Genomic DNA, 72,089 nt, shown 5'->3' with positions numbered 1-72,089 from the left:
ACAAGGACAACTTCTCAACATGGCAAGGGTTGATGAGACTTCATTTAGCTTCCATTGGAGATACAAAATTGAAGTACCTTGATGAAAAATATGCAGAACTTGTTGGTACATTATTGATCAATGATATTGTTGAACAGAAGACCCACAACAACATGATGATAGATATAGCATCTTCTTTGAGTTATGAAGAATTTGATGACATCAAAGATTGAAAAACTTCCTTTGAAATGTGGGAAAAGCTGAAAGAAATCTATGGAGGAGATGATAATGTAAGAAGAGCCAAAGAAGAAATTATGAGAGGAAATTTTGATCAAATGAGGATGAGAGAGGATGAAAACATTGCAAAATATGTTGAAAGAGTCAAAGCATGTGTTAGGGCAATCAAAGCATCCAGAGGAGATATCAAGGAGGATATAATTATAAGTAAAGTTCTTAGAACTCTACTTCCCATTTATGCAATCAGAGTCTCTACAATTCAAGAAAGAAGATGCGAAGCAAATCATAAGATAAATCTAGAAGCCATAGTTGGAAGATTGACTGCATTTGAGCTAGACAACTTTGACAATTATGTGCCAGCTACCAAAAATGTTGAATCAACATTTGAAGCCAAGCTTTCACTCAAAGAAAAAGGGAAAAAGTTGAAGGATCTATAATCAAATAGTGATCAAGAATCAGAACAGAGTTTAGATAGTGATCTTGAAGTGGTTGAAGCTCTGCTAGCAAGGAAATATTCTAGGGGCAAAGGAAAATACAAAGGTAAGGTTCCTCTGATCTATTTTTCTTGTGAAAAAATTGGACATATTGTTGCTAGATGCCCCAATAAGCAAAACAAGGATGAGAAGAAAGGTCACAAGTACAATGAAAAAAGAGACTTCAAATCATTCAAGGATAAGGTAAGAAAACATGTTTTATAGCTAAATATTTTAATGATTCTGATGATGAAGAAGAAGATGAAATTGTTTACATTGCTATGAAAGATGAGTTTGATAATGATGAGAAAATGACACTTATTTCTCAAATGAGCATAAATGATACATGGATAATAGATAGTGGTTGTTCTCATCACATGAATAGTGATAAAAATAAGTTTGAACACTTTGAAGACTATGATGGTGGCAGTGTAAGATTCGGTAACAATGAACCTTGTTGTATAAAAGGAAAAGGAAGAATCTCACTAACCAAGGAACTTGTATGTGATAATGCATACTAGGTAGAAGGACTAAAGCATAATTTTTTTAGTGTGGCACAACTACTCAATAATGGATTCAAAGTAGAATTTATGCATGGAAAAACAAGATTATTGGATGGCAAAGGAAAACTGATTGGATCAGGCACTCAAGCAAAAGGTAACTTATTTTATCTTGAACTTGGTGAATTTTCATGTTTTATTACTCAAATTGAAGAAAGTTGGTTATGGCATAGGAGGTTGTGTCATGTAAACTTTGAGAACTTAATAAAGATCAGTAAATTCAGAAAAGTAAGAGGTATTCCTGACATAAAGAAAGCTGAGGTTGGTCTATGCAAGAATTGTCAAATTGGTAAAATGGGAAAGGCTAGTTTTAAAAGAAAAAACTATCAAAGTGAAGAAGTTCTAAAAATTTTGCATACTGATTTATGTGGACCCATTGGCATTAAAAGTTATACTGGTGAAAAATTCTTGATTATATTTGTTGATGACTATTCAAGAATGATGACTGTCATGTACCTAAGAGAGAAATAAGAAGCATTTGAAAAGTTCAAATGGTATTTGGCCAAAGTAGAAAAGGAAATAGGCAAAAGACTAAAATGCTTCAGGTTTGATTGAGGTGGTGAATTCAACTCACATAAGTTCAATAACTTTTGCATTGAAAGGGGTATCAGAAGACAGGTTTCAACACTTTGAACTCCTAAACAAAATGGAATAGTAGAAAGAAGGAACAGATCTATCATGGATTTTACAAGAACCCTAATGATTGAGAAAGGCATTGCTATCAAATACTTGAAGGAAGCCATCAACATTGTAGTTCATACTTTGAATAGAGTACAACTGAAGAAGGACTCATTCAAAACTCCCTATGAGTTGTGATATGGCTACAAACTCAATGTAAGTTATCTAAAAGTATTTGGAAGTAAATGTTACATTTTGAAAGAATCTAGAAAAGGAAAATTTGATGTAAAAAGTGATGAAGGAATATTTTTGGGATGCTCTTGCAAAAGCAAAGCATATATATGTTTGAACTTATCTACTTACAAAGTCATAGAAAGTGCACATGTGAAAGTTGATGAGTTTGCTGAAAGAACATAAATAGAAAGAAAAAAGGAACCTGAAGACTATAGAAGAGTTTTTTACATTGAACTAGATACAATGCCAAGTATACCTATTAATCAAGAATCCTCAACTCTAGAGTCATCATTAAATGAGTCACAAGAAGTTCAAACTGAGTCAGCATCTACCGAGCTACAAGATATCGAGCTGAAAAAACCCAAGTTGCAAACTGAAGCTACCAAGTTAGCATCTATCGAGCACGAGTAACCAGGTCTAGGATAGGAAGTTGAGATGCAAAATGATAACTTAAAAGGCAAGGAGCCCGTGTTAGCCAAGTATGTCAGAAAACATCATGCACCAGATCAAATCATTGGAGATAAATAAGAAGGAACAATGACCAGAAGTAAGTTGAAAGGCACTTGTTTACTTCTTGATTTTGAACATATAAATATAAAAGATGCACTAGAAAATGAAAGTTGGATTGAAACTATGAATGAGGAGATAGAATAGATAGAGAAAAACAAAACATGGACTCTTGTACCTAGACCCAAAGACAAGAATGTGATTAGAACAAAGTGGGTATTCAGAAACAAACTAAATGAAGATGGTAAGGTATCAAGGAAAAAAGCTAGGCTAGTATGCAAAGGATACTCTCAAGAAGAAGTTGTAGACTATGGAGAAACTTTTGCTCCTATTGCAAGATTGGAAGGTGTCAGAACCTTACTTGCATATGCTGCATTCAAAGGATACACAGTCTATTAGATGGATATCAAGTCAGTATTTCTGAATGGCATATTGGATGAAGAAGTTTATATTGAGCAACTTGAAGGATTTATTGATCCAGACAAGAAAAATATGGTCTGCAAATTGCATAAAGCATTATATGGTTTGAAACAAGCCCCTAGAGCATGGTATGAAATATTGCATAACTATCTTATTCAGATTAGTTTTCAAAGGACTAATGATAATAGTAATTTGCACATAAAAGAAGGACCAGATAATAAGATTGTTTTGGTAGAAATATTTGTAGATGATACTTTGTTCATAGGAAATGATGATCTTTGCAAAGAATTTTTAGAACAAATGAACAAGGAATTTGAAATGTCAATGTTTGGTGAAATCAAATTCTTTGTTGGTCTTAAAATTCAACAAATTAGGAATGGAATCTACATCACTCAATCTAAATACATCAAGGATATACTAAAAAGTTTTGGTATGGAAGACTGCAAACCAGTTGGGACTCCCATGTGTACTAGATTAAAACTTACCAAGGATGATGAATCAGAGGAAGTAGATCAGACATTGTATAGATCTATGATAGGAAAGTTGCAATATGTAGTGTACACAAGACTAGACATTTCCCTTGTAGTAGGAATTGTAGCAAGAGTCTCAGCAAAACCAAAAGAAAATCACATGATGGCAATCAAAAGGATCATGAGATACTTAAAAGGAACTGAAGATTATGGATTATGGTATAAAATTGGAGGAAAACTATATTTAAAGGTGTTCACTAATGCAGATTGGGTAGGAAATATTGATGATAGAAAGAGCACAAGTGGAGGAGCTTTCTTTCTTGGAAAAGGTTAGTTTCTTGGACAAGTAAAAAGTAGAATTGTACGTCTTAATCCACAACAGAGGTTGAATATGTTGCAGCAGTAGTAAATTGCTCAAATATTGTATGGTTTAAACAATTATTGGAAGGTATGAAGCAAGAAATCAAAGAACCTATTGTTATGTTTTGTGATAACACAAGTGCAATTAACATCTCCAAGAATCCAATGATGCATTAAAAAACAAAGCATATTTCCATAAAGTATCACTTTGTTAGAGAATTGGTGCAAGAAAAGGAGATAAGATTGGAATATGTGCATACAAAAGAAAAAATTGTTGATATATTCACAAAATTTTTACCTAAGGATGCATTCTTGTATCTAAGAGGTAAGTTAGGGGTCATTCCACTATCAAAAGCTCACTAAAATACAGTTTTAGTGATGCATCAACAGGAACAGAATTAGAAATCTATCAGTTGATGTAGCAAATCAATGAAGACATTGCATATGAATCAGTACACCAGGTACAATACTATTTAGTTGTTTTGAGTTGTATTTGGCATGTGTTGTCAAAGAGGGAGAATATACTATCATATCTTGCTAAAATTTGCAAAAAGATTATTATGAAAGAGGGAGCTTTCTATTTTTTCATTAAAAAGACTTGTTTTCAAATTTCATCCTACTATGACATGTTGTGTTGCCATCAATGCCAAAGAGGGATATTGTTGGAATACAATTGTTCAATTGTGTGTTGTCTTTGATGTCACACAAATGTCATATCAGTTATCAGACAGTATCTACCTAGCTTAGAAGGTTAGCAAGGAAAAGGACAGTGTCTACCGAGCTCAAAAGGTTAGCCAAGCAAAGATATAGTTCTTATCGAGTTCACTCGATAATCAAAGGTAATATGGAAGAAGTAGTTCTTACCAAGTTCACTCCATCATCAAAAGAAAATTAGAAATTTAGTTCTTACTAAGATTTCAAGGTAATCAAAGAAATTTAGTTCTTGTTGAGCTTTCAAGGTAATCAAATAAATTTAGTTCTTATCGAGCTCACTTGTTCATCAAAGGGAATTTGGCAGAAGCAGTTCTTACTGAGTAAAACTCGACAGATAAAGGATTTTAAGGATATTGCAATGTTAACCGAGTCAAGATGGTTAACTCAAAAAATTCTTGAAAGCAATATTTACCGAGCAGAGTCAACCAGTAAAGTATTTCATTATTTTATGAAATAAAATTTAAGAGTAATATCTGTAGCCGACTGATGAATGGTTTGTTGGTAAATGTAACATGTAAATGAGCCAACTTAACCATTTGAATGGTATAAGTAAGAGGTCAAGTTGTGAATTCAACAATGTAGTATGTAGAGGTATGAAAAGTTAATGTGTTATGAAGACTGATTGTTGTGGAAGTGAATTTGAAGGATGATCAGAGATCATTAAGGAGAAGCAGAGCCATATTTGATCAAGGAGGATCTAATAATGTTGAACAGAGACTTGTATCCAGAAAATTTAGTTGCATCTTGTTTAGATCAATTCATTGTTGCTTTCTAACCATAGTAGCAGTGATTTCAAACCTCTTAACAGACTTGGTCTAACAGCCATTTTCTAAATCCTCCAACAAGGTGATAGTTTAGTTGAATTGTTCTAAAGACCTCTAACAAGGCCACTCCTAATAGGGTGATTAAATCCTCTAACAAGGTCACACCTAATAGTGTGTTTTGTAACCTTTAACAGGGTTGGCTCCTAATAGGGCTCACTTCAAAAGAGTGAAAAATTGGTGACTAGTTACTTGGTGGTTTTTACCATATTGGGTTTCTATGTTAAATCTAGTGTCTCTTGTGTTCATTTCTTTTAATGTTTGCATTCATATTAGTAACTTTGAATGCTAACTAGTTAATCTACTGAGTTATAGTATTCCTACATTGTTTATCGAGTTTCAGTAGTAAATAAGCATTATAGACATCTAAGGGATTTGTGAATTATTTTTGGGATAACTAATTCCACCCCCCCCCCCCCCGCCCCCAACCTCTCAGTTAGTCCATCTATATTTCCAAAAAGTGTGTTTTGTAACCTTTAATAGGGTTGGCTTGTAACAGGGCTCAATTTAGAAGAGTGAAAACAATAACTAATTGCAATTGGTGGTTTTTTCCAAATTAGGTTTCCACATTGAATCTTGGTGTCTACTATGTTCCATCTATTTTATTTTATGTGTTTACAAATAAGTTAAATTAGTAATCACATATAACATCTAAAGTTTATATGTTGAGCATTTACCGAGGTAATTCAGTCTTCAATTTGCATTTTATATTGACATCTAAGGAATTTGGGATTTATTTTAGTAGTAACTAATTCACCCCTCCCCTCTTAGTTACTTCTCTTATATTTTCAACAATTGGCATTAGAGCTTTTGGTGCTTGCAAAAAAGGTTTCAAGGACCTAAGATAAAGATTAGGATGTCTTACAGAAGAGAAATTACAAAGCTAAACAGAGACAATTTTGCAACATGGCAAGGACTTATGAGATTACACCTGGCTATTATCAGTGGTTTAGGTTGCAAATATCTTGATCCTAAATACAAAACTCCCACTAGAACATTATTAGTTGAAGATATTGCTAAAAAGAAGAATCATAATATCATGATGATTGATATTGCATCTACTCTCAGATATCCTAAATTTGATGAGGTAAAGGATTGCATAATTGCTCATGCAATGTGGACCAAACTAAAAGATATCTATGGAGGAGATGAAAATGTAAGAAGTGACAAAGAAGAAAGCCTCAGAGGACAATCTGACCAAATGAGAATGAGAGAAGATGAAAACATTGCAAAATATATGAAAAAGATCAAAGCATCTGGAGGAGACATTGAAGAGAAAATAGTTGTAAGCAAGGTACTTAGAACTCTTCTTCCTATTTATGTAATTAGAGTATCTAATATTCATGAAATGAGATGTGATCCAAATAATAAAATATCTTTGGATCATTTAGTTGGAAGATAGACAACTTTTGAGTTAGATAACTTTGATATATATGTTCATAGTTCAAATGTTATTGAATTTGCTTTTAAAGCTAAACTCTCTCTTAAAGAAAAGGGTAAGAAATCAAAATTTAGTCAATCAAGAAGTGAAGAAGAAGGAACATCAGAAGAATATTTAGATAGTGACCTCGAAGTTGTTGAAGCCCTACTTGCTAGAAAGTATTCCAAAGGCAGAGGAAAGTATAGAGGTAAACTTCCTTTGATCTTCTTTTCTTGTGAAGAAGTTGGTCACATTGCTACTAGGTGTCCAAATAAGGAAATCAAGGATGAAAAGAAAAGAAATAAGCACAAAGGCAAGAAGGATTCCAAAAGCTACAAAAACTACAAGGACAAAGGCAATAAATCTTGTTTTATAGCTAAAGATTTTGATAACAGTGAAGATGAAATGGTATATATTACTATGAAAGATGAATCTAATGATGGAGGAGATAATATGGCACTTACATCTCATGTTAGAAAAAGTGATATATGGATTATTGACAGTAGTTGTTCCCATCATATAACTAGAGACAAAACAAAATTTGATCACATGGAATATTATGATGGAGGTAGTGGGAGATTTGGAAACAATGAACCTTGTAACACAAAAGGAAAAGGATGTATTTCATTGGCTTAAGAACTTATATGTGACAATGCTTCTTGGGTTGAAGGACTAAAGCATAATCTACTGAGTGTGGCATAGTTGAATAACATTGGATTCAAGGTAGAATTCATAAATGGACATGTCAAACTACTAGATGGAAAATGAAATCTGGTTGGATCTGGCAGATAAACAAAAGGTAATCTATTTTATCTTGATCTTAGTGATTGTTCATGTTTTATTGCTCAAGTAGAGGAAAGCTAGTTATGGCACAAAAGGCTATGTCATGTAAACTTTGATAATCTATTTAAGATAAGAAAACATAAAATGGTAGGAGGTATTCCTAGTTTGAAGAAACCTAACATGGGTCTATGCAAGAATTTCCAAATTGCTAAGATGAGAAAGACTAATTTAAAAAGAAAAAAACTATCAGTTAGAAGAAGTTTTGGAAATTATTCATAAAGACTTATGTGGACCTATTGGAATAGAAAGCTATAGTGGAGAAAAGTTTTTCATTCTTTTTGTTGATGACTATTCTAGAATGATGATACTAATGTATATGAAAGAAAAATTAGAAGCATTTCAAAAATTCAGGTGGCATCTAGAAAGACTAGAAAAGGAAACTGGAAAGAGGTTGACATGCTTAAGATTAGACAGAGGTGGTGAATTCATCTCCAATGAATTTAATAATTTCTACATTGAAAGAGGAATCAAAAGACAAGTATCAACCCCTAGTACACCACAATAGAATGGTATAGCTAAAAGAAGAAACAAATCTATCATGGATTGCACAAGAATCCTAATGGTTGAAAATAAGGTTTCTCTCAAATAATAGAAGGAAGCTATTGGCACTATAGTTCATACCTTAAATAAAGTACAATTGAAGAAAGATTCAAAAAAAACTCCTTATCAGCTATGGTATGGCTACAAACCTAATGTAAGTTACTTGAAAGTATTTGGAAGAAAATGTTATATCTTAAAAGAATCTAGAAAAGGAAAATTTGATGTAAAAAGTGATGAAGGTATATTTCTAGGATATTCTTGTAGAAGTAAAGCATACAAATATTTGAATTTGGTAGATGTTAGAATTGATGAGTTTGTAGAAAAGAGTGAAGAAGAAAGCAACAAGGAGCCAGGAGATTATAGAAGATTTATTTAATATGAACCTAATAACCTACCAAATCTATCTAAAAGAAACAAAGCTTCATCTCTTGAGTCTCCAAAATCTCCAATAGTTACTGAGTTGCAGATAGTGCAACCTGAGCTATAAGTAGAAGGACTCAAATAACAATTAGAGACTACTGAACTATTTCAAATGAGCCTAATGGACCCAAATCATAAATAGAAGGACCCAAGATTGAAACTAAAATTCAAAATGAAGATGGTAGAACTCATTCAAGAACAAAGTACCTATGTTAGCAAGATATGCTAGAAGACATCATGCACCTGATTAGATCATTGGAGACAAATTAGATGGAACAATGACAAGAGGCAATTAAAAGCTTCATGTTTGCTTGCTAAATTTGAACCTAGAAGTGTTAAAGATGCTCTTGAAAATGAAAATTGGATTAAAGAAATGAATAAAGAGATAGAACAAAGCTTGGACTCTTGTTTCTAGACCCAAGGATAAAAATGTAATTGGTACAAAGTGGATATTTAGAAATAAGTTGAATGAAGATGGACAAGTTTCAAGAAACAAAGCAAGATTGGTGTGCAAAGGTTATTCTCAAGATAAAGGTATTGACTATGGTGAGACTTTTGCTACTATAGCAAGACTAGAAGATGTTAGAAATTTACTAGCATATGCAACACATAGAGGATTTAAAGTATATCAAATGGATGTCAAATCTACATTCTTGAATAGAATTCTTGATGAAGAAGTCTACATTGAACAATCAGAAGGTTTTGTAGATCCTAGCAAAATAGACATGGTTTGAAAGTTACACAAAGCATTATATGGTCTCAAGCAAGGTCCCAAAGCTTGGTATGAAAGACTTCATAATTACTTGGTATATATTGGCTTTCAAAGGAAAAATGATAAGAATAGTCTATATATCAAGGAAGGACTAGACAAGAAGATTGTGTTGGCAGAAATATTTGTTGATGATACTCTATTTATAGAAAATGATGACTTGTGCAAAGCATTTTTAGAAGAAATGAGTAAAGAATTTGAGATGTCCATGTTTGGTGAGATAAAATTCTTTGTTGGATTGTAGATATAGTAGAACAAAAATGGTATCTACATCATTCAATCTAAGTATATCAAGGAGATACTGAAGAAATTTGGAATGGAATATTCAATACCAGCTGAAACCCCTATGTCTACTAGACATAAACTCTCCAAAAATTATGATTCCAAAGAAGTAGATTAGACCACATATAGATCAATGATTGGAAAATTATAGTATGTAGTTGATGGGGACAATACCCAAGCACATAATGGACACAACAGGAAAAGGGAAATTGTATTAACTGTGAAAATAAGCTAGTACATTCAGTACAGAGAAAATAGACTTCATAACATGCCCTATGGGCTTACAATAACATAAATCTAGAGATAATTTCTCCTTTTTAACATGCCCTATGGGCTTACAATAACATAAATCTGGAGATAATTTCTCCTTTTAGTACCTCTTCTCAAACTCCACTCCGAACTGCCTTTTACAATGCTAGAAATGTCCTTAAATAGACCTCGAAGGGTTAAGGACTAGGAATACATTCTAGAAAGTGCTAGTAGGCATCCATCAACCAAGTAGAAGGCTCCAAAAGCCACATTAGAAGTTGGTGCAAATCTAGAAGAATCCAAAAATGGTAATCCAACTTTCGGGAGGCATAACTTTTGAATTGTAGCTCTGATTTACGAACCGTTTACATTTTTGAAAAGCTCTCGAAGCGCTCTATAGCCTTATGGAAAAGCTTTGCTCATACCCCATTTTTCAGCCCTTTTCAAGGTCATTTAATGCCCCTAAACTAACTTTGAAGCATTCTTAGGAGGTCTCCAAAACTCGAAAAACTGTGATAACTTTCAAACCGTGGGGCCTTTTGACCTAATTCTTTTTTTGGAATGCTCTAAATTACAATTACATTCATCTGGCCAATTTACACCTCCTAGTTCACCAAAATGATGGATCAATTACATACTCCTATTTTTTTGGCATTTACACATATCCCAAGGTGTTCAAATACTCTATCCTAGAACACTGATAGTGGAACTGTGAGAGTTGGAACCTTTATTTGACCCAAATGGGTATCCAAAAATAAAAACACATGAAACAGAAACTAAGTCTAAGTACATTTTTTTTTGGGTGACACAGGATTGCCCTTATACCTCTGGATGCTCCTACATCAGTAGTACACAAAAGGCCTGATATTACTCTAGCCATTGGAATAATGGCAAGATTCTCAACATATCCTAGGGAAAATCACATGATGGAAATCAAGAGAACCATGAGATATCTAAAATTTACTAAAGGCTATTGTTTATGGTGTAAACTTGGAGGAAATTTGGACTTGAAAGTATTTACTAATATTGATTGGGTAGCAAGTATTGATGATAGAAAAAAACACTAGTGGTGGAGTATTCTTTCTTGGTAAAAGACTAGTGTATTAGACAAGCAAGAAGCAAAATTGTACATCTCAATCCATAGTAGAGGTAGAATATGTAGCAGAAATAGTTAATTATTTTAATATTATTTGGTTCAAATGATTGTTGGAAGGAATGGAGATAGAGATCAAGGATCTAAGAGTCATATACTGTGATAACACCAATGCAATCAACAAATCAAAAAATCTAGTGATGCATACTAAAACAAAGCACATTGCAATAAAATATCACTTCTTAAGAGAATTGGTGTAAGAAAAAGAAGTAAGATTGGAATATGTTTATACAAAGGAATAGATTTCAAACATATTCACCAATCCATTAGCTAAGGATGCATTTCTATATCTAAGAGGTAAGCTAGGGGTCATTCCCTTATTTGAAATTCACTAAATAAAGTTTAGTGATGCATCAACCAAAACCTATTGAAGATCAATTAGTTGGTGCAAAATTAGCAAAGGCATATTGAAAATGAATCAGTACTTAAGGTACATGGGTATTTATAGAATTATTTTCTTTGGCATGTGTTGTCAAAGAGGGAGAAGTTTATTGTCATATCTCTAAAAATTTTTTGGAGCTAGAATAAAAGTAAGAAACCAAAGAGGGAGAAGTTTTCCAAAGAAGAAGTTTGTCATAAGAGGGAGACAGTTCTGAATGAACTTGGTAGTAGCTGCTGTAGATAGAATCTAGTGAAAGAAAGAGTTCATACTAATAGAGGGGGTTCTCAAGAACCAATCCAAAATTTCATTGTGCTATGACATGTTGTGTTGCCATCAATGTCAAAGAGGGAGATTGTTGGATATAATTGATTAATTGTGTTTTGTCTTTGATGTTGTAAAAATGTCATATCATTATTAGTTAGTATATGTCAAGCTCACTCAGGTAGTGAAGACAATTTTCTATGTCTACCAAGTATTCCTATGTTTTCCTAGTGTAGAAGGTAGTGTCTACAAAGTTCACTTGGGCGTCAAAGGAAAATATGTAGAAGATGAGTGTTAACTGAGCTCACTCGATTAATGAAGGAAAGTTGGAGGGAACTAGTGCTTATCGAGCTCACTTGATTGCTAAAGGATTTTCATGAAGTTTACAATGTTAACTAAGCTTTTGTTGGTTATCAAAGGAAATCATTTCTAGGTTAGTTTCTACCAAGTTGGGTTGGCTAATAAAGGATTTTCTTATTTTGGCATATTAAGCTTAATCAATTTATCTATTGACTCTAGGCAACTAAGGTGATGAATATTAATTATTCTAAGTTGTATTTGAGCTGACTTGACAAAGTGGAAGATATAAGTATAAGGTCAATTTTTAATTTCAAATTTTGTGTGTGAGAAAGTATGAAGATGTTATTGAAGATTCAATGATAAGAAGAGAAAGAAAATTTGAAGGATAAGCAAAATATCCTTATGGAACACCAAAGCTATATTCGATTAGGAAGGATCAAGTACAAGCTAGAACAAAGATCTATAATCAGAAATTTAGTTGCATTTAAATTAGGTCATCTCATTATTACTCTCTAACCATTGTAGCAGTGATCTAAATCTCTTAATAGAGTTGGCTTAACAACTATTTGCAAATCCTCCAACAAGGTGCTAGTTCTATTGAATTGTCTAAAGACCTCTAAAAAGGCCACTCCTAATAGGGTGATTAAATTTTTTAATAGGTTCACACCTAGTAGTGTGTTTTGTAACCTTTAACAAGGTTGTCTCCTAATAGGGCTCACTTTAGAAGAGTGAAAATAGTAACTAGTTGCAATTGGTGGTTTTTCCCAAATCGAGATTCCACATTAACTCTTGGTGTCTACTATGTTCAAGCTATTTTCTTTTATGTGTTTGAAACTAAGTTAAAGTAGTAGTAATCATAGATACCATCTAGAGTTTATATGTTAAGCATTTACCAAGCTAATTTAATTATTAATGAGTTATAACATTTTATGTGTGTTTACTGAGCTTCAGTATTATTTAGTCTTTAGTTTTCATTTTTTATTAACATCTAAGGGATCTAGGATTTATTTTAGTAGTAATTGATTCACCCCTCACCTCTTAATTACTCCTCTTATATTTCCAATGCTTATCTCCAAGGTGATAGGTATTCCCATTATGGAGAAGAAATTTTACAAGAAAATATTGGATGTTATCGTTGGAGATTTTCTGAAGGGTCCTAGAGAACAGGAAGCCCTATGGAAGAAGGTAAAATTTTCTAACATTTTAAGTCCATTAAATATATTTGGAGATATGTTCAATGTTTTATTGTGTATTATGTTACCATGGATAGTTAGTTCACTTAGGTTTTCTCTGACCAATTTGTTCTTCTTAACCACTTTAGACATGGTTTCAAACTTTCTATTCCTTTCTACTTGTATAATTCTTTGAAATCCTATATTAATGGAATTAGAAAAAGATTGGTTACTAATTCACCCTTGCATAATGGCCTCACATTACTAATTTATGCGTACATTAGGGTCCATTCTATTTGGAAATCCATTGAGGAAAAGGGTGTTTCAAAGGAAGAAGATGAGGAATCAGAGTTTATGGAGGATTACCTGGATACTAAAGATAATGAGTACATGGACTTAGAGGCTCGTGAGGCTACCAACACTAATAATTAGGGGAAGGGTCCTTCTTCTAAAGCCCGTATAATTTGTGGTATGAAAGAGACTATGTGTTCCTCAACTAAATGACATGCCAAAGTGGTTACATCGTTTGATGAAGAGTACAAAAAGGAGCTCGACGATAGAAATTAATAATAAGGAGGGAGTAAGAAGCAAGAAAAAGTGGGGTAAAATTATTCTAGGAAAATTAAGAATCAAAATTAAAGTAAGGATCAAGGTAGTGACAGGAAGAAAAGGGCCTCTAATTTTCCTTCAATGTTCAGCTAGGAGCATTAAGGGACAACCTCTCGAGTAGAGATGATAGTTTGACCTTCAAGGATTCTCCTTTGAAAGACCCCTTAAGATCCTTCTATGGATAACTATATTCACTCCCTTGTTAGAGGTATTCCTCCTAGGGTGAGACAGACTATTTGGAGAAACCTTGGAACATGAACACTATGTGGTTTGGTATTACTAGGGAAAAGATTGATTTGATGGTCGATAGTGAGGAGTATAGTGATATTGATATTAGGGATCTGATTTTATCCCTTTATGTTTATCCTTATTAAATCTAGTAAAGAGCCTAAGATGGATATTTTGGATAATTCTAGGAATAATCTCTTGGATAATTTTATACCCATAAAATGGATTTATCAAGAAAAATGACTTTAGTTACAGGATGGCAGCCTTTGAGGGAAAAATAAAAAATCATAAGAATATTAAGATTTTTGATAAGGAAGGTTTGAATATTTGATCCTTGAATGACATGACTTCCTTTCGTAGGACGGAGTCTAAAGTTCTGGAGTTGGATAATAAGGTTTCTAGTATTGAGAACACTTTGAAAAGTATTATTGGTTAGAGTTTTGATATCTTGAAAGAATCCAACAAAAATGTAAAAGACTCTCATTAGCAAGCAAGAGAGCTTGATGGGGGATAAGAAAATTTTCAAAGTCTTGGATGAGCAAGGGGGCCCCATGGATAGCTAGGATGGGGTAGGTAACAGAACAAGGACCAACACTAGAAAGATGGCCTCCCTTCTTCTATGTAGATCAAGCAAATCAAGAAGGTTTTTGAGAAGATGGACCAATATAGAGATATAGGTTGTGGAGATTCTCAACAACATGGGATAGTGGTCCTATTCAACCTAGTGTTGTTTTGTGTTGTTTCATGGTTTTAGGTCTTTTGGGTCTCTTTGTCTAGTTTTGTCCTTTTGTCATGTGGTTGGACCTATTCTTTTTTATTATGTTTTATATTATGGAATTTGAGGGAGTAAATTAGTAGCAATTTCGTATAGGGTTTTAGGGCCCCTTCAAAACCTATTTTACTTAATTAAAAACATGATTATTTCCACTTCATAGATTATCATTTTCTTTCTTTCCATAACATTTCCTTTTAATTCCATGTTTCTCATAGTAATCTTCAAAATAATTTGAAATGAACTCTCCTCCATGGTATAATATTAAATAATTCAACATGTATCCACTCTCTTTCTCAAAACATTTCCCTAAAAAAGTTAAATCTTTCAAACATTTGTGACTTGTCTTATAGGAAGTTTACCCATGTCATCTTGAAAAGTCAACAATCAACAACATGAAGCATTTTTCACCAGTCAAAACTCTTGTCCCAGGAGGATCACATAAATCTATGTGCACTAACTCCAAAGGTTTAACTCATGAGTACTCTTTTATCTTGAATCTAGCTATTATTTGTTTTCCTTTTCAACATTGTCCACAAATGGTGGTTTTTGTCATAGTTATATTTGGAATGTGTCTTACATATCCCTTGGTGCTAAATTTGGTAATATTTTCAAAGTTAGTGTGGCCTACACTTCTATGTTAAAACCAAATCTCATCTACCTATCCCATTATGCATTATGATTCAGAGCTATCTTTTAATTTATATGCATTGTACCATTTTCCCTTTTAATTTCTACAATTAGTCTTGTTGTGCTCTCTTTTCCTTTTTCACATCCTTTGGAGTCAAAAATGAATTCATAAATGTTGTCACACACTTGAATAATACTAAGTAATTTGTATTTTGTGATTTTTGAACATACTACATTTTATGTTATTCCAACTTTTGATCAATGCTTGATGTTTTCTTGCCTTTTATCTTTATGAAAGAGTTAGCACTAAATCTCACTAAGTCACAATACCAATCTTTGAGTTTGATGAATTTTTTTTGTCTCTATTCATATAATTGGAGTATCCATTAGCAACCATCCAAAAAAATTTCCTTTCATCATAATTTTTTTTGTAAAATCAAACTTGATTCAACTTTGTCATTTATGTTTTTCACCTGGATTTTCTTAGTTTCCTTATTTTTCTCTAGTGTAGCTTTTGTTTTAGACTAAATATTTTCCAAACCATATCAATTCTTGTCCTTTTTGTACCCATAGTTATGATAGTTATATACATTTACTCCCTCATTGAACTCAGGAATAAATAATTTTCTAGACGATTAATTTTTTTCTTTTTTTACAATCAACAATTTTATGTTAAATATCATTGCAATTGTAGAACCCAAAAATCTATGTTTCAAAGTACGAAAAACTAATTTTTTCTTGTAATATTTAGAATAGGTCTATGCATAATTCTAAAATCTATATTTTGTGTTCAATCTCATACCTAATGGTTGTGGGATCTTTTGGGTTATTTTTTTCTCTAACAAGTAACATGTCATCACATGCACTAGTGTTATCCTCATATTTTGGTCATCGCAAGGTCCTCGTCACATTTTACAACTTTATTTCTCAATATTACAACTTCTTGTTCTATTTCTTGACACCTCTTTTCACTTTCATCAAGATTTGATTTATAACTTAAATTATTCTTTTGGCTTCATATAATTATATTTTCAAATTCATTATGTTATGATTATAATTCAATTTTTTTTTTAACAATTCGTGTCCCTGAAAGAGTATCTTTTTATTTTATGTTTTCTCTAGTAAATCTTCTTATTTTATTAAGAGAATAGTATAGTTCTCTTTCTAATTAAACATTTTCATCAGTCTCATATTTTTTATTACTAAAAGAAAATAGATCTTTAGATTGAGTTTTTCATCCCCCTTTGATGCTTGTTTCTCATCTAATATTCTTAAGCCACAAATAGGTCAGATTCATGTTCTTAAATATATTCCTTCCCTCATTTGATTCATTTTCGTTATCTATTTCTTCACTACCAATGGTAAGAAGGTTCTTTATTTGTGGTGCAAGAGAACCTACTATAGAAAAATGACCCATGAAGACACCAAGGCATGTAGGATGTGGATAATGGCCTACAAGACCTAGTTGGACTATATTAAGGCCTATTATGGTATTTGGACATAATGACCCATGTAATTTAAATGTAAGTCCTTATGGTCCTAATAAGGACCATAGGATCAATATGTGTAATCAAAACATGAGTGTCGGACAAAGGGGTAAAATATATGTCTTTAATCATATGTAAAAATTGTAACAATAGAAAATGATAAAAAAATTCATTTGTTCAAAGGTCATAAGAGTCATTTTGTTGATTCTAGCAAGTTTAAATTCAATTTGTAATGGTGAGTTAGGAAGTTGATAGGTAAGAACAAACTTGCTTGTTTGGATCAATTTCTTTGGAGGGGAATTTTTTTTTATGAATTCCAAAATATATAGAATGAATGATAGATCCATGACCAAGATAGTGTGGAGAGAAATTGTGAAATTTTCAACATTGTAAATAAGAAAGAAATTTTTTTTGCAGCTTGTGCAAATTTTCATGATTGTTGGTTATAAGTCTATAATTTTGTAATAGATTTGATGGCTTGATACAATTGAAGAGGAGTTTGGTTGTTATCCTCATATGTTATAAACAATTTGAATGTTATTTATTCTATTCTAATATGCTTTCCCAAAAAAGATGTCACAATTGCTTGTTGTTGTAAAGGAATCTCTTCTACAAGGAAGTCATTTAACATTTTTTGATCTGAGACAGCATTGTGCACAAATTAGAAACTTGACAGTTTCATGGAATAAGGGATCCATTCAACTTTATTTGTCCACTATATCTTATTCAATGGATTAAAATAATTTTATATTGATGTTTACTAACCAAAATTAATTTAGGAGAATTAATTTGAAGGAAGTTGAAGACCCCACTGTAGAAGTTGCATAGACTAGCATAACGAAAGTGTATCCCTAGCATAGCTAAGATTTGGATCTCAAAAATTCCCTTAATAGGGGCATATTTCTATATTAGGAGTTATTACATGATAATTATTGTTGGTAATTTTAATTAGGAACTTTGATAGAGTATGTCATCAATGGGAACATATTTTTAAGGCAAGATTGATGAATGAGAAGATTATGTAAACATTTGATAACAATGAAAATTGTCTAAGTATTAAGCAACAAAGCAATGCACAGTTAGAATATTTATTTTGGAGAGATTCGTAGAGAGTAGTTATAATTATATAGGAGGGAAGAAAGATAATATGGACATCATAGAAGATTTTTCTAAGGCTGCTAAACATAATGGTATGATTTGCATATGTTGGGTAAGATTTTACAAGGACATGTTTCACATCGTAGAAACGAGATAGTTTGAAAAGTATTCGAAAGTGGGCAAAGGAATTGATTTGAATCATCAAATCAAGAACTTAAAAAGGTATGGGAAACATCATAGATATTAATCCTTGGATATAAGATTATAATTTTGAGTTTTGGTAATGTGTGTAGAACTCCAAGGATTAAGGTTTAAAGAATTCAGTATAAAGGGAGAAATGTTTGTTCAGAAAAGTTGTCAATTGTATTGTAGTGATATGATTTATATATGTACACTTTGTTGGTATTTTATAGATGCAAGTCTGATGATTATAGTAGGTCATCTAGTTGTATATATGATTTGATGCAAGAAACTAAAAGGGACTAATCAGTTATTGAATATATCAACATAGTCAAGGTTTTGGTATTATTTTATACTACTTATAAAGTTGTATATGTTTGTAAGAGTAGTGAGCTCACCTTCATCTAGTAATTATAACTCCTAATAGGGTTAAGGATTCTACCAAGGCTTATTCCTCTAACAAGAATAGGTACACTATATGTATGTAATATACTCCTAACAATGTTAACATCTTTCACAAAACACCTTTGACTAGTGGATCATTTTGTGGGTATCATCCCTACTAGGGTTTTCCCTTGGCCAGGGCTTGCCTAGTAAAAAAGAGTCAGTGTTATGAGTTTCTTTATGTTGTGCTGGTTGTTTATTTCTAGTGCAATAATTTATGCAAGTTTAAAGTTGGTAATTAATATCTATAGTTGGCCTATAAGTTATTTTGGAATATTGATTTGCCCCACCCCTGCTCACCTCTTAGTATTCCCTATTTCTAAAAATTGGTATCAAAGAACAATACTTAGAAGAAGTCTAACAAGTTGAGGGAGATCATTATGGATTTAGAGCACATGAAAGACAACCTTGAAGGATCTCTTGAGGAATTATATTAGGTTGATTATGAAAGGAATAAATTGAAGGTAGAGCTTCATAATGCACAAGCTTTCATTCAAAATTTAAAAGATTAGATTGAGCTTTCTAGATGAAAAAGAAAGGAATTACTTGACAAGATAAATAATTATGAGTTAGATACCAATATTAATAAGGATCATGAGAAGTGGATCATAAATATAAAATAGGAAGAAAGTTTGAACACTAGTAGAAGGTAAAATGTAGCCTATCCCTTGAGTACATTTTTCTATAGGCTTAACATTAGAATTAATAGGATAAGAAATGTTATGCAACAGGTTCATAAATTATCCATAATTTTGAATTAGTTTCCCTAATCCTTCTATAGAAGAATTTTTTTAGCGATTATGTGTTCTTAAGACAACCAAGTTTCAAACTTTTCAAAGTCCTGTGTAATATTTTGGAGTTGAGGAGAAAAGAACTCTTAATGCTCCAACTTCAGCATAGAAACAATGAGAAGATTTATAATCCATTCTATGATCAATATCATGAGGAATGATGTTGGTTTCAACAAGATCCATAGGAAATAAGGAGGGTTCAAGATCAAAAGAACCCAGGAGTCTGCAAATTCCTCTAACAAGAATACTATAGGTTGGATTTAAAGTAATAAAGATCATAAAATAATGAAGAAAAAGATTATAAAGTATGATAGGTGAATGGAAGGTATCTAAGTGAAAAAAATTCAGCCAAAAATAGGTGAGTATAATGTAGATCTAAATATGAACATGTGAATGCCAATGTACAAAAGGATCTATCTATGAAAGAAAGATCACATAAAAAAGATCTAACTAGATGCATACAATATAATATAGATACAATCAAGGAAGATATAACCAACCATCAAAAGGCAGAAAGCATCATTGTATTAGGCTCACCAAAAATGTATAGGTGAGCCCAAATACGTAATGATGTAAATGTAATGAAAGAAGTATCTAACTAGATACATACAATATAAAATAATAGATCTAGATATTAAATGAAATCTAACACCAAATTCAAAATGGGAATGCAAGATGTCAGGCTAACTAAAAATGTCTAGGTGAACCCACACACACAATTATGTAAATAAAATGAAAGAGGGATCTAAATAGATATGAACAATGTAATAGAGAAGATATAGATAGAAAAAAAAAACAAAAACAAAAAGAAATCAAAATGAAAATGTAAGATGTCAGGTTCACAAAAATTGTATAAGTGAAAATGGTAATAAATGGTAGAGCACAAGTCTCATGTTGTGAACTTGGGAAGAAAGAAAAATGGGGGTGCTAATATTTAAAACCCCTTTTAGATTAAAGTAATATTAGCACTACCCAAATAGGTGTAGGGATGATAATGCAATATTTACAGCTAAGAGGAGGTCTTAATTCCAAGATATGTTTGTCCTTTTATGGTGTTCTTTTATGTTTGATGTAGAGAAATGTGATATGCATGCAAGAAAATTAGAACAAACACTTATGTAATGATAAAAAGAGGCATATGATCTAGTGTACCAAAATAAGTGATACAAAGGAGAGAAAATGAAAAAGAACTCACCTTGAGGAATAGTAGAGGATGTATTTTTATAATTGAATTAAATTTTATCAATTTGTATTAGAAAAAAAACTAAGATCTAGAATCTTGAAAACTGTAATTCCCAACTATAAAAAATTAATAACACTAGGAAGAGGTCACTTTTGGGCCTATACCAAGTGTAGGTCAGTTTTGGGTTACCTGTACTTGAAGAGTTGAAAAAAAAGATATTGGATCTATGAAGAAAACTATATCTTCAGATGTTCTTTTTTAAATCTATAATTTTGTGGACCTAAACCTACTCACAAGAGAAAGGGGAAAGTTATTTGAGGAGAAGGTCTTTCCTTGGTTAAGTTCCTATTTAGGAATTAACCTTGAAATGAAGTCACTAAAGCACATAAACAAGATAATGTAAATATAACATTCTTTCCAAATCCTTGCGAATAAATACATATATGTTATATCCAAAAATATGTGCATTTTCTTGTATGTATGTTGAAAAATAGATGAAGTAGAATGTAATATGACTTAACTTGCACAGTAGATCAACTATCACTCGTGAATTGTGAATCATGAATATTGGATTATCTATATCTATGTAAGGAAATTCTTCAATGCTTGCTTTCTTGAACTCATTGGATGCACAATAGCTTACTTAATTGAAATAGTTGAAATATTTATTATGTGTGTATAGATATGGATGTAAAGAGACGAGGAGAAAAGTTCCTTTTAAAGTGGGTTGGGAACTTAAATTTTAGGAAGTTGATTCCACAAGGTGGGAAAGGTAAAATACCTTTCATTATTCATCTAAACCCTTTAAAATATGGGTGCACGAGTATACGTCAACCATCGAAAAACATCATAAAATCTAAGGTGACCAATGAGGAATTAGACTTACTAAAATAATATAGGTCTACTCATCTCTAAGTCCAAATATTTTGCACAAATCTACTTGCCTTATTATTTGGATATTCATTTGTTTCATTTTTTCATGATTTGTATGATTGTGCTATCATATTGGATATAACTTTGTTTGTTAATTCTTGATGCAGGAGCATCCTAGGTGTAAGAGAAATCTTGTATCACCTAATAATATTTTATTTTCAATCTTTTCTATTTCAAAAAGGACCAATAGACAGGGTGGTTACTATTTATGGAAACTTTTCTTTTTTAGTAAGTTTGTCATATGAGTTCAAAATGTTCTCATTTTCTATAGGAAGGTTCATTTTAGAGTTATAAGCCTACCATAAAAATTTCATTCCTCTATCTTAGGAATTAAAGAAGTTATTGTAGATTCTTAGTGGAAATATTTGTAGAAAACTATTTAGGCTCACTATTGGAGGCCATAGTGTGCTCGGATGAGATCCGAGAACTAAAATGCAAGGATGCTAACACAATTTTGAGCTTATAGATTAGGAGTTGGAATTTTTTAAAATTGGTTATAATAGCCAATCAAAGAAATGATGTGTAAGTTATGGCCTTTCAAAGTTGGGCTACCTAAAATATCTAAAATAATTGTCAAAGATGTGTTTAGTTGACTCTATATGTATTGTTTGGGTTTGTCGGCCCTAGGTATTAAGTTTCAATGTCTTGAACCTTCCCAAGTAGCATAAAATTTTCTATTTAAGAAAGACCCAAACATTGTCTAAAACAGCTCTAAGTGGTAGTTTGCAACATTGTCTTGTAGATTACTATAATGAAGGCACCCATATAGGTTAGCATATTGTACTTGTAAATTTTTTAATTCCACATTTGAAGTGCAAATAAAATGTCCATATTTTGTTCTCACAATTGTTTTTTTTTCTTTGTTTTTGTAATGATTTTTTGGTATTAAGGGGAGCCTCCTTCATCAAGTGGTATCAAAGCATACCTTCATCAAGTGGTATCAGAGTGTACCTTCATCAAGTGGGAATAGAGCTAGAGTTCTTGAGTGTGCAAATAGATCACTGATTGTGAGGCAATTTGCACTAGGACCATGGTTTGGGCTAAGTATGTAGACAAATTACTAATTGTGAGGTAGTTTACACTAGGGTTTTAGTGGAAGCACAAAAATGCCTCCATGAAGAGAACATGGTAGAAGAGCTATAGGTGTTAAAACTCAGAGTTTTCTAGCCCTCCAAAGATAAATGCAAGCATTGAAAGAATAAATGCACAAAGGAATAAATCTTCCTGTAAGAGATGAAAGTGAGGATGAGGATGAAGTAGAAGAAAATGTTGAAGTAGAGGCAATTCTAAACTTAGAGGAAGAGAGGGTACTCAGGGCCATCTCCAAGATTGGAAAAAGACCTAAGTTTGAAGTTCCCACTTTTTTGGGAAATCTTAATGTAAAGGAGCTAATCGATTGGGTCAATGAGAAAGAGGAGTACTTTGAGTATGAAGATATTCAGGATCGTGGTAGGGTTAAGTTTGCAAAGGTAAAACTAAAGGGACATGCAAAGATCTGGTGGCAAGAGGTTCGGTTGGAGTGAAATAGAAAGGGAAAGGACAAAATCACCAGATGGAAATGAATGGTAGCTAAACTAAAGTGACAATTCATTCTAGTGGATTATGAGCTTGATATGTTGAGGAAAATACAAGGGTTGAAGCAAGAAATAAAATTTGTTCAAGAGTATACTAAAGATTTCTATCAAGTTCTCATTAGAAAAAACCATGCAGAAGTTGATAAGGAGAAAGTGGCCCATTATCTTTATGGGTTAAGGCTAAGCATTCAGGATGAACTAAGTTTGGTTTGAATGAATAGTGTTGAGGAGGCATACTAGTTTCCCATAAGAGTTGAGGAGAAACTAAGCAAGAAGTTTAACAACAAGAATAACATAAAAGGTTACAGTAAAAGATCTAGTAGATGATCTTATGGAGGTCATAACGATGATTAGAAGAACAAAGATGACACTAGGAGTAGTAGTCACAACTAGAGGGGAAACAATTCCAATAATTTCCATGATAAGAACAATAGATATCAGAGAGAAAGAGGCAAATAAAAAGGATCTAGAAGAGGAGGCTTCCATGGGAAATGTTTTCACTATGGAGTTGAACAACATAGAGCATTTGAATGTACCTAGTGCTAAGGAAGGACAAATTGAAGAACTAAAGGCCAGGATAGAGTTGCACATGTTGATCAAGATGCTAGATTGTCACATTCTAAAGATCCTGAAAGAGGAGATGTCCTAGTTAATAGAAGAGTCTTACTAAGTGGTGAGAATGAACCTGATTAAAGAAGGAACTTGTTTTGCACAAGGTACAAATGTGAAGATAACTATGGTGATGTGATCATTAATGGTGGAAGTACTAACAATCTGGTGTTAGAAATGATGGTCACCAAGTTGAAGCTAAAGAGACAGAAACACTAATGTCCATACCATATTTCTTGGGTGCAAGATGACCTCAAGGTCATGGTCAATGATTAGTGCTCCTTAAAGTTTAAGATTGGAAGCTATGAGGATGAGGTACTATGTGATATCATACCTATGGAAATATGTCATATGTTGTTGGGTAGGCCATGGTAGTTTGAAAGGCATGTTGTACATGACGGGCAAGAAAATACCTACACTCTAACCAAGGATGGAGTGAAACATAATTTGAAGTTATTGAAGGAGAAAGAAGAAAAGGTATGTAGTGCTACCAAAATATGTTTTGTTGATGGAAAAGAGTTTCTTAAAGGTATGAAGTGTGAGCATGTGTGTTTTTCTATAATTCCAAAAGATAGTAAAGAAGAAGTAGAGGAGGTACCTACAAAAGGTGAAAATGTTGGGAGAGTTTTCTTATATTGTATCAGATAATGTACTTGGTGGATTTCCCCAATGAGGAAGATCAATCACTAGATGGATTTGGTTCCAAGAGCCAATTTGCCAAACAATGTAGCACACAGAATGACACCAACAAAAAGTGAAGAGTTAAACAAACAAGTTCATGAGTTGTTAAAGAAGGGGTTGATTTGAGAGAGTCTGAGTCCATGTATTGTACCAACAATACTAGCACCAAAGAAGAATGGAAAATGGAGGATGTGCATAGATTCTCACATGATCAACAAGATCAAAATCAAGTACAAATTTCCATTGCCAAGGATGGATGATCTTATGGACTGTTTGAGTGGAGATAAGTATTTCAAAAAGATAGGTATGAAGGGTGGGTACCCTTAAATTTATATCAAAGGAGGTGATGAGTGGAAGATTACTTTTCAAGACAAAAGAAGGATTGTATGAGTGGTTAGTCATGCCTTTTTGGCTAACTAATGCATCAAACACATTCATGCAGCTCATGAATGAGGTACCAAAGGAGTTTCTAGGTAAGTTTGTTATTGTTTACCTAGATGATATTTTGATATTTGGTAAGACATTAGAGGAGCATTTGATCCATATCTACAAGGTGTTTGATAAGTTGAGGGAAGAAAAGTTACCAATAAACCAGAAGAAGTGTAGTTTGTAAAGGAGTTGGTGTACCTATGATTTGTATTCTTAGCAAAAGGTCTAAAAATGGTCCCATAGAAAGTGAAGGCTATACTTAAATGACCTACTCCAAGGAGTGTGATAGAAGTAAGATCTTTTCATAAACTCGCAAATTTTTATAGAAATTTTGTGAGAGGTTTTAGCAATATTTGTGGACCCTTAACTGAAATAATAAGAGGGGATAGGAAAGAATTCAAATGGACTGTAAAAGTAGATAAGAGTTTTAATATGTTGAAATAGAAAGTTATTGAGAAACTTGTCTTAGCACTTATTGATTTTAACAAGTTATTTCAAGTAGACTATGATGTTTCAATCAAAGCTATTATGAGCCAAGAAGGTAGACCTATTGCTTACTTTAGTGAGAAATTGAATGATGCCAAAAGAAAATATTCTATTTATGATCAAGAATTTTATGATAGTTGAAGCATTGAAGAAGTAGAGATACTATCTTGTTCCTAAAGAGTTTTCTTTGTATACTGATCATCAAGATTTGCAATATTTGAATTCTCAAGGAAAATTGAACCAAAGGCATTTGAAGTGGCTTGAGTTTTTGTAGAGTTATACATTTGTTTTGAAACATAGGAGTGGAAAGTCTAACCAGGTTGCAGATGCTCTTAGTAGAGATAACTTTTGTTGACAGAAATGAAAATAGAGGCGGTTGAGTTCAAGGAACTCAATACTTTTTATCCGAATGATCCTAATTTTGGTGAAGCATAGAAGGCTTATACATAACCTATTACACTTGATAGGAAAAAGTAGTTGGATTTCATGATCTAGGATAGTATGTTGTTCAAGGGAAGCCAGTTGTGCATTCCTAGAAGTTTAATGAGAGAGAATCTCATGAAGAAGAAGCATAGTGGAGGATTGGCTAGAAATTTTGGCAAAGATAAAATCATAGCTTTGGTTGCTTAGAATTATTACTAGCCACAGTTGCAGAAATATGTGAAGAAGTTTGTACAAAGTTGAAGAGTATGTCAAATGGCAAAACAAGTGAAGCAAAATATAGAGTTGTACTAGCCATTACCTATACAAGAGAAGCCATGGGAGGATGTTAGCATGGATTTTTTCATTGGATTACCAAGGACATAACATGAGAATGATTCTATTTTTGTGGTGGTTGACAAGTTTTCAAAGATGCCACATTTTATCCCTTGCAAGAAGACTAGTGATGTTGTTCATGTAGCAGAATTATTTTTTAGAGAAGTGGTGAGACTATATGGTTTGCTAAAGAGTATAGTTTCATATCAAGATACCAAATTTTTCTGGGTATTTTTGGCATAAATTGTGGAAGAAGTTGAAGATAGATTTGAAGTTCGGTTCACTACATCACCCACAGACTAATGGACAAACAAAATTTCTAAATCATAGTTTGGAAAACTTGTTGAGATGTTTGGTTGGAGACAAGCCAAAAGGATGGGATATGATTTTACCATAGGTAGAATTTGCATATAATAATTCTATCAACAAGAATATTGGTAAATCACCATTCTAGATTGTATATGAGAGTAGTCCTAGAAATGCTTCTAAATTGAGGTAGTTGGATAAAGGACAGATAAGTATTGCTAAAGCTAAAGAATTTGTTGAACATTTGAAGAACATCCATGAGGAGGTAAGGAAGCACATTATAGAGGTGAATACATAGTACAAGGCTAAGGCAGATGTGAAAAGGAGGTATAAGGAATTTCAAATTGTAGATGAAGTCATAGTTCATTTGAGAAAGGAGCATTTTCTAGTGGGTACATATAATAAGTTGAAGATGAAGAAGTTTGGACTATGCAAGATAGTGAGAAGGTATGACTCTGGAAATGCTTATGAGGTGGAGTTTCTTGTTGAATTGAATATTTCACCAGTATTTAACATTTCATTTTTGATAGAGTATTTTGAAGGATGTGATGGAGATGAAGTTTCAGAAGTGCAATGGATTATTCTAGTAGCTAGTTTAGTTACAAAGGAAATTGAGGAGATACTAGACAGTCATGTTGGTAAAAGTACAAGGAACATAACTTATGAGGAATATCTAGTCAAATGGAAAAGGAGTCCAATAGAGGATTCATCATGGCTAGCAAGGGAGGAGGTTAACCATCTTGGTTTTCCTCTAAACACCTAAGATGTGATAGAGTTACTTCTAAAATTACCCCAGGTGTTTGATGTGGGAGCATCTTGGGTGTAAGAGCAATCATGCATCACCCAAAAGTATTTTATTTTCAATCTTTTCTATTTTAATAAGAACTAGTAGACATGGTGAATTCTATTTGTGGGAACTCGCTATTTTTAGTAAGTTTTTCATATGAGTTTGGAATGTTCTAATTTTCTATAGGAAGGTTCATTTTAGAGTTATAAGCTTACCATAAAATTCTCATTTCTCAAGCTTAAGTATTAGAGAAGTTATTGCAGATTTTTGGTGGAAATATTGGCAAAAAAATCATCAAGCTCACTGTTGGAGGCCTTAGAGTGCTTGGATGAGGTCAAAGAACTCAATGGAAGGGCATTCATGCAATTTCAAGCCTGTAGATTATGATTTGGTGTTTCCGAAAAGTGGTTATAATAGCCAATTGGAGCAATAGTTCATGAGTTATGGCCTTTCAAAGTTGGGCTACCCAAAAAATCTAAAATAATTGTCAAAGATGTGTTTGACCAACTCTATATGTATTGTTAGGGTTTTTTTGCCTTAGGTATTAAGTTTCAATGTTTGGAACCTTCTCAGGCGGCATAAACTTTCCTATTTAAGAAAGGCCCAAATTTTGTCTAGAACAGCACTGGGTGGTAGTTCGCAACATTGTCTTATAGATTACTATAATTAAGGTGCCCATGTGGGTTAGCATAGTGTACTAGTTAATTCTATAATTCCATATTTGTAGTGCAAATAAGAAGTCCATATTTTGTTCTGGCAATTGATGTTGTTTCTTTGTTTCTGTTATGGTTTATGGTATTAAGGGGAGCACCCTTATCAGAGTGTTCCTTCATGAATTTTTAGATTCCTTTGAGAGTTTTAGTAATCTCTAATTTTCATGTTATTATAGGAGCTAATAAACACATGGAATTATGCAATATTTTTAGTTTAATGGAGGTCTTGTGTAGACATAGGTAAAAGGAGACAAAAGTTTGAATGTAGAGTATCAAGCCCCTTGTACATTTTTGCATCCATTCTCCCCTTTTCTCTTCAATCTATTAGAAGAGGATATAAGTAGTTTCAAGTGTGGAATTTTTTCAGCATTACACTCATATAGGAAAGGAATTCAACCTTCTCTAGAGATTCAACCTTACATGCAAGTACCATACTTGGATGTTGTCTCAATGTTTCACAAGGTTGTTTGGGGTTGACATGTTCGGTAAGGGAAAAAAATTGTTACAATAGTAGTGTTAATTATTTTTGAATAGTTTTTGTCTATTTTAAGACTTAATAATGTTATAGATTTGCTAGGTTACATAGTCTTATGTTTGGAAATGTTATGATACTAGAATTTTATTCTCTTTTGGTTATAGTTGAGTTGTAGAGACAATTCTCTCTCTTTTTCTTAGCAGTTGATAAACCACCATTCTTTGATGTAATTTTGTTTGCTTGCATTGATTCAAAATAAATAAATTCAAGTAAATCAATAATGATAAGCTCTTAGTGTTATTTTATGAGTCCAAAAATTTCACTAATGAACTATTAGTCACATGACAAAGGAAAAATATGCAAATTATGTATTAATACATTCATGAAATTATAAAAGTAATTGTGAAATTAAAAATTATAATACCTAAAGCTTATTCCCCAAGATATTAATGATGAAATAATGATGAACGAATAAGTTGCAGAAAAAGAGTAACGTGTAATAAGTCTTATTGTACTCACTTGTGCACAAGATGTTATATAACCAACCAATACTAGCTTTAAAATCTACACTATTGTACAATGTAAGGTGGCACAATTAGGAGATTTCAAAAACCACAAGAAAATAAATTGTGATCAACTAAAGGTTCAAGATTTGGAAGAGATTTGAGCTCTAGACTCAAATTAAAAATCCTAATAACTTACCTCTTAATTCATTCGCTGAACATCTCTAAAGTACAATAAGTTTGGGTTGTAGAGCCTAATTAAAATGGCTTGAGCCTTAAGATTTAAGTATCATATTTTATTTTTTCAAACTATATACATTATATTCTATGTTTTGTAGTGGAACTATAGCCAAGCCTTGAAACATTGATGATTTGAACTTGATGCCCACAATAAGAAAAATTATAAGTACAAAAATGAAATCGAACTTTGAGCTTGTGGATAAATTTTTTTGGGCTTCAAGATCCAATAAAAAAATACATGGACTTCAAATTATAAATTATACTTCAAAATTACAATCAATATATTTCAAAATTTAGGGTTTAAGAAGCATTAGACACTATGTGGAAAGCCCAACTAGGGGAAAACTTCAACCATAAGAAATGCACACTTCATATTTGAGTTACATTCTACAATATGTGCAATTATTTTGACAACTCTAAACATTGAAAAATATGTAGTTCAAACTATGAACTAAAATTTGTGATTTTAAATTGTTGAAAACTTACAAGATCTATATTCATGATTAGTAGGGCTAAAAGTATTCAATTTTATATCAAGATGAAATGTCTTCAAAAACATGTTTGAGCACTTATGGGATCTATATTAGTTGAGTAAGAACTCCTAAAATAAGAACAATTCTATAGAAAATGGTGAATCATAACAAATGCATCTTATTAAAAAAAAAAATGCAGGTCAATGAGTTTGACTCAAAAAACTACACAATTGCATCCTGATAGAAATATCACATTTATAATAATAATGAGATTACAATACTAACATAATGGAGAAAGTTTTATATGTCTATATAATTATTAGCATGGATTTTAGAATCTTTGGAAGTGAATGTTACATTAAAAGACATCATGATATTGGAAAGTTTTATTCAAGAAGTGATGAAGGTATGTTCCTTGGATATTTGTTGAAAACCAAGGCATATAGATGTTTCAATTAGAGATCTAAGACTATTTTTGAGAGCACTAATATGAAAGTTGATGAAATATTTAGAATTCAGGAAAGGACACTTCATTTTAATTCTGATGAAGGGACTAATCCAAGAACTAACAAGGAGAATTTTGAGAAGGAATTATTTTATGAGTTTGGTACTAATTTGTAGACTAAAATTTAGAGAGAATAACTTAGATCTAAACCTAGACTAGAAATCAGAATTGAGACAATGACATCTAACATAAATTTGATAAAGAATCATCCCGCTAAATAGATCATTGGAAGTAGAGACAAAGGAGTGATAAAAAGAAACAAGGTACATGAATAAAATAAATAAATTTCTCAAGTTAAACCTAAGAATCTTGATGAAGCTTGTAAAGATGATTATTGGATAAATTTATGAAAGAAAAAATAGAGAAAATTGAAAAGGAAAAGACTTGGGAATTGATTCCTAGACCTAAAAATAAGAATGTTATTGGAACTAAATGTGTAATAAAAAAAAGATGAATGAAAAAGGTGAAGTTGTAAGAAAAAGAGCGAGATTGGTATGTAAAGGTTATTCAAAGAAAGAAGGTATTGATTTTGAAGAAACATCTTTTACCTTTTCCTAGATTAGAACAAGTAAGAATATTTTTGGCATATGCAACTAATAAGAACTTTAACATTTATCAAAAGGATGTCAAGCCATATTTTCTAAATGGGTATCTTGAATAAGAAGTATACATTGAGGAACTTGATGGTTTTTTCTTGACAGATGAAGATGATCTATGGTTTGAAAATTAAAGAAATCATTGCATGGAATGAAACAAGTACCTAGATCTAGGTATGCAAGATTGGATAAACACTTGACAAACTTGGGGTTTGTGAAAGGTAACATTGCTGATAGTAACTTGTATCTTAGAAAGAATGATAAAGGATTCCTAATTGTTTTAGTATTGGTGATGACATAATATTTGGAGGTAATGATGAAGAAAATAAGGCATTTTTAGAGGATATGAAGAAGGAATTTGAAAGGAGTGTAATTGGTTAGATGAAGTACTTCTTCAGATTGTAGATTGTACAAAAAAAATGGCATTTTCATAGAACAAGCAAAGTATCTTAAACATCTATTGGAAATATTTGGAATGGAAAGTGGTAATCCTATTGGAACACCTATGGTAGTTGGATGTAAATTGTCTAGCAAAGATGAATCCACTACTATTGAATAGAAAAAAGTATAGATTTATGATTGGTGGATTGTAGTATTTGTCTCACAATAAACCTAATATAGCTCATGCAGTTAGAATTATGACAAGATTTCAAGAAGGTCCTAAAGAGACATATTATCTAGAAGTAAAAATAACTTTTAGATATGTGAAGGGCACATCTAATTATGGATTATGGTATGATAGATCAAATTATTTCACTATATGTGCATACATTGATGTGGATTGAGCTTATGATAGGTCATACTTAGTGAATTGACATAATGATACCTTTTTCATTGATGTTAATGGGAGAGAGAATAACACATGAAAAAAATCCTATGGAATATTATCATTTGGGGAGAAATGAATCCATTCTATGGGGGAGATATATACTTAAGGTAGAGATTCATGTTAATTGATAAATAGGATTTGATTGAGGAAGAGGATTTGAAAATATGTTGATGTTTGGGAGATATTAACACCTTCCTTTTGCATATTTAGATTCATTAAAAACATGAATGAGAGAGAAATTGCAGTAGAGATGTATTTGGTATTCATTAAACTTAGATGTTTTTCATATATGTTGCCATGAATGCCAAAGGGGGAGATTTTTAGCATGAACATTGATGATATTCCTATGGAGGATTATCTTAGCAGTATTTGAGACATGGTTCAATGATTTTATGTTGCATTCATGACATAGTTTATCATTGATGTCAACAAATTGGTTAATTTGTGGAGACTAGAAGTACAATGAAACAAGTTTGATTTTACAAAAAAATTATGTTCAAGATCATCTTATGTGTACTTGAGATTATGTTCTATAACATGTCTAGATGCTATAGTTAAGAGAAGTTATGAAGAATTTGATAAAGGCAACTTTCAGACAACAATTTTGGAAAGCGGGTACTAATGTTTGGATTTTATTTCCTAATAGAGATGGAATCTAGTTGAGTGAGCTGAGAAAGAGGTTAAATATATGTTGAAGACAACTTGAATAATTATACATAATCATATGTTCATTTTATGAAAAATTATGAATACTATGAGCCAACAATTCACATGTAATTGTGAAAAGATGTAATATTGTAATGTAATGTGTAACATAATGTGTAATGTAACATCTTAAGTTGGTCCTTTATTATTATTGTAAATTTGGAAAGCCTCAAGTGTGAATCAATAATTTTATTTAGGACTCGATATAAAGGAAATATTATTTCCTTGATAGTAATTATTGGTTAGATCATTTTTATGATATATGAACTTATCAATGAGATATAGTGTGGATAATGTGAGTGTGACATACCATCATATCTATTTTATTTATCTGTGATCTTACATGTAAATATATTTTTTATTAGAGAAGAGATTGGTGCTTTTGAGGGATAGTGAGGTTAGAAGGAAATGTGTTTGGCAAGAAAAGTTATTGTTGGATGGTTATTCTTTTACACTTGTGATATTTAGTGAGCTAGTACTGAAGTTGTTTGGATAATGGATCCTTTTGTCTTCCTTTCAACTCCTAATAGGTTTGGAAAAACTCCTAATAGGGTTGGAATTTTCTAATAGGGATTCGAATTCTCCTAATAGGGACTCAAAAGTACTTGTTGTATTTCATTGAATTCTTATAGGGTCCATCCTTTCACAAGGAGATTTTATATTAGTATACTATTTTTTGGGTACCATCCCCACCAAGGTTTTACCTCTAATCAAGGGTTTCCCTAGTTGACATACATAGTGTTATTGTGTATGGTTATCTATCTATGATTGTTTCATCTATTTCTTTCATGATTCAAGATAAAAGAAGATATTGAGAGTTATTTTAATTTCATAACTTTTGCACCCCCCTATCTCAATTATCTTGGTGGAATTTACTTTCTAAAAATAACATATTAGCACTACTACGTTTGGACTCGAATTGTGATGGCTAACTATCTCCCAAGTGACCATACCAAGAATTTACTCCCATCGGATGGGCATCAAAATTTTGGCATCAGACATTGTGATGACAACCTCATCTGTCACAATTATGATGCCAAAATTTATCACAATTTGGAAGAAGGTAGAGGAAATAGGTCATTGTGACATTGTTGTAATTGTGATAGGATAGTGTCACAATTATGACATCAAATAGTTTCACTTTTCCATCCTAATAGCAATGATCACACTGGATGGATAAAACTCAAGCATTGGAATGGTTATCACAACCATTATGGTATGTGACAAAAGCACTATAGGTGTGAAATATCTCTTTCATCTTTGTCTTCACAAGTGTGACAGATATGCAATGATAGTGCTCTTGTTCCAATAGTGTCCTGTTGGACCTAACCTTCACAGTTGCAACAACTTATTAATTTATTTAAAAGAACATTTGTTCTTCTTTGTTATAAATACATTTTACTATGTTGATCACACGTGTACACTATTTAGTGTAGGTCATGCAATTTCCTCTTTAGCCCCTCTCATGGAGATTGTGTCTGAGATTCTTCTAAGTTGCCTGATTGATACTACTTATTCTCAAGCATTTTATAGATAGTGGTACATTTCCATTTCCTTTTTATATTACTATATATAAGAAGCCCAACATCATGACTATTTCTCCATGTAAGAAGTCATGGATTCAACATACATTTTGTTTGCAAAATTAGCTTATTGAGGACATCACATGAAAATAGGTGGACTACTGCCAAATATTTTCAAGTAGCCTTCTAGTGATGGTCTACCTATTTTCATGTCAAGTCCTCAATATACTAATGTTGCATATAAAATTTATGTTGAATCCATGGCTTCCTACATGATAAATAATCATGATGTTGGGCTTCTTATCTACAATAATATAAAAAGGAAATGGAAATGTAACGCTATCTGTGAAATGCTTGAGAAGAAGTAGTATCAATCAAATAACTTAGAAGAATGTCAAACACAACCTCCAAAGAGGAAATTGCATGACCTATGCTAAATAGTATATGTGTGTGATTGACATAGTAAAATGTATTTCTAACAAAGAAGAACAATTTTTTTTTAAACATGTTCTTTAAATGTTTTCCTTGTGGTATCATTCAATGTTATATCTCATGTCTTGGCACACGATAAGATATTGTGTTGTATACATGTATCTACACATCTCCCAAGGGATTTACCATGAATTTTTATTGCTTAACATTAATTTTATAAGGTCTTTTCAACATGGTGCAACTTCATTCATGTAGTACAAATTTCCTCCTTTTGAAGCACACTCCATTTTCTCTCCTATAGGTCTACCTAATACTATAAATGTTTTCAATTGCAAAGGGTCTACTTTAACTATTTTCTTATAAATCTATTTGTCTTATATTATCATTTTATAATATCTAATTTCAATGAAAAATATTTAATATATAACATTATATAAGTATCCCCTAAAATCAATGAGCAATGAGTGTGATTTTGTGGAGTGTTTGCCAAGAATCACTTGCTTCTAAATAATGTATACTAACATATTGTGAGTATGATCTTAAAATCATTCTTAATAACTCATAAAATTATGTAGAAGATTGAATGATTCAAGAACATTTTGTGATGGTTCTAGTTGCTTCTATCACAATTCAAGTTCCTCTTATTGTTGATGGTGTCACCTGAGCTCCTTTTCTTTCGTTGATCCACTCTGCTTGTTTGTGTTTCAATGGGGGACGTGTGTCTTCCTTGCTCATCACTTGCTTGGAGGTTCATCTTTCTCATATGATTTTGGTCACAACATCTATTTGTGTGGTTGTCCCTGTGGTTGCTAAGATTTGAACTCTACAAGCACATAGATTCCATCTCTGAACTAGTATTTTGTGACAAGATCATTGAAAAATACACAAATCAAACTAATATTCAATAGAGGTTAATTGAAATTAGATCACAAATATTAATTAGAATGTAGTACTCTTATTTTAGTACTTAGCCAATGGAGAAAGTGGTATCTTGAGGATTGAAAATGTCTAAATTGTCATATGGAAAGGGCACAAGTACAATGTTGTGAATCTATTCTTCAAGCTTATACATATATGCTATACTGAAGTTAATTTTTTTCTAGATATATTTAGTGTTGATTTGTTCATTGTTAGTTGTATTTGACTAGTATAGACATATACAAAGACAATATACAATAGGGTATGAATAGGTTCTTTCTTTAGTGGTAGACACAAATTACATGCAACATGCCTCATAAGATCTATGCAATAAACTCTTCATCTAGAGAAAGGACTTGTTTTATGGGAACATGAAATAGAGTGATCAACCACGTACTCCATAACTATCTAAATTAGAGGCCCTCTCCATAAAATTCTAAACCTTCTTTAGCTTAGATCCTCCAAAATTATCTGATTGCATTTTTCTCTTGGAATAATTTTGCTACACTAATACCATGTGAGATTTCAAGTAGAACTATGGAAGCGTGAAAATATTTTACACAAATAATACCATGCTTTGATTCTTCATCTCTATTTAATAAGAATAAACATAATTATTTCCTTTTTCAGATGCTATATTATAGGAATCACCCTAAAAGGACTCCCTAATATATGAATTATTTCAAAAACTCAAAAAAAAATCCTATTTAACCTTAAAACAACTACAAGAATGTTGTGTAATATTCCCAACACCTAGTGCATGGATTCAAAATTTTGAAGAAAGTAGAGGAAATACATTTCACACACTTGCCAAAAAACCATCTATCAAACACTACAACACCTATACCATCCATTCTTTCTTTCTCCACTTTAAATTCATGATTCAAATTTTAGACATTGTTAATAGTTGCAAATATAGGTCTGCACACTTTATAATCTCTAGTGACACTGTAAATAAAAAAAAATACAAAATTGCGATAACATTCTTTGCCATTGAATTCAAAGGGGACCATAAGTTTTGTGGAAGGTGGCTAGATGGTGTTATAATAAGGGTTTGATCAATATAAGTGGTTTTCAAAAGAGCTATTGGGTTTGCCTGACTTTGCCTTTGTTTCTACTCTATTGCTCTTATCATTTAGCTTTTTTTCTATTATGAATGACATTTCTTTCCATTTTTCATGTTTGGGCAAGTTTTCTATATCTTTGGTGTAGGAGCACCTTCACCATCTCCTTGAAATTTGGATTCATAATTAGTATTTTTTTGAGTCTTCATAGGTTAGTGTATTAGTTGTTTCAATTCATGTTATTAAGTGTTTAATTAAGGCCATGTTGACCATGTTTTAAGCAATGTGAGTCAAAGAGAGTCTAAATGTGGAAAATTCCATGTAAGACCAAAGGTGTAGTGTTAAAAGGTCATGATAATATTTTGGACCTATTTAGGGTGCCAAGAAAGCATAAAATGCAAAATGTGCAAAAAAATGTAAAATTGTCAAAAAAAAGTTCCTATCAACATTTTTGCAAAATGACTAAGTTTTGGGAAGATGGAAGGTCATCCATCTTGAACAAGCCTTTAGAGGAGGTGAAAGGTCATTTTTTGTATAAAACAATGTAATATCAGGTAGAAGATATAGAGTGATGAGATGTAGAGAAGAAAGATGAAAAAAACATGGTGTGTAATCGTGTATAATAAATCAGTTATTTTATGAAATTCTATTGATGTACTGGTGTTTGAATTATAGTCCTTGTATCCTCTCTCATATCTCATGGCTATGGTGATTCTTGAGTGCCTTATATGTAGCAATGAAGTTTAGAGTTATTGGAGATGTTATAGTTATGCATAACATCATTGGGCTTTGCTAAAGTTCTCACTATTCACTATTTTAGAAAGTAAACTATGTACCTTATCTGAGTGAAATACCTCTTTAACTGCATATTACCATTGAATGGAGTTAAGGGAGGTGAGAATGTGTTCTTGGTTTCTTTTTATTTCCATCCAATAGTTTAACACCAAAACCTTTTTTCTTGTATTGGAGGTGGCTGAGAATCAAGATTTATTTGTTGTTGCATGTGTGATATAGTAAAACAACATTCTTGAAAAATGTGATAGAAGTTGTCTAGAGTTGCATGTGAAAGGAAGGTTTGTATCCACTCATGGGATGTTTGAGAATCTAATGGAAGGATTTTTAGTCAAGATGATGGAGGTTTCAGATTAGTTTCTTAAAATAACCATGAAACCCTCATTGAAGGCAAGGGTTTGAAGGTTTGATTATCTCCTCAATAGCTAGGAGTCCAAAAGTTGGAAGTTAGAAATTTTTTCATAAGGTAAATGCATATGCAGGATCATTTTTTAGGATTCTTTGAGAGTTTGGTGAGTTGGTAGCTCAATATGGGTTTTAGGCCTATTATCCTAGATTAGGGCCTACAAGTTATGTGCCTTAATGAAAAAGTTAGAACATAAGATTTTAAAATTGGAGAGAGTTCAATAATGAGTGTTTGAATCTACCTTTAGTTTGGTAGATTTTTGGAAGAGTTTTATTTCTTACCTAAATCCCAAGGCAAGGCTACAAGGAAGAGCTCTTATTAGGTCTATTTGTAAGAATTTAAGTTTGAAGCCCACCAATGTGTGTAAAACCTTATGCATGCTTGAAATCTCTTTATTGGCAATGAGTTAAGCCTTTGGAAGAAGTTTTGAGGTATGGTGTTGTGAAAGATCTTGGAGGGTGTATGGTAGTGGATGTGTTGTGTGTTGTGAGAGATTGTTGGTTGATGTTAGTAAAGGTTTAGGTAGAGATATTTGGAATAGGTGAGTGTGGCATGAAGAATAGGCCAACCACTTGGTCTATAGCCTTGGAAGAGTCATAAGGGATAGATGAAATGTGTTTGATAGGTTTGGAAGAAGCCTAGTTATAAAGTTTTGGTAATAAAAAAAAGTATAACACCTCCTCCTTGCATCAATATTTATGTTGAATAGTCATGTTTTAGTGATCAACGGTCTTTAGTGTGTGTTTAACTCTATTATGGAAATTTGATATATAGTAGAATGATTATTCTAAATTGATATATATTAGCTATGATCTTTTTTATGTTCTCTATATTGAAGGAGATATTCAATGGTCCAAATGAATTTCATCTTTCCTGTCCACCATCACATCTGCAACCTAACATACTTTATGGGCATTCAGTCTCCTTTGTATTGTCTATATAATGTTTTTTATGTACTCCCTAGATAGAAGCTATGAATGAAATTTTTTAAGTTGAATGTAAAAATGTGTAACAAAGTTATAGAATGTAAGAGCTGAAGCTTAGTCAAATGTTCAATCAATGCAATACTTTATTTTGATATATAAGCTTGTGTGTGTCTTTTTTCTACCCCTTTTAATTCCTACATTACAAATATGGAATAAAAAAGGAGTGGAGATTTCATGAACATGGTCTTGATGAAAAGTAGTAGAGAATCAAGGTAAAGAAAAAGATGTAAACAATATCTTCATTGAAAATGATCTAAAATGTTGATAAAAAAACACTTGATAAAGATCAAGGATGAAAATAAGATCTTTGTTCATTGAAAGTAATCTAAGATATTGCTTAGAAAACTTAAGGAGGGAGGGTTAAAAAAGAGACATGGTCTTTATCCAAAATCATGTTGATCAGAAAGCCAACACTATGAATTGAAAAAGTAATGTCTTTTGTATCAGATCATTAATAAAAAATAAAATAATTATAAATTACTAAATGTAAACAACTAAATATAAAACTAATCTTATAATGGTACTTGATGAAGTGAATAATTCAAAGAACTTATTGATTCCTCAATGACCCTAGAAGACCAAAGAAGAAATGTCTTCTTTTTGCATCATCTATGTTAGTCGACAAGAACTTGTGGCACTCCCCCTTGTATGTCCCTAAATTGAAAAAAATTTAGACCTTTTCAAGAGAAACAAATGTATGGATAAAGAGAAGAGACCATCCTATATTGAAGATAGATACCAAATTGCACCTCTAGATAAATTTGGTGATAGGAAGAACAAAAGGGATGGGACAAGTGTCTTCAACCACAATGCATTGAATGTGAGGTTTCAAATCTATAGAAGATTGTGGTTTTGACTATTGTGCAAGGATAGCAAAATTTTTGATGATATTAATCTACATTTGAGAATGGCCTACAAATTGACTAGTAGAAAAGCATGAAATATCATAAAATATTAAAATGAAAAGGTGAACTTGGAATTTGGAAATAGTAATTGAAATATTCACATATACATTATAATTTAGCCAAAGTATTTTGAAAGTAAAGTTCAAAATTCAAATCAATAAATATCATATATAAATCTAGCTAGAGATATAGCCAATGAAGTTTGACTTTTGGATATTGTAATTTGCAACAAGGATTATAAATTGTGAAATTATAAATGTTACCCACTTTCACCATTAAGTGTTGCATGTCATATAGAATTTATGATCCCTTGCTTCCTCATTGTAATATTATTCAACATATCACTACACTCAAAAGAAATAATGACAATAGTTCATGAATCAATGTATACTTTAGAATTATCTAATATTATTTGTTTTCATTATTGAAATTCTTCTTCATGTCTGCCAATTTACAACAAAAGTTATCAAATTAAATCAAACATGATTTTAGATAAGTAGAAACAATAGAATACCTTGAAGAGGAATAATTTGACGTAATCCCATAGAAAGACATTCTTTCTAATACTTCATACAATGCAAATAAATTTCATCAATAAATGAGTTTGATTATGGCATCCTTCTGCATTTCTCAAAACCAAGAGATTCACATAGTTGTCATGTAATCATAGGTTAATGTTAAGCTTCACTTGGTTTCAAGAATTATTTAACATTCTCTACTAATTAGGGCCAACCATGTGAAAGTAGAAGCTCATTTGCTGTCCTTTGCAAATGTTGGTCCTTTGTAATAACAAATAAAAGAGTTAAATTTTTAAAAATTGAGACTTTAAAGATTTTAAAGAACATTGTAGTGTTCTTTACCTTGTCCAACCACATCATCTTGCTTGCCATCTTGGACCTCAAGACATTCATCATCTGCATCCCCTACAATTGCAATACAAGATGATTTCTTAATTCCAACACATATTATAGTTAAATTTGTATTACTACAGCAAATTCAATTTAAAATGTTTAATTGTAATAATAATTCATAACTAAAAAAATGAATAGAAAATGTTTATTTGTATATACATTGATATTATTCTTCATCTATCTCATCATTAGGATCATCGTCATCATCGACATTATCACCACCACTATCCTATTTCTCATCATTGTGGTCATCCTCCTCCTCCTCCTCCTCCTCATCATCATGATCAGTAGAAGCATCATCATCATGATTAGTAGCAACATTATGAACCTCTTCTTCCTCTTCCTTGATATCTTCTTCTTCCATCACATTATACTTTAACAACCTTCCCCTTGGATCATATCTAAAAATAAATGATCAAGCTAGTTTATGTGAGTAAAATACCTACTCACATTTTCTTGGAAGAACATAGGGCTCATCACAACTAGCTCAAAAAACTTTGTATTAATCATTGGAAATCTATTTTCATGCTCAATAATAGTTCTATTATGATCATTTTGATTGAGTCATAGTCTACACCATTTGATGAAAAAGAGAAGTAATTTTACAAAATTAAAGTCATAGTCAAGTATATCAACCAAAATTCCATAATATCAATTTTGAGATTGCCAAGGATGTAAGTCATTTCTAGATGAAATATTGGTCACCTAGAAGACTACACTTATCCCAGAATCACAAGTTCTCTTCGTGTCATCTAAATCTTTGACACAAAATTTACAACCATTGTAGAACATAAACTTGTGATGTTTCACCTACAATAATGTCAAATATGTGTAAATTATTCCACCATGAGTTATAAAACATATAGTTGATTATCAAACTTATAAGTACATGGAGATCTCTTAAACCACATGCTAAATCTATTTCCTTTTGTTTAACATTGGGATCTCCATTAAAATGAGCTTGTTTAACCAATGAAGACACAGATTCCCATTTTAATCCATGAACAGAATGTTGACATCATTCAATCCATGTCATCACCGAATCTTGATTGTTTGCAATAAACAAATATATTGTATCCCACTCTTTAATAACTATACAAAAGTAAATAGATGACTTAGAACAGATTTATTTTGAAGATTAATAATTAATTAAGTATAATAACATCTCATTATTTATTACCTTTGAATTTCCTAAGTCTACCTTTCTCCACCATGTACTCCCCTTCAAAGTTTTTAATGGAGTCGAGATCCTGAATGCAATCTATATGGGTCTTTGCTTCAAGATTAGGAAGATATTGAGTAAACACCATAAGTTGGTATGTTATATATCCCTCAATCACAAAACACTTGGGGTGTGCTTTTTGTCAAACCAAACCCTTCAAAAACTTCAAGTGCCTCTCAACCATCCACATTGACCTAGGTTTTATAGGTCCACACAATTCAATTTTGTCAACTTGGTGTATAATTTAGTGATCTTGTGCATTGAAAAAAGTTGAAGGTGAACACTTTTGGATTTCACATTACTAGATGAATTCTTTTCTTCTAATATTTTATATCTTTATTATGGATTTCTTTATATGACAACCACCTACAAGGGATTTGAGATCCAAAAACATATAAATACAATACTTTGCAATATATTACTTGTTTGATATATTGTATAAATATCATTTCTTACCTCATGTATTTTCCAAGATCATATATCACTTGTTTAATATTATTGTCAATATTCACATATTGCAACAATTGTCAATTGATTATTTCATTATTTTCTAATGTAATACAATGAAAATTGAATGTAGTTTCACAAATATATTATAAATACAAAAGATCATGACTTACCTTGATGAAAGTGTGCCAATCATGCATTTTCATCCCTAGGCCAAATTCACTTTTTTTTAATATGAGATTTCTTATATTTGTAGGACATCTCATTTTTTGTATGAATTTTTTATGGCATTACTTTTTTTCTTTGTTAATAACTAATGAATGGTACTTGCATTAATCCAGTCTCCATTGCTGTTTGATTCAATGATATTTTTCATTGCATGATTGGAATCATGAATGTCACTACAAATTTTGGCATGTTTATCTTTGTCAGACCTTCCATCCAATATTCTCCACAATGTCTCTATTTTGCTCTTTCCAATATGCATGGTATCAAAAAAATGCACAATTTGTAGCTGCTCATAGTAAGGCAACCTACTAAATTCTCTGCGATAAAATTTTAGTCCCTTTGGAAGGTGGTCAGTATTGATGCCGTGACGACCTCAAATTCTATTATATTCCAACTATCATATGTGAGGTGTCATTCTTCATGGATTTGATGTAGTCTCTTCTTTCCTATTGAAATGATTTTTTTTGGCACTTCAAAACTTATGTTTTTTTCAGGAGGAGGTGTCTATTCTCATTAAACACCTACTTTCTTGAACTTTTGGAATGATGAGATTTCATCTTTGAACCAAACATTGGACATGAAAATTTTCCTTTTTTTGGAAGACCTACAAGATAATAATACAATTTGATTAAATATGTTCATTTTTGGAATTACTATTATTGTGTACAACTAAATTTTAGCATAACATACCATAGAAATGTGTCAACCCTGGGGTATCATGAATTGTCCACACACGCATTGCATCCAATTGAAATTGTTTTTGTCCAATTGGTCTAGAGATATCATACATAGTTAAACCATTCCATAACACTAGCAACTCATCAATAAGAGGCACAATATATAAATTCATATCTTTCACTTGGTACTTACCTAGTTGAATGAAAAATATTAGATAATTATTGTGGTTATTTCACTTGAAGACTTATAAACATGTAGGAAACAATAAAATAATCATTTCCAAAATAATGTGCTTCCTCTTTATTGACATCCATGGAGGAAGGTTATTGTTGATTACAAAAATAGGCTAGACTGTGTAAGTAGATCTCATCTCTCCATATGGATTGACACCATTAGTTGCCAGAGAAAGCCTGAGATTTCAAGGTTCTTATTTAAAGTGTGGCCAATTTGCCCCTATGTCCTTAAATGTTGAACCATCTGTAGGCACTCGAATAATCTCATCTCCACTTCTATTGCATGCATGGTAATCCATAAATTGTGCCAAGATACTACACCTAAATAATCATTTAATATGTAGAATAATAGGGATGTAATGAAGCACCTTTCAAGGCACCTTTTTTTAATCACTTGGTCATCTTGATATTTGATTGTGTAGAATTTGGAGCATTTTGTTCCATTTTCATGTTCTTTATGATAAATTACATGATCTTTAGGAAAAACATCTATTGATTGATACTCCATTCCAATACATTTCATAGTGGCACATAATTCTCCATAGAAGCAAGAGAAAACATTTGATGGTGGTAACAAATAGTCACCTATCAATCTACAACAAAAATTATTAGTCATAAGTTTAAACAATTTTAATGGTATATATTTCACCTTTTATAGGCTATAGTGATGTATATCACAAACCTTAGCATATATGACATTGTTATATTGGATAAACCATTCATAACCTTCAAACTCACCAAGAATAATACAACAAATAGAAATTGTTGATCTCAAAATGGTTTTGACTAGTGAATGTCTATACATTAAGTCATTTACTTAGTTCATGCCAAACAACTAACATTTTCCAAGCACAACATATAAGTTAGAGCATGCCGAATAAATAGTGAGTGCCAAGTCACTGGTGTACCAAGTCACTCAAGTGCCAAGAAGAAAGTATGTGTTGAGTGATTTAAGAGCTAAGTAAGCAGTGCATGGTAAGTCATTCAAATACTAAGTGATAGTATTGAAGTTAGTATTTGCTGAGCGCTAGGGACTTTAGTTGCCAAGTAACATAGTTTTGTCATAGTTGTTTGTATTGGCACAAACTACTATGTAAACTATTTTTGAGCTGACTTAAAAATTGAATTATGATATTTTGGTGATAAGGATGAATCTTAAGTTGGAATCCCTATGGATTGTATGCACCCAATTAGGTAAAGGGGAGGTTAAGTGGAAATATGGATGAATTATAGTAGTTTATTCATACCTAACCCTAAGTTACCTAGGTCTTCTTAAGAAAGACAAACCCAAAACTTTTTGTGAGTTTTAAAGGGAATGAATGAATGATCAATGAGAGTCTTACATGTGCAAACTAGGACATTCATGGTCACCAAGGTTTCATGATCTTAATTGTATTGCAAAATTAGTTCAAGGAGAACAAAGGAAGGAAATAATGAACAATAGAGAGACATCTGATCAAGAAGGATCAAGTATACAACAAGATAGAGGTGATTTGAGCATAAGAGTGCTAATCATAGGATCAATGCTAAGAAATTATAATAGGTTAATTTATTAAATCTCTTAATAGAGTAGTCCTAATAGGTTGTATTGAAATCCTTTAAAAAGGTGCTTACTTAATTGTGAGTTAAAGTCCTTTAACAAGGCACACTTCTAACAGGGTGTTGAAATCCTTTAATATGGTAAGACCTAATAGTCTTTGTAAGCCTTGAATAGGGTAAATATTTCACAAGGTAGATCATGTTTCACATGGTCAAACATTGTAACCTTCATTTGATACACTTTATTACTATATTAGTAAAGATTTGTGGGTGTCATCCCCACCCAAATATTACCTTCTCATTGGAGGGTTTCTGCGTAATCATATCTTGTGTCATATATGTGTGGATACCTACTTACATGCTTTAGATGTATATGCTTTACATAGTATTTTAGTTTATTTCTTGAATGTATGAGATGGATATGTGGTGAATATTTTATGGGTCAAAGTTTAAAGCACTGATCACCCCCCCTCCCCCCCTAGAAGTTTACCTTTCATATTGTAATTCCAACAATTGGTATTAGAGCTTTGTTCTTTGAAAGAGAAGCTTTGCAAATTTGAGGAAAGATCTTGGAAATAGAAGTTGGGAAAGATTATTGAGAACCAGGAGATTGAAATAAATCTCATTCTACATTAGCTAAATGAAGCAAGAGAAGCTCTAAAGAAATCATTGAGAAGAAGGAAGGAAATTGCTATTGAGGAAAATAACACACAATACAAAGAGATAGACACTACTAAGCTATTTGCAAAAGGAGAATCCAACGAATTTGATAAAAAAATTGCAAATGTAATAGAAAAGAATATAATTTAAGATAAAGAAATCAGAAATCTTAAGATAGAGAGAGAATCACAAGCCATATTACTATGTGAGTTGAATAAACTAAAAAAGAAATTAGTGGAAGAAAAATCCATGATTGAAGATGACTAAAGACTTTTGACCAGTAGTCTGGAGGAGAAATCATCAAAGGTAACTAGGATTACTAACATGCAATTGGAAACTTTGGTTCAAATGATGATTTCTAACCATGAACTAAATGTCAAGGACATTGAGATAACAACACTAAAGTTGTAGAATGAAGAAATGAGAAATTCTCTACAAAGGGAAAAGGAGTTTACTAAAAGTTTCAATAAACTTAGGTAAGCCATCAAGTACTTTGAATAATTGATGAGATCCCCTAGATCTAAAAATGATACATGTAGATTGGGATACAAAAGTACTAAAAAAGGAGAATCATCCAAAAGTGCTAAAGAAAGGAGTAACAAAGGTAAGAATTCTAAACCTACTTGTCATAATTATGGTAAGAAAGGACATACTGCTAACATGTGCTGGAGCAAGACTATAAATCAAAATGTTAAGTAGAAGACCATGGGTCATTACCATATGTGCAACAAACAAGGTCATCCAGCATATGAATGTAGAACCAAGACCATGCACACTCAAAGATTTGAAGGATATTATTATAACTATCAACAGTATGGACATATAGCCTTTGAGTTCGAATCCAACCCATTGTGGTGATCAAACAAGCAAACAAAGGTAAATAACAATGGAAAATTTTATAATTAGGATTATAATACAAGGTCTAATTGTCACTACTATCAAGAATATGGACATGTTCCTGATAACTATATTAGTACACACTTCAGGAGTGACTACAAAAAGGTGGTTGAGTCAAGCGACATATTTTTGGTATTTGAACAGTAGTCACATTAGCCAATATTATCCAACAAGGTGAAAGGCACCAAGTTGTGAGTTCAATAAAGGCAAAGGCAATGTAGATATTGAAAATGTCAGAAATGAAATGAATAAGACATGGAAGAGAAAGGAGGATTGCAACACATCAGGTGGAGAAGGGATCACTTCACCCAATGGGTAAGGTGATTACACCTCATCAAACTAAGAAATCAAGAGGTATGTGGGACTGATATTTAAAAAGCATGGATCATACATCAATTCCAAGGATTTAGTTCTAAAAATATTACATAAGAATGAATAAAGATGCAAAGTGTTGTTAGGAATTAAAGAAAAATCTTTAAGTTTTGTTAGTTTTTGATGGTACTATCAAACATGAAAAGTTTCCTATGATTGCTAAGTGAAAAGGTAGTGGATTTTGAGCTAATAGATTAGCTAGTTGATGCCAAGCCTGTAATGGTTGTTGAGCAAATGGAAATATAAGAGGATGTTGAGTGAGTCAAAAATTAGTTGATACTGAGCTTATAGGTGTGTAAGCACTTAGCATTAATTGTAGTATTTTAAAGGGCTATTTGATCATTTTATGCTCATTTAACATCATTCAAATTAGAGAGAGAGAGAGAGAGAGAGAGAGAGAGAGAGAGAGCTACAATCAAAGAGAGAGCTACAAGCAATCTAGAAATTTCATCTAAAGTGTTTGTAGGAGATTTGAGCAATTGTTCAACATTATTTCATTAGGATTTACGAGGTATTTATTGTGTGCTAAGCTATCCTGTTTCAAATTTTGTAAACCCTAGATTTATATAATGACATCCAGTTCTTCCAAAATGAAAGGTGTAGAGGGAAAAGGGGTTTTAAATGCTCATTTACTTAGTAATGAGATAAAATGACCTATTTTCAAGGCTATTCTAGACATAACATACAAACAAGATCCCTCTGGTACATTATCTATGATACCATCATAAGTTTTAATGATTCAAGATGTTAGAAAGTGTTATAATTGTAAGATTTCGAGTATTCATGACATGGAAATTAGAGAGGAGTATGGAAGATTATGTGAAATTAGTGTGTTGAGGGAAGAATTCAAGATTATAGAAAGAAAGGGTTAATTCATGCCCTAGATTTCCTTGACATTTTCAAAAATGAGTGGATCAGGATTGTTTTAAGTAGAATTCATGATAGCTTAGTGTGGTTATATAATGGACCAATTAAAATAAAAAAGAGGATAATTCATAGGGTAAACAGGTTTTCAACCCTAGATCGGCTAAAGAATATGAGAGGTGAGTCCAAAGAAGTTATTGAAAAGAACACATGGGGTGTGTGGAAAAAGAGGGGAATGACCATAGACATAACCCATAGATCCCTTGATTTCTTTTGTAGTGTGGGTAATTGTACAAAAGTTATATCAATCAAGTAGATTGAATAGTGTACCTTGCATTGTAGTGGATATGGGCTAAAAAATTGTGAAGAAGGATCATACATATGATCTTGCCGAGCTATAGCTACAATAATTGATTAAAAATTTGGGAGCAATAAGGAAAACAAAAAGTCCTCAATGTAAGCTTAGATCTATTTTGGTATGTATCTTCTTTTATGGAAGACAAATAGGTCTATTGCAGTTCAAATAGGAGAGTTCATTGAACAATTAGGTGATAACTTTGAGTTAGTAATGACTAGTTATTTTGAGGATTTCAAACAATCCATGAAGAACTAGAAGAGATTACGAATTTGAGTGCCATTATTGGAAAAATATTATTATGATGTTTGTTTCCTAGTTGATACTAATCACACATTTGTTCAAGCAAAAAATTGTAGAGTGAGATTGCTAAGGCTGTTAGATTATGAGATTAATATTGATGAGGCCTCTATAGAAACCACACCATTACTTATAGAAAATGTGGAGAAAGATGCCAAAGATTTTGGTAACTATGAGTTGGATAAGTCAAAGATTACTATGGAGTTGAAGATTGCTTTAGTGATTATGAAGAAGGATAAATTTGGTGAAGGTATCGAGGAGGATGAAGAAGAGGAAGAGGATGAAGAGGAAGAAGACACTAAGATTCAAGCGTGATTGGAATTAACCAAGTTTAGGGTGAGGATCAACAAGAGGAAGAAATAGAGACTATAGAAGGTGCTGAGGAAGAAGAAGCCATGGAAGCATCTATTCCTATTGATTAGAAGAAAAGAAAGGCTAAGGTGCAAGAACTGACAAGACCTAAAAAGGTTGCTAAACCAAGCCATCTTAAACCAATAGCACCTACTAAAAGGGCCATTACATGAGTCATTACACAAAATGATATAGAGAAATAAAATCCTAGAGAGTAGGAAGGTGAAGCAAATAAAATACCTAGAAGAAAATATGTTGCTTAAGTTGAATCTAATGAAAATAACCAATTCCAAGTGGTGAGTCATAATCCATCTTTAGATGTGGATAACTTATGTGAGAATGTTAGAAACAATGTTGATTTATTAGGTTTCTCTAACATTGATTCTGAAAATCTTGGAAAAGTTGAGAAGAATCAAGTGGAGGAGGCAATATATGCCATGATGGCTACTTTTAAGAAGGCCACTCTAGAAATTGCCAACTCCATATGTAAATTTTATATGAAAGAGTTGAGCAAAAATGACACTATTGTTTAGATACAGAGAGGCAATTTAGTGAGACAACCCTTGCTCAAGTTATATTAGAACATAGCAAGGCACAAATATCCAAAGCCATAAAGAAATATGTTGCTAAATTTGTTCCTAAGTATAGGTCATCTAGCATACTATAGAACAAAATAGAGGATGTTGTAAAGAAGTCCAAACAAATGTGGAAGATCACATATAGACTAGCCATAGTAAAAGAAGGTGAACAAAAACTTATTGAGGTCAAAGATGATGAAGATGATGACAATGAAGAAGGCAGAATTGAGGGAGGCACTGATATGAATATAGATGATCAAGCAATAGTTGAGGAAGAGTAGCAACAAGAACATAGTGTACAAGATACACAAATTCTGAGTGTCAAGCCTCCACATATAATAAGTGTAAGTACTAAAACTATTACAATAAAGGATGTTTTTGATCTTACTACTGAAAACATCTATCTCTGAATAGAGGAAGATCTAAAAAATATACTTGACCAATCCAGACTATGGGCCAAATTATGTGACAACCCTATATTGGTTAGTGTAGATAAAATTTAGAAATCAGTGACTATAATTGCAAGGGAGGAGGTGAAAACATAAGAACTACCTACAATCAGTCCTCAAGTCACTAGTGTACAACCTTCAAAACCCTTGGTTGTATACCAGAGGAAGGAGACAACAAAATACATTGTTAGTACACACATAGATGGTACTCTAGTCTCATAAAATATACTAGAAGTTGCAATGGATAAGGTTGAGACATTAGAGAGGATAAGGTGCAAACACCAATCACTAATGAGATACAGAGTCAAATAGGTCAAGTAGATTCGCTTGCACCTCTAGCACAAGAACAAGGTGCAATTCAAATCAATGAGGAAGAAAAGGACAAGCCTAAAGAGACTGATTTGACACACAACCCAAAGGAGCTAGCCATAATTCAAGCATTGTATACTTTACTAGAATTTGACACTCCTTCCAATCAAACTCTTTAGAGGCTAAGCACATGTTAGAAATAGGGATTACTATGAGGGAGGGTGAATTAGTAATCTACAAACTTTAGTTGCCAACTAGATATTATTACTTACTTTAAACCATGCATAAAAAAGTGATAAAGTAATGCTGAATAGTAATAGTAACAATGCACAAAGATAACTCATGACACCATATTTTGTTAACTAGGGAAACCCTGGCCAAGGGAAAACTCTAGTGGGGATGATACCCACAAGATAATATACTGATATATGAGTTCCTTGTTAGAGGATGGACCCTGTTAGGAGTCAATGAGAAAATTTAGTATAAGGATTCTCTGTCAGGAGACTTTGAATCCCTATTAGGAGATTCCAACCCTATTAGGAATTGTGCCAACTTTGTTAGGAGTCGTATTTTAATGTATGCAAGATGAGCCCACTACCCAAACATGCAGTTTCAACTACAAGAAAAGTTCACTACTCAAACAAGTAATTTACTATTATTTTCTTTCCTTTTTTGATCTCTTATCTTTAGCTTGATCTTAGATCACTAAATAAAACTTTGCATATATCTCTTTCATAAAAGTTCACTCACTTTGCAATCTTGCAAGATACGACTAATACACCAAGATTGCATACTTCTTATTGCAAGAAGTCCTTTGCATAAATACCATGCCTTTACATAAAATACTATTGGGCCAGCCAAGACCACAATTCACTTTTCCAAGTTAGAGTAAAAATCTAGGATGTCGGCCCTAATTGGACAAGTCATTTTTTTTAACAAAAAAAATTATTTCCTTCAATTCTACTATCCTGCTTCATCAAAACACTATTAACTCTATTCCATATAGTTCATAAAAAGTTTTGAGGTTATACACATCATCACCAACATCTATATCTCCATGTAACTTTTCTTGTCATAGTATGATATTGGCAACATGTTATAAACAAAATAATACACTATTATAAACCAAATACTAAGTATCTTTATTTATGAGGTTTCCTATCAACATGTTTATTATGTGTTTTCATTAATGACAACAATTACATATCACTATTAGCCAATTGTCAGCAACACAGATGAAATTCTTAGTGCCAATTTCTAGTTCATCTAAGGTAGAAGAGGTAATAACCTATGGAGATTCTAGCCTAGATGAAGATATTATATCATCCAAGTTTGATCTTGTAGCAATAAAAATATAGTAGATGGGTATACTCCAAGAAGCCCTAGCAAGAATGAAACATCAAGGACTACTCAAAAGGGAGCATAGGTAGAAGCAAGCTTTTCTTGATATCAAAGATATCTTCTTAGATGCATTCAGTCTACCTACTCCAGATGAAACAAAGCCAATCATTGAACAACTAACCAACATAGTGGAAAGAATAAGTTGTACAGACCTTGATACTAATTCCAAATTATTAGAATGGTCTAAGAAGAAGTTTTAAAGTAAAGTAAATGATAAGATATCTAGTGAAATAACACGTACACAAGTTGCATTGGAAACTAAGATAGAAAGTGTAAAGAAGATACTAGAGAATATTTTCTCTCTATACACCAAACTATGTAATCCTACACTCTTCACATAGGAAATAAGGAATCACATCCCAAGCTTGGAAAATTAAATGCAGTAATCTAGAGCTAAATTGCCCATGTCTCCAACTCAAAGTGAGAAACACTTTAGGATCTTTTTGCAAACCCAAAGTTAGTTAGAAGCACTATTTATAGATGAAGCTAACATAAGGGCTAAACTGATAAGCATCCAAACTACATTAACTCCTCACATGGAGATTTTGCACAAGGATTTAGGCTATTCAAAAACTCTTATGAAGAAAGACCCCAATCATTCTACACTAGATGGCCTAGTACACCTTGCTACTAAGTTGACCATCCAAATAAAGTCTTTGGAGGTAGCTTGTGACAATTGGGATGCTTCTTTTAAGATTATTCTTAAGGTCCATAAATAATTTTTGGACAAATACACTATCAGTGTATGACTTATTGCCACTAGTGTCAAAAAAGGGGGAGTAAGAGCTATGGGGGAACAAAGAGAGCAAGAATAGGAGAGTAAGAGATAATGTGGAGAAAGAGTAGAAAGAAAGTGAAAGAGTATCAGTTGAGGTAATTCTCCTTAGGAGGAGAGATTTTGATAAAAAATATTGAATAGAATAGATCAAACAACTCAGGGGGAGTGATGAGATTTTTGAGGTATAAGTTGTTGTAAAATTTTGAAATTTTGAAATTTTGTATAGAAACTGAATAGTCAGTTATGTTATGCTCATAAGAATAAGAGTATTAATACATGGCCAAGTATTTTTGACACTCATGTCAAAGGGGGAGATTGTTGATCTCAAAATGGTTTTGACTAGTGAGTGTCTATAGACTTAAGTAATTTACTTAGTTCATGTTGAACAAGTAACATAAGCCATGCACAACATATAAGTTAGAGTATGCTGAGTAAACAATGAGTTTTGAGTCACTCATATGACGAGTCACTCAAGTGCCAAGTAGACAGTATGTGCTGAGTGATTTAGGTGTTGATTAAGTAGTGCATGTCAAGTCATTTAGATGCTGAGTGATGGTATTGGAGTTTGTATGTGCCAAGCACCAAGGACTTCAGTTGTCGAGTAACATAGTTTTGTCATTGTTGTTTGTATTGGAACAAACTACCATGTAAACCATTTTTGAGCTAACTTAAGTATTGAATTGTGATATTTTGGTGATAAGGATGAAGCTTATGTTGGAATCCCTATGCATTACATTCACCCACTCAAGTAAAGGGAAGGTTTAAATGGAAATATGGATGAATTGCAGTCATTGATTCATACCTAACCCTAAGTCACCTAGGTCTTCTTAAGGAAGAAAAACTTAAACGGTCTATGAGTGTGAAAGGGAATGAATGAATCATCAAGGAGAGTTTTTCATACACAAACTAGGAAATTCATGGTGACTAAGGTATCATGATCTAAATTGTATTGCAGAATTAGTTAAAGGAGAACAAAGGAAGGAAATAGTGAATAGAAAAGAGACATTTGATCAAGAAGGATCAAGTACATAGCAAGATAGAGGTTATTTTTCATCAAGAATAAGAGTGCTAATTATAGGATCAATGCTAAGACATTATAATAGGTGAATTAGGTAAATCTACTAATAGAGTAGTCCTAACAGGCTCTATTAAAATCCTCTAACAAGGTGCTTGCTTAATTATGAGTTGAAGTCCTTTAACAAGGCACACATTTAACAGGGTGTTGAAATCCTTTAATAGGGTAAGGCCTAATAGCCTTTGTAAGCCTTCAATAGGGCAGATCTTTAATAGGGTAGATCATGTTTCATAGTCAAACATTGTAACCTTCACTGGATACATTTTATTACTAAAATAGTGAAGATTTGTGGGTGTCATCCCCACCCCAATTTTACCTTCTCATTAGAGGGTTTTTTGGTAATCATATCTTATGTCATATATGTATGAATGCCTACTTACTTACATGCTTTAGATGTATATGCTTTACATGGTATTTTAGTTTATTTGTTGAATGTATGAGATGGATATGTGGTGAATATTTTATGGGTCATCATTTAAAACACTGATTCACCCCCCAACAACCCCCCCCAAAGAAGTTTACCTTTCCTATTGTAATCCCAACAAAGAGTTGATTAGGATCCTTGGTAAAGGGCCATGTTTTCTTTCTTAAGTAAAGTTAGGTGTTTTTTAGTGGTGAATATTTATAATTTTGTGAATTTTATAAATTGTTTGCTAGTAATTAGTCTAATAATTTAAGATTTAATGCAACGCAAATTGTCACATTTGTATCAAATTTAGTTCTAAAATATTTAAAATTGCTCAATAATTTGATTTATTAAAAAAATTAATCTCAAAGATTCGCCACAATATTCAATAGATGATTATATTTCATTCACCTAAATATTATATATTATCAAAGAAATTAAAATTAATTCACCAATAATTATCATAATTATTAGTTACTTTAGGGATATATTACCAATATTTAGTTTTCTCTATTGATTTGAAATATAATGTAATTACTCTCATAATTTCCATGAGATAAAACATGTTCATGATTTGTAATATTCCATGATGATTAGAGAACTTCCTATTATTATTGAGATTTGCCAATATTTTCTACTCAAAAATCATGATTTCAAAATAATTGCCAATGTAAATAATATTAAAAAAAAGAGATAGAGAATCATCGATAATAATAATTTAGTTTTTTAGAAAGATTCACCAATAATTTATATCTTTTTCTAGAGGGAGGTTTCTTAAAGTTTACCTTGAAGTAGAGGTATATCATTGATGCAGAGCAAGGTAGGAGAAACCCTAAAGGAGATGTCCTAGGGCCTAGAAAATAACCACACAACGAAAGATAAAAAATAGTGCAAGATCTGATATCAAACCACAACTCTTTATTCATAAAATAACTATTACATACAATGTCCCAGACTGTAAGGCCTTCCCAGTTATGACCAAATACAATAGAAATTACAATAATAGTTCTACAAGACCCCTCAAGATCCAACACAAACACTAGCTAGTCCAAACCCACACTCTAGTATAAACCTCCAAGATCTCAACTTGTGCTCGCAAGCCCACCAATAAATCTCCTTGTTTCTAATTGTAGCCATTAGCTCTTCTAAGAAACTCACTACTCCACAACAATCCTATTGTAAATTGCCTCACATTCAGTGCTCTATCCACAAACTTAGGAAAACTCAACCTTCAGCTTCCTCTTCCTTTCCAAGCTTCTACTAAGAAGAGATCACACCTTGAAGCTTGATTAGAAATGCTCATATACCTTTCTTAAATAGGTAGCCACCACACAAGATGTTACAAACACAACCAATATGGGATAAAAGGTAAATACAAATATCTTACAACAAATATTTAATTCCCACCCAAATACAACTAAGCAGCAACATGTGGCCCAACAAATATTAAATGCATGATTTAAGGAAATGTCCACAAACTTCTATAATTCCACCTACATGCCTTGACCAATGGAATGACAACTATTTTAATTTATTTTTCTATTTATGCCACCCATGCACCTTGAAAATAGAAATTCCTCTTTTCTCCTTTATTTTTTATTTTTTTAAATTATTATTTTTCCTCTAATTTTTATCACTTTCTCTCTCCTCCAAAAAATTATTTATTTAAAATTTAATTTATTTTTCTTTTTATTTTATCATGTAACATGCTCTTACGTTAGACTCCCTAGGTAGATAGAAAGGTGTGTCCCACACTTGATGGCAAAATAAAGATCTTCAACCATCTTCATCTTCACTAAAGGTTTCCACCTTAACAAGAATAAAAAAACCAACATGAAAATCAACCACATTTGCATTACTCTATCCAATACTAGAATCTCAACCATCCATTCAGCATGCTCACTCCTAGGAACAAATTGAACATAATACTTCATCAAAAAACCCTCATCCACATCAGCAACTAGTGAATCCACACTAGCAACAACAAACTCCATATCAACACCAATATGTAGATCTCCATCAACACATTCTGAACTCACAACACCAATGCTCTCATTGCTCACAACAAGATGCTATGCAACATACAAGTCACCACCCACAACAACTAGATCATCCATGACTAAGTGCTTTGCAATCTCTATATTGGATTCAACCAAATGATCATGAAAACCAATTTCCATCCCAACATCAACAAGGATAGGAATATCCTTAGCAATTACCTCTAGTTTCTCTATAGGTTCTATATTAGACTCCAAAAATTGATCAACAAAACCAACCTCTTCCACCTTAACCTTGTGATGCCATCTTCTCACTTGAACAAGTCTTCTATCCAGCTAGACAACTATCTTTTGGATTGGTAGAATCTAGCTCCAATAGCATATAACTTTCTTCTTTGGTTCCTCAAATCTTTTAGAAAAAGCAACATCTACAACAATGTCTACCCAAGCTATTGTCTCATTAATCCTCCTCTCCACTATATCATGAAGATTCACAATCATCCTAATGTCCAATCCTCTCAGAGCCATCTTCCAAGATCTTCACAAATGATCTAAAAAAAATCACCAATAGATCAATCTTCTTGAACAAGATCAATCTTCTATCTTCACAACCATAGATCCATTTGCATGTCCTCCCAAGATCCCAGTGGGAACTGCCTCAACTTAGGTGATCTGTCTACACACTTAAGAACAATGTTGCTCTAATACCTATGATACAATGCAAAGTAGGAGAATCCCTAAAGGAGATGTCCTAGCTCCTAGAAAATAACCACACAATGGAAGATAAACAATAGTGCAAGATCTGATATCAAATCACAACTATTTATTCATAAAATAACCATTACATGCAATGTGTTAGACTATAATGCCTTCCTAGTTATGGTCAAATACAATAGCAATTACAATAATAGTTCTATAAGATCCCTCAAGATCCAACCCAAACACTAGGTATTCTAGATCCACACTTTGGTAGAAACCTCCAAGATCTCAACTTGTGCTCACAAGCCCACCAAGAAATCTCCTTGTTTCTAAACTACAACCACTAGCTCTTCTAAAAAACTCACAACTCCACCACAATCCTAATGTAATCTACCTCACATTCGGTGCTCTATCCATAGACTTAGGAAAATTTACCCTTCAACTTCCTCTTTCTCTCCAAGCTTTTACTAAGAAGAGATCACACCTTGAAGCTTGATTAGAAATGCTCATATGCCTTGCTTAAATAGGCACTTACCACCCAAGATGTTACAAGAATAACTAATGTGGGATAAAAGGTAAATACAAATACCTTACAAAAAATATTTAATTCCCACCCAAATATAGCTAAGCACCACCATATGGCCCAACAAATATTAAATACATGATTTAAGAAAATGTCCACAAACTTCTATAATCCCACCTACATGCCTTGATCAATGGAAATACAACCATTTTAATTTATTTTTTAATTTATGGCACCCATGCACCTTGAAAATAAAATTTCCTCTTTTCTCCTTTTTTTTCTACTTTTTTTTATTTTTTATTTTTTATATTAGTTTTCTTCTAATTTTGGTCACTTTCTTTCTCCTCCATAATTATTTTTTTAAATTTATAATTTTTTTCTCTTTATTTTCTCATGGAAGATGCTCCTACATTAATCATGGATGGCCTCAATATCATCATCATCCTCCTCCTCCTCCTTCTCATCATCATCATCATCATCATCATCATTGTCATAGTCATCATCGTCATGATCATCAACAATAGTAGCAACAAAAACAACACCAATACCAAATGTGTCAAGGATCAATGCATTCATACCATCATCTTCAAATGTGTTTTGTGGCACATGATCATCATCTTCCATGGGATCATGATCTTTTCCTTCAACACTCACACCTCCATGTTCCTCCATATTCACACCTGTATGTTCCTCCGAGATGTGTTGATGCATATCACATACTACACCGAGGAGATCAACCTATATAGAAATGATGATAATCAAAACCCTATTCTATGGTTCATAAGTATATTAATTGTGAAAATAATATAACTATAAACTTACCAATTGATGATAATCAAAGCCCCCTTCAGTGCGACCATCCTCCCAACAAAGTCTCTTAGTTGTTTTGATTTTGATTCTTCTTGTCTTTATTTATCATCACCTACTCTTTGTGGATAGACAAAAAGCTAGTGTCCGTGTCCCTATTTTGATCAAACTCCCTTATATTATTTGAAATGATCGTTCTTTATAGGAATAACTTATTTGTGTACCCTTCTTGAGTTGGTTGTACTCAATGTTTATATTTGTACATATGGTTTTGAAAGAAACATTTGGTGTAATTAATGTCTATATCTACAAAAATATTGGACATATTGTACTTAATGTTTATATTTACACATATTGTTTTGAAAGAAACATTTGGTGCAATTAATGTGTATATCTACAAAAATATTGGATGTGTTGTACTTAATATTTATATCTACACATATAGTTTTGAAAGAAACTTTTGGTGTAATTAATGTGTATATCTAAAAATATATTGGACATGTTCTACTTGATGTTTATATTTGCACATATGGATTTGAAAGAAACATTTGGTGTAATTAATGTGTATATCTCAAAAAATATTGGACATGTTGTACTTAATGTTTATATCTACAAATATGATTTTGAAAAAAAACATTTGGTATAATTAATGTGTATATCTACAAAATATTGGATATGTTGTACTTAATGTTTATATCTACACATATGGTGTTGAAACATTATAGGATGTTTTACAAGATTAGTGTTTTGTACAAGAAAATGCACCTAAAGAAATATTAGCCCAAAAGCAAAAACATAATGTTGAAATAGTATAGAAAGTGCTTGACATGAGAGTTTTGCAAGTGAGGGTATTCACCAATCTTGAAAACTTGAATGTTAAAATGAAAGCTATTGAGGATCAGTCACTTATACTAGAGTCACAACACAATTTGAAGTTGAAAGCTATCGAGGATCAAACACCTATGTATCATTTGTAACTCCTTGTCACTCCCTACATTCTTCTTCTTCTTTTCTTGAACATCTAGGGAGTTATTCACATGCTTCCTCATTAGTTCATATTTTAATCAAATTTTTTTTTTCCTTCAACTAAGCCATCTATTGGTTTATCCATCTGCAAGTGAATGGTGTTAAAACATGAGTCATTATTATGTCAAAACTTCATCTTTGTTCAACCAAACTATAGTAGGAACTATATTATTTCTTTTTTTATCATGATCATCTTACAAATAGCATCTTCATTTTCTTAAACCAACATATTCTAATATCTTAAATGTTGGTTTCTTAGATTTGTTTGCATGCATGAGATCTTTAAAGAAAATGCACTTTTCACAAGATTCTTACCCTCCAATTTATTACATTTAATATATTAAGATATTAGGATTTGTCATGATCACCTTAGAATTTGTTATGTATTGAATCTACATTTTCTTTGCCATATCTTATAAGAGTGTTTCAAAGTTGGCAACCACTTCAACATCCTTTGCATGGTTTAGAGGTAATGTCATTATGGTTGAGGCTTCTACAAGAGAACAACCCTTGTGATTATGGTATTTACATAGAAGTAGAACTTTCTTCTTCAACTCCTTTCACTCAACTCTTCATTGAAGTTATTCTTCCAAAAGTGAGAATAGCTGCTACAAATTCTTGGGAGCCAAGGGACCCTGAACCTATGATATATTTTCTAGAGAGATGGGAGAATTTACTACTAGATTTAGTACTTCATAATATTTTGGATCATATATTGATGCCCAAATTAACAACAACAATAGATACTTGGAATCCTCACAAGGAGACTATGCCAATACATGCATGGTTACATCCTTGGCTTCCATTATTGGGCTGGCATATGGAGCCTTTATATCCAACCATTTTTAATAAGTTGGAGAATGCAATTCATGCCTAGCATGCAACTGATTCATCTAAATATGCAATTTTATCACCTTGAAAAATAGTATTTGATCCTACTAGCTGGGAACAACTAATTGTTTAAAACATTTTTAATTGAAAAATTATTTCTCCATCTTCAAGTAACCTAAATCCTTGCTTAGACTCCTAGCCATATTGTTTCTCTATTGTTATATATTCTATAATAGATTTTCATTTTCTTTCTCCATTTTTTTATGATGCATAGAAAAGCCCATATCAGCTTAGGATAATACTAAGGAAATTGGTTGCAAATATATGAATAAAGAACTCAAAAATGAGTTTAATTAAATAAATATTTTGTGTTTCCAATACTATTTAATTAAATAATAAACCATCTAATCATCATATAATTATAGTGATCAAAGTATGCACAAAGTAAGATCTTGGTACATTAAATTTCAGCAAAAAATAGAGGAAACAAAACTCAAATAGGGAGTCATATAGTATCTAACTATAATTATGAATTAAACATAATATCAAATACAACCTTGTTTACAATGTCATATCATTCTATATATTTTGTTAGTCCACACAAAAATCAATAACCTTGTTTTTACTATAAAAACTTTTTTTTAGTCCGTAACCTTTTTCTTTTTCCAATTTGGGAAGTAATCCACTTGAATTGGGCATACCATGTTTTCTATTCAGGTAGTATCATGGCAAGTACTAACAACTCCTAGAATTATTGTTCATAGACCTAGTGGATATTCATGCACACCCAATTCAAAAGATGCTACCATTAGATCTCTCTATTTCATATAATCATATAAGAATTTGGGTTATGGTGCTCAACCCATGAGCACTCTAAGCCTTATCTTGTCCTGAATGTCAGCTAGGTACATTCTATTTCTCCTTTGATTAAATTAGAAAAAATACTAATCCCCACATGCCTTTCAAGAATCAATTATATTCAACATTGAGACCATTGCAATTCTTTTCATTAATGGTGGAATTTAGTTTTTATGACTACAAAGGAAACTATTGGAGTGAATGTGTTTCTTGATCAACATCAATTAGCTAGAGAGTAAAAACTCATCCATACCTCAAAATGACCAAGGAAATCAAAGGGTTAAGAAAATAAAAATGGAGTATATCTTAAAAATAGAAGATCACCTAGCATTCAGTGCAACTAAGAAAAGAGTCTAGGGTTGATAAAATTGAACTAATATTGCATAGCTCCTACTTTTAGCTCTATTGATTTTTCTATTCAACAAAATATGAAGAGTTTGCATAGCAAAAAAATCATTCTATGTATCTTGTAATATTTGATATGATATGTTTTTGTAAAATTTCTTGCAAATTCTAACCATTTTTTGTGTTCTTCAATATTTTTGGTCAAGATCTTGAGGTAAGTCATTTATCACAGGTTGAGTGAGTTGTATTGGTTTATTATTCAAATTTTGGAATATGTATGTAGCTAGATCATTTTTTATTATGTAGATAATATTTAATAAGCACCTGAAAAAAGTTCTCTCTAAATATATAAAGATGTTTGCTATGATATGCTTTTGTAAAATTTCTTGCGAACTCTACCCATTTTTCTTGTTTTGCATAATTTTTGTGCAGGATCATGAGCTAAGTCACTTAGCATGGGTTGAGTGAGTTTTATTGCTTTATTATTTGGATTTTGGAATATGTATGTAGTTGGATCATTTTTTCTATTGTGTAGATAATATGTAATAAGAACCCTAAAAAATATCTCTCTGGATATATAAAGAGATACATGTTTAGAAGGAAATATAAAGACATACATGTTAGAAGGAAAGGATAAGAACATTTACATATATACATCTTCTCACCCTAGAAGAAAAATCATAGAGCAAGGGCATGTAGATCACAAAGGCATGACATGTAAATAAAATCACAAAACAAGGGCACAACACGAAAATGAAATCATAGAGCAAGGGCATGATACAACAATGAAATTGTAGAGCAAGGGCATGACAACAAAATATAGAGATTATGAGGAGACAACAACCAAATGCATTGATCATAAGGGTCATGATAACATTCACAACACTACACCTCTTTTGTGCCCAACTCACTCCACCACTTTTGCGTGTAGCTCACCACTATCAAAATAATATGAAAAATAATTGTCATGTTTTTTTTTTTTAGTTTATACTCATGATGGCATTACAATTTTGATGCCAATGTCGATATTGCAATGGTGTTGGGGAAAATTGCAAACAAAAACATTAAAATCACCACAAATTATACCACCATCACAAATTGTCATCGCAATCTGACCCCAATTGTTGTAGTGTAGGAAGAACAAAATATAGGTTTTCATAGTGCAAATACACTTTTTATATCAAGGGTGGATAAATTACATTTGAATCCAATAAAATTTTATTTACTTGATTATAAAATACATAAAAATACATTTCAAATCAAATTGTACAAAAAGGTTTAACAAAAACTATATAATAATAAAATGAGCATCATCTCTAAGGAAATCTAGAAATTTGGTGAGTCAAAATGGTGGAAAACTACTACCCAACTGTGTGGACGTTAAGTTCAACACTCTTGTTAGGAATCTTAGGTACCACAGAGTGGGGGGGGGGTTAAAATAGTATGAACAATTAATATATATATTCAACCACTAATTTCAATAACATAATATCAAATTCCAAATCACAAAGAATATAACTAATTCAAGAAAATAAAATATAAAAATACTAAGCATCTACTAAATCATCACACATGACACAACTATTTTTGTATGGAAACCCTTAGTTAGAGGATGAAAACCATGACTAGGATGACACCAACAACCTCATTACTATAGTAAATGGGTTTCCCTAATAGGAGCTACAATAACCATTTTTGTGTTTTTGCACTATTAAGGAATTTACAAGAACCTATTAAATTTCATTTGATTTAGGGGTTTTCTTCTTGCAACTACTAGGGAGCAACAAGATAACTGATCTTGATGTGACAATGCTTTCCTACTAGATCCAATCATTTCTCTACACTCTTTGACTACACAATACTTTTTAACTTAATACTTCAATCACAAACTTATCACACTAAATTCTCACCCTATTTTTAATCACTTACCTCCTTAAGAAAAATACTTTTGGAACCATCAATTTTTTCTACTTAATCCTTGTCATTCACTCAAATTTAAATCCCATCTCATAAATACCTTAAGAAATTCACATATTTCAATGTCTAATTCATTTTGTTTGACTGTGTCAACCTAATATAATATCTTCATGTCATAATTCCAAGATATTTAAATACACTTTTACTCCTCAAATGCATTGCCTCAAATGTGCCTTATACTTTTCAAATGATCCAAAAATTCCAAATCATCATACCATAACCTCCAATCTTTATCATCACATGACCAAATATGATCACACTTACTATGTTGCTCATCAATCTCAAATATTCTAACTATCTTTGAGAACTTAAGTGTATGTATGTGTATCTATGTATAACCTTTGAAAGAAAACACTTAAATAGAACATTACATCATTAGGGTTAGCACATTAAAACATATTAAGAAATAACATGGAAACACTAATGAAAATTTTTCATAATCAAGATCCTAATTTGTGACAATCGAGATCCTAGTTCATGACAATGCACTCCTAGAATGAGATATTCATGCTAGATTATCAAATGCAAAGATAGGTCATTACTTCAATTATTGAATTGAAATGTTGTCTAATTACTAATCAATTGAACAAATGAACTAATAAAATGACACCATAAAAATAAATCTAAGTGGATGCATCATTTGAACTTAAACCCATTCTATATATAGAAATCAGGGTCAAATTAGTGGTTAAGATTCAAAGTTAATGAGTGATTGAGATTCAATTTGGAGTGATCCATATGATGTGTTCTCATTGGTCCATGTAAAAAACTTTTGTCTAGTTTTCCCCTTTGAGATGACATATATTTAGAGGGATTTATTAATTCATTTTATTTAATTAACTTATCCAAGTTCATTAAATTTTTTTATTTAATTAAATGGGATAGGTATTTAATTCTTGATTTTGGAGTAATTGGTTTTCATTAAGATTAATAATAATTTTTGGTGAATTATGTCAGTAATTGAGTCAATATAATTAAGGTTTATTTTGAAGAATTATTCTAGTAATAGGTTTGACATAATTATGATATATTGGAATGATATATGTCTATAATAGGGTTGACATAATTGAGAGTGAATTCTAATTAGGATTAAGTAGGGCTAAGGGTTCCTTGTCGATCAATCCAATTTAGGGTGATTACATTTTCCCTTCTTTGAATTGGTGTGTACGCAAGAGTTAATTCAAAGAAATGATGATGCTAACATTCAAAAAAGTTTGATATGAACTGATGAAGCTATTCTTGATTCCCAAATTGATAATTTTGAGTTTGATCAAATAAAATTTAATTGACAGAAAGATTTTAATACATTAATTCTGAACATTGATGGAGAAGAGTCAACCATACTAATGTTGGAATATTCAAATGGGAAGACTACTTCTGAGAGGGGGGGTGATTCAGAAGTAACATACTTTAACCTTTTCAAGTCCTTTAAAGCAAATAACTAAAAGTAAACTACATGCATGTAAACATATTAAATAAACATAAAGTAAACAGATGCACCAACACACATGACACCAAAATTTTGGTAACCTAGAAACCCTTCAAAAATAAGAAGGTAAAACTTGGGTGGGGATGATACCCACAAAATCATTGCAACAATAATTTTTTGACCACTTTTGATGGTCTACCCTATGAAAGGCCTACCCTGTTAAAGGCTTTACACTACGTCAATAGTGACTTGGTTAAAGGATTTAAAACACTTTATATGAAGTGTCACCTTGTTAAAGGATTTAATCACCTTTTTAAAGGATCTAAAAAATAGCTATTAAGCTAATCTATCAACATAGGATTTACCACTATCTAATACAATTGCTAGAGAATATTAGAAATATTTGACCTGATTGCTTACAATCTTCAATTACTAATTTTGGGCACTTGATCTACTCAATTCTGATGTGATCTTTGCTTAATTTGATATCTATTTGTAGCCCTTGTACTGTTTTGATCAACTAGATGTGTAATTGCTACTCAATTCACTAAGTGATCAACTAGATGTGTAATTGCTACTCAATTCACTAAGTCTATGATGCCCCTGTTGTTTGCGATGTTCTATAATTTTGCTATTTTCTTAGAAACTTCCTTAACTTCTATTTAACAACATAAAATTGTAGGGTCTAAGAATTCTTATAAAGACTTCATAGACTTAGGGTTAGGTATGGATCAATGATCCATATTGAATCTTTAAGTCCCACTCATTCCTTGCACTTTTCTCGTTGGTTGCATGCCTTCTCCATTTTTTCTATTGGCTACATGTTGATTGCATAGGAAATATAAAAGATTCATTATTATCTGTCAAAATCCATCTATGTTAGCTCAAAAAATGGTTTGCATTTGAGTTTTTGAAGCCATAAAATCATATGTTGAGTCTGTGTTACTCGGCACATACTGGACTACTGTGCTTGGCACATGTTACATTCCATATTGCTTGACACATGCATAGTTTTGGCTCACATGGCACATAAGCATTTCGACTTGCTTGGCATCAACTATGACTCAAAACCTATATATCACTCAACACCTATATAATGCTCGAAACCTAAAGTCACTCGACAACTATTGGAATTCTGGCTTGGCACATACTATAGCTCAACATACATAGTGTAATTGGTTTCAATGTAGAAAGTGGTTAAGTGTGTTGACACTCTCTTGTCAAAACCATTCTAAGACCAAAAATCTCCCCCTTTGATATGAGTGTCACAAACACTTAATTAAACATTATTGGTCTGACCTTATGAGTGCCCTATCTAATCTACTCTACATATGTACAAAATTTCAAATTTTGTTCAAAATACCTTATAACTCCCTTTGAGCTGATTGTGCCATTTCATTCTTGCAACCAAAATTCTTGTGCTGATGTACCTAATATTATTTTCCTTTGTCCTATTTTTTATATTTTTACCTATGTGTGGAGCTATTCTATCTACTCTGACTATACTTGTAGGTTTTATTAGTTCTCCCCAAAAACATTATTTCTCCCCCATACTATTTACACATTAATTCTTATCTCCCCATTTTTGGCTATCTGCAATCTTTTCCCTTTTATTACCAAAGGAATGAATAAAAGAATGTAATCACTAGAATACTTAGAATAGTTAGTATTCTCTCCCTTAGTCATATCTTCCTTATTATTTCTCCCCCTAAACATTATATCTATCTTCCTTATTATTATTTCTCCCCCTTTTTTACACTTATGTCAAAGGGTGCTAAGGAGTAATACCATATTTAGCCAAAAATGTACTGTTTACCTCCATTATCATCTTGAGAGTTGCATCTCAATTCTCCAAATAAATGCCTAGTGACTTATGTTGGATGGAAGTCTCTCCAATAAGATGTACAAGCCCATCAAGTGTAGAAAGATTAAGATCTTTCTTTAGAATAGTTTTAGCATAGACTTGCTCTTTGTGGAGGACCTCCAAATGTGGGTAATGGAGGATTGTATCTACATCAATTTGGCCTTTATATTGGCCTCTTCACTTGTGAGTGCAGCTAACTCTCTTTGAGTGTGAAGTGTTTGGGCAAAATTCTTCTCACTTTGAGCTAGATCTCTTAGTAATTGCATGCTAGAAATCTTTAGATTTCTCTCCAAGCTCATTGTCCTTTGGCCTATCTCTTGTGTGAAGTTGGAAAAATCACATAGCTTTTTGTATAGTGAGAAAATGTTCTCAAGTAGAGTTTTGATCTTTTCAATCTGCTTGGCCAATTCAACTTGTTGGAGTGCTATGCCACTTGATATTTTGTCATTTACCTTTCCTTGAAACTTCCTTTTAGACCACTCCATAAGTTTGATATTTGTATCCTGGTCTTCACTTGTTGCCTAGTCAACTATATTTGATAATTATTCTATTATGGACTTTGACTCATCTAGTGACTGCAAGTTGAAGGCATGCATAAAGATGTCCTTAATCTCATGTAGTGCTTGCTTATGCTTATACTCTTTTTTGAGTATTTTCTCTCTTTTTCTCCTATTTAATGCATCATGCATTTCTATAATCTACTCCATTGTGATAGTCTTTGAGTCATAGGTAGGTATTACTATCTTTTCATCTAGCTCAGGGTCTCCATAGTGAAGTACCCTAGTCACCTTTGCAGAACTTGAGCTTGGTGTGGAGATTTGCAAAGATATGACTTCAGTGCTTAGCTTCTAAAGAGTTATTGTAAGAGTGCCTATTTTTGGTAGTTCTACCAATTTCTAAATAGTGGCCTACTCCTCTCTCTTTGATGTATCCTCTTTCTCATCAGACTTCCCTTCTTCTACACTTGGCTTCTGAATGGTATCACCTACTCCCGATGTGTCAATTGTTTCAATTGTTGGAGATGGTGGTGGAACTAATAAAATTTGAGTGCTAGTAGTTGTTTACATGAAAGGTGGTTTTTGTGGTTTCACTTTATGTCTTTTTGGTTCTACTACTACCTTCTGTAACTCATCTACACTCACCAATATAGGATTTGTGCATAACTATGCCTATAGAGTGGATTGGTGAAGGATCTTGGAGAGATCCTCTATAGTTAGGGGACTGATTTTCTAAGAAGAGTTGTCATGAACATTCTTGATTGTTATAGTATTTTTAGGTGTAATGGCTACATGAGGAGGGCTAGGGGGTGGCATTTGTGTGTCTTGCACACTTAGTTCCTCTTGTTGCTATTGCTCAAATGGTGCCATGTCTTCTACCTTTTGTGTTTCCTCCTCTCCTTTTTCCTTATCCTTCTCATCTTCCTTTCCTCCTTCTCCTTTCTCTTCCTCCTCCTCCTCCTCTTCTTCTTGCTTCTCTTCCTCTTTCTTTTCCTCTATTTTCTCCTTGGCACTAACCTCTACCTTATTCGCTTCTTCATCCTTGTCATTAGTTATCTTGTAGATTATCTTCCATAATTGTGTGGACTTATTCACTACATCCTTAATCTTATTTTGTAGGATGCTAAAGGCTCTATATTTAAGTGAAAATTTTCCACCATGTTTCTTATTAGCCTTTTTTATTTGACCTCTTATCAAGTTAGGAATCACTTCTACTAAGGTAGATTCTTTGATCTCTTTTTCCATTTTTAGACAATAATGCCATTTATTTTCAGTTATCTCATATAATTCCCTAGGCATGGTATTGTCTAGCTCTAGAGGTGTGTTCTTAAATTTAGCCATCATGGCATATACAGATTCCTCTATTTTGTTTTTCTCTTCTCTACTTAGCTTATTGAAATCAAGGCTTTTCAAATCATTCAAATTTGCATTCTTGATATTTTCACAAATTTTATCTATAGCAGATTTGGGAGGATGGCTTACCACTCAAAATAGGTTGATGTCCTCTATCTTAGTCTTCTCCTCCTCATTAGAATCTGGTTGTGCTACATCTTTTCTTCTTTTCTTCTTCACTTCACCAGTCTATTTAGTGTCCTTCTTCTCTTTTGTTTCCTCCTTGGCCTTTTGTGAAGATGCCCTTATGGCAACCCTTGTTGCAAGTGTCTTTGGTTTGGCTTGTGTAGGCTTGGCTACCTTCTTGGGTTTGGGTTGAGTTGGAGGCTAAGTTTTAGCCTTTCTCTTCTTTTTCCTGGCTTGCATAGGTGCTTCCTCAGATTCTTCTTCCTTGGTACCTTCCCCCTTATCTTCTCCTAAGCCCTAGGTTAATATAGTATTGATAAAATAATGTTTGACCAAGTTATTTTAGATCATTAGGACCATCTAATTTCAATTTTGGTCCTAATTTATAGTTAGAAGTCTAAATTACTTTGATAGAACTATTTAGTTATGCTTTGAGAAAGCAAGAATTAAAACTTGGACTTCAATTTTGTGATATTATATTTTTTTAAACACTCATGTATGATAAGTGTTAAGAAAATATTGAAGAATCTAATCAAAGAAGGAAATTTTTGAAAGAGGGAGATTGTATTCTTTAATCATTGTTTTGTCACTAATGTCAAACCTGCTATCTACTGGTAAGACAATTGCTTATAAGATACAAGTCCTATCACTTATTTGATTGATGAAGAGTATTTGATCAAAATATGTAACAATAGCACCTAGAGGAAAGGTTGAGTTATGATTATGTAATGAAGTACAAGGATTAGTTAAGGTAGTGATGACATGATGCACTGGTAATCTACTTAAGGTTACAAAGGCTAGTTAAACTAAGAAAGTTTAGAAGAATAAGTTACACAAAGTTTTTCTACCAAGCTTGACTGAGTGGATAGTACGTGCCAATCAAAGATAGAGCAAGCTGAGCAGAAAATTAGTTAGAGCCAAGTTAAATTTTATTCTAGTGTATGTTAAGCATAATAATGGATGCTGAGTAAAGTCTAGTTGATGCCAAGCACCAGTAACCCTTAGTTCATGCTGAGTAATTTCATAGTGGATGTCGAGCAATGTAGTATGTGTCGAGCATTAGAAGCTTGATAATGTTGAGCTATTGCATTATTTAAAAGATCATGAATTCAATGAATTTGAGCTAAAAAGTTTATTTTCTTGGACTATGTGAACCAAGTGGAAGATAAGGTTGACAATTTAGTGGCACAAAATTCAAGGTAAACTATTTTTAGGCAAATTTAAAGTGGATTCTAGGAGAATTTTCTTGAAGAGATATGTGACATGGGGTAGATACATTGTATCCTACATAATCCATCCAAACCTTGAATTGGATAATGGACAATGAGTGGAAAAATATCTTAATTTCCTATTTATAGGAATGGTTGGTCATGAAGCAAGGTTGTCATGTGTGAGAACCTAAGAGAGATAAGGAGTCAAGGGTTTTGCTTCATCAGGTGACTTAAGAGAAGAGTCTGCAATGACATGTTAAGCAAGAAGGCTTAAGGAGATGAATGCTTGAAGGGTAAACAAGCTATCAAAGCTATAAAGTATTAAGGCCAAGCAAAATTGAGGACTAAATAATGATCTATAATTTGCAAATGAAATTGTAAGTTGTATCAGATCAAAGCATTATTGTTACAATCTAAAATTGTATCAGTCTATGGTAAATCCTTTGGATTAAGGTTGACCTAACAATCATTTGTAAATCCTTTAACTCGATAACATCCCAAGTGAATGGTCTAAATTCCTCTAATAAGGCTCACTTCTAAAAAGGTGATTAAAATCCTTTAATAGGGTCACATTTAACAGTGTGTATTGCAACCTTTAATAGGGTTGGCCTTTCACAAGGCATCACTTCAGATGAGTGAAAAGAGTGGCATGTTACTAGTGGTTTTTCCCAAATTAGGTTTTCACGTAAATAATTATGTCTAGTGTGTTAATGAATCTATTATGTTTCATGCTTTACATTTCTACAAGTTGATTTGACAATAACCTACAAGTTTTAAGTGATTGCATAATCTTATGGATGCATGCATGAGTATAAATTTTTTATGGGTTCACTAAGGTGTGAAAAGTTTTATTTATACATCTAGACCTTGGATAACTAATTCACCCCCTCCCCCCCTCTCAGTTACTCTAAAGTATTTTGAGACTAGTTTGCAAGGGAAATGCACAAGAAGGAGGAATTGACTATGAAGAGACATTCACCCCTATTAGCATAGATTAGAAAGAGTAAGAACTTTACTTGTTTATTCTTCATATAAAGGTCTCAAAGTTTATCTACTGCATGCTAAATCTACATTTCTAAATGGTATATTAGAGGAAGAAGTTTACATAGAATAGCTAGAAAGTTTTGTTAATGTCAATAATAAGAATATGGTATGTAGACTACACAAGGCTCTATATGGTTTGAAACAATAACCAAGAACATGGTATGAGAGACTTCATAATTATCTTGTGAAGATTGGATTTGAAAGGATTGATGATAACAACAATTTTTATATGAAGACAGAGAAAGGTAAAGGTATTTTGTTATCTAAAATATTTTTTGATGATATCATATTTGGAGGTCAAGATGCTTTATGTAATGATTTTGCAAATTAGATGAAGCAAGAGTTGGAAGTTTATATGTTTAGAGAGATCAAATTCATTGTGTGTTTTCAAGTATATCAAATAAAATATGGTATGTACATCACTCATTCAAAGTATGTCAAGAAAATATTGAAAACTTTTGGATTTGAGGATTCCAAACTAGTAAGTACATCTATGGTGATAGGACACAAGTTGTCAAAGAATGATGATTCAACTGAGCTGAATCAAACATTGTATAGGTCTATGATTGGAAAATTTTAATATGTAGTACATAGTAGACCTATTATTGCATTATCTATAGAGATAGTTGCTAGGTTCTTTGATAATCCTAGGAAGAATCATTTAATGGATATGAAGAGAATAATAAGATATCTAAAAGGAACACAAGAGTTTGGTCTATACTACAAGATAAAAAAATTGAATTGAGAGCCTACACTAATGTTGATTGGGCTAGAAACATTGATGACAAAAAAACATCACTGGAGGAGCATTTTTCTTAGGAAAGAGACTAGTTACATGGACTAGCAAGATACATAATTGTATTTCACAGTCTACTACTAAAGTTGAATATGTTATTCTTGTTGTAAATTGTACAAACATTGTATGGATCAAACAACTACTCAAAGGTATGAAGGAAGAGATCATAGAACCAGTGATACTTTGTTGTGATAACACTAGTGCTATCAATTTATCAAAGAATCTAATGATGCACACAAAGACTAAACACAATGCAATCAAGTATCATTACTTGAGAGAGTTAGTTCAAGATAAAGAGGTGAAGATGGAATATGTTAACACAAAGGAGAAAATTGTTCATATATTATCAAAAACATTACCTAAGGATGCTCATGAGTCTAAGAGGTAAACTAGGGGTGAGACCCCAATCAAAGGCTATCTAAGTAACAAAAGGAATGCCCTGCATCAAAAAAGCTAAATTTCATATGTTACAAATTGGTGCAGTGGATCTTACTTTAGGAGCTACCTAAAGTAATTAAGGAACTAAACCTTAAAATTAGTCACAAGTAAGGTGACAGAGGGAGAAACTGAAGAAACTAAAAAGCCTATATCTATCATATTAAGATGATAAGGCTTTGGCATTGTTGTCAAAGAGGGATAGATTGATTAATCAAGAGGGAGATATCAAGAGATAATTGCCAAGAGAAATTCACTGATCAAAGTGAAGGAGAGATTGGTGATCAAGAGTTATTGAGAGAGATTTATTGATCAAAGGAAGAAAGTAAAATGCAAGAAAGAGGGAGAAATCCACAAGTAATAAGATAAGAGGGAGTAATGCGAAGAAACTCAGAGGGACCTATAAGAAAAAATTTTGTAACCTATTCAAAAGATTGATGTTGCTAATAGATTGAGAGATTTGAATACAAGGAATTATTTTCTTTTTGGTATTGTCTTACTATTTTGACCTAGTCAATTTGGTTAAATAGAGGTGTTTACCATTTGGTTGATTTGGTTGATCAATTTGGTTTTCCATCGATGAGAAAGAGGGACATTGTTGAGAATAGATTGAAGAAGCTAATCAAAGAAGGAGATTGTTCAAAGAGGGAGATTGTATGCTTCAATTATTGTTTTATCACTGATGTCAAATATTCTATCTACTTGTAAGACAACTACTTATAAGTTTCAAGTACTATCACTTATTTGATTGACGAAGAGGATTTGATCAAAAGATGTAACAATAGCACCTAGAGGAAAGGTTGAGTTATGATTATGTAATCTAGTAAAAGAATTAGTTAAGATAGTGATGACATGATGTATTGGTAATCTACTTAATGTTGCAAAGGTTGATTACACTAAGAAAGCTTAGGATAACAAGTTACACAAGTTTGTTTGCCAAGCTTGAC

Source organism: Cupressus sempervirens, chromosome 1, assembly GCF_028749045.1.
Source record: "Cupressus sempervirens isolate cs-2001-9-10 chromosome 1, ASM2874904v1, whole genome shotgun sequence".
Lineage (NCBI taxonomy): Eukaryota > Viridiplantae > Streptophyta > Pinopsida > Cupressales > Cupressaceae > Cupressus > Cupressus sempervirens.
The sequence above is the reverse complement of the archived record's forward strand: the minus strand, read 5'-3'. Positions refer to the sequence as shown.